The 72,089-nt window shown below is 39.7% G+C and overlaps 1 protein-coding gene across 1 annotated transcript; it reads right to left on the minus strand.

Moving 5' to 3' along the window:
- Positions 1-13,497: 13,497 nt before the first annotated feature.
- On the minus strand, positions 13,498-39,978 carry loxl1 (lysyl oxidase-like 1). The gene is made up of 7 exons (XM_008404752.3): positions 38,329-39,978; positions 33,672-33,780; positions 28,743-28,880; positions 21,542-21,698; positions 20,602-20,697; positions 20,121-20,236; positions 13,498-18,618 (listed from the first exon to the last, which is right to left on the minus strand). The coding sequence occupies exons 1-7, from the start codon at positions 39,389-39,391 to the stop codon at positions 18,612-18,614; spliced, it is 1,686 nt and encodes a 561-aa protein (XP_008402974.1). The 5' UTR covers positions 39,392-39,978; the 3' UTR covers positions 13,498-18,611.
- Between the last annotated feature and the right edge of the window lie 32,111 nt (positions 39,979-72,089).

The following is a 72,089-nucleotide window of genomic DNA, read 5'->3' on the forward strand; positions in this document are numbered from 1 at the left end:
TCTCACTTAGCATGACCACACTCCTGAAGCAAACAGAAATGGTAGGATTTATTTTGACAGCTAGGTTTGCTGGATTTGAATCAAAGTCAACAACATGGGATCAGGAACATCCAGAAGCTTAATATTAGCCTTTTATTGATCTTAAAATCAGTATAAATCATGTGTGTTGGTCCCAATAGAGTGAGATTACAAAATGTAGAGGTAGTCCTCATTATTCATTACATCATCAACATTTGTGCAAAAATACCTACTCTAGATAAAAGAAGAAAAAAAAAAGCTCACAGCTGGTATGGTTGTCCTGAGGTGAATTCAGCACCTTGACGACTTCATAAATACTTCCTTTCTTATTTGGTCAAAAAAAGTTTTCTTTTCCATGTGGTTTCACCCAAGCTTAAAGTTTTCCTTTTCATTACAAGAAATAGTTTTTTGGCGGTGGGGGTCATCATGTTACTAATGTGGAGCTTTTACATCATCACTGGTGTTTTGGCTGCTTTCAGTTTGAGTCTCGGTTCTTTCCTGAACATCTTAACCTTACATCAAACCTCCTGCTCAGACTCCCAAAAGCCACTCACCCCAGTCGCTGCAAACATTGTGGGCAACAACTAAAGGTTGGGTCGACGGCAGATAAACCACCAATTCAAATGAACTCTGCCAAGACGAGTGGCCAAATATCCAGCTGGACTCAGGCCAGAAGCTTGTAAATGACCACCAAGGACACCTGGCTGAGATCCAACTCATTCAGGAACACTTTGGCCAAATGCATTAGACATTTAAGCCTGCATGGATTAAAGAAAATCTGCAGGAGCTCCAAACTTTTCCACCCAGTTCTTGTTTTGGAATATAAAAATAATATGTTTTAAGCTGCTGAATTATTCCACCCTGGAAAAGTAAACGTTCAATTTGAACAACGCCAAAATGGAGCAGGACAATTATATCTGCAGTCAGGTTTGGGGTTTAAAGATCAAATTCATGCATTGTACTGCTTTTGTTTAGTTCTTGTTCTGAACTTCATCTTAGAGTTATTTTTGGACAAATAAACTGGATTTAAAGAAACATGGACCCTTCTCTGTTTTGCTGTATGACCACACAGGGGCGCTGATGGATCTTGTATGAAGAAAATAAATTCAGCCACCGCATTATCCTCAATAACCCTTCAGTAATACAAGAATACAGTTCATTTACCTCATGCTGCTGTAATGACAGGTCAGTCGTGGTGGTGAGCTTCCAAACAGGAAGGAATAAAGGCGATATTAACCAGCACATACAGCTAAAACCAGCATTTTTACCACCACATAACTGTGGTAGCCATCATTCATCCAGGTTTTTTTTTTTTTTTTTCTGTTTGCTATTTATTGTTGAGCTTGAATGTTTTATGATGTTTATCTCATTTCATAGGGATGCTCTTTTTTTTGGTCATTAAAATGTGATTCATATTGTTTCCAAAACATTACACACAGAAAATGATGCTTCAGTCACACTGAAACAGTCATTACCAGAAATCACAGAAGGCAAACGCTTACCTGTAGATGGCACTACACACCCATAATCCTGCTCCAGCGTTCCCCACAGACTGACCACCGGGGGGCAGTAGATGGCTCCTGTGTTTTTAAAAAAAACATTTATAGAGGAAAACTCTGTACAAGAACATAGAGGATTCTGAGATACTTAGTGTGATTGGAGCCTCTCACTTCCACTGAAGGCCTTCCTCATGCTTCAAACAGCTCCTCTGACACACTGTAAACAGCAGACCATCATAGAACGGATTAAAAACAGTCTAAATGGATTTATCGGAGTTTTTCTTTTCCCTGGTACCTACTGTGTGCCTTTCCCCAGGCTGTGAGAGATGATCAAATTACCCCGCAGAATGGGGATGAAATTAGACCACAATATAGATGCCCAGAGGACCCACTAGCAGCCAACAACAAACTCTGTAATTGCTGCGCCCGCAGAGGTTTCTCGAGACAAGTAGTGACAGCAAAGAGTTGTGACATCGAGTAAACAGCTTCGTTTGACAAAACGCGTTAATTCAGGATGAATCGACGCCGAGCACCTCTGTGAAATCTGTTTACAAACGTGAAAAAAGTGGAGGAAACGATTCACATCTATAATTATTTTACGGCTTTTAGTTGCACATTTGGATTTTAACGTGGGCTAGCTAAAGCTACGCCACAATGCTGAGCCTCAGAGTAAGCTAGTAAGGTACAAGAGGAAAGGTGCTGGTCCCTCTGCAGTGTGTCTTCTCTTGCGCTACCAATTGTATTTCACAATATGCTGGATTTAAAATGAGTTTATTTATTTGTCTGTCCAAACCTCAGCAATATGTCAAACAGCAGAAATAAGGGAGTTGTGCACAGGAGACAAAATGATTATAACGTTGCAACGTCTGACATCCTCATTTGAATGTTTATGCATTCTGTTACAGTACAAACAAAACACTTCAAGGTGTTTTTGTTTTTAAACAGACCAACACAAACTTGTGTATTACTGGGGAAATAAAAGTGGAAGGAAAATGACCAATAGCCTTAAAATATTTCTTACAACTCAAATTTCCTTGACTCTTCTTCCCCCTCCTCCGGCTGCTCGCCTCAGGGGTTGCCTCGGCTGATTACTTGCCTCAGCCTCACCCTATCCTATCCTTTGCCTCTTCAACTGTTGCACTAACCGACTCCCTGCCCTTCTTTGCTGTGCATTAATCCTGTCTGGGTTCTTCCTCTTCTCCTCCCCGCTCGGCAGTGCCAACATCTTTTCCCCGGTGCATCCACAGTCTCTTCTAAGAACTTTGTCCAAACCACTGAACCTTAGCTGTTCCTCTGATCTGTTTGTTTCTAATCCCGCTCATCCTGGTCACTCCCAATGAAAATCTTGGCACCTTTTCATTGTCACCTCTTGCTCAGCCTCTTGTTTTCCAGACAATGCCAGGGTCTCAGAGTCACATATCACAGAAGTTATAACACCGTCCTCCTGACTATTGTCTCCATCTGCTGATGCTCTTCTTCACCTCTGTTTTTTTACGCCGCCCGCTGTTTTTGATCGTTGACCCCAGGTGTTTAAACTCTTGCCGCTGTTGCTCCTTCCAGCTTCACCTTTGTCCCTTCCTCACGATCCTTCAGACACACATTATTCTGTCTTGTTTTTGCTGACCCTTATCCCTCTTCCCTCTGAGGCAAACCTCATCTAAGTTTCCCTTCGCATGCTTCTGACCTTCACCGCAGTTTACAATGTCATCTGCAAACATCTTGATCTGCGGAGCCTCTTGTTTGATCTCGTCTGTCAAACTTATCCCACCCCTTATTTGAACCCATCAGTCACTCTTTCAATCATCCAGCATTTTCTCACTCTCTGTTGAACAAGCTGGTCGAAAGCTCTACTGCCATCTCTCCCAGACATTGCCATTCCTCTGCAGGTATGTCATCTGGACCAGCTGCCTTTCTACACTTTATCCTCTTCAAAGCTGTCCTAACTTCACCCCCACAGACTTTCCTTATTCTCTAATTCAATAACTATGCTCCATCTGTCCTCCTCTTTCCCTCATTTCCCCCATTCATCAGCTCTTCAGAGTTCTCCTTCCATTCTCTCAAAAGACTCGCCAGCAGAGTTCATTTTGTTATAAACCGAACCTGCTGCACGTCTCTTCCAGCTAAGCGGTACAGATCCTAGCTGTTTATGTGTTTTCACACACTTACCCTTGATTACAAGGGTGTACTACATGTGTGTCACACATTGCTGTCAGTTTTCAAACAATCTATTCCATTTTTAAGTAATTACAGGGATGTATGCATGTGAAATTCGAAGTTACGCCATTCTAATGAGGTGGAGTGAAAACACACATCATCTTTGCATTGCAGCTGCAGCCAGGGTAGAGCTGTTAGCAGACAGCTTTATTAGCTTAAACACAGAACAAACAGAGGATGTCACGAAACGGAACAGACGTATAACTCGTGGCGCAGAATCGTCTGTCAAATTCTGCCTCTCCGGCATCTCCACACCAATAAACAGACAGGAAAAGCAACGACAGGTGTAAACTGAAAAATGGTGAAAAAATGAAGTTATGATGACCCAAACCTCATGATGTGTCCACAGCATTTCAGCTACAGTATATTTTTTAAAAATACTTAAAAAGTCAAAGATACCAGGCCATTTTCCACTTTGAAAGACAATCTAATATGTATGATAGGATGGCTTTTTTTGTTGAGCATACCTCAAAATATTCATAGCTGTGATTGCAGTGAGAGGGGGTTCTATAATAAGTGAACGATGTATATAAGTCAATCTTAGATCTGGCAAAAAAGCTACAATTAAAAAAAAGAACGCACCAGAAAACAGAAAAAACATTATTAATCTAACATGTTGGCGACAGTATGCTAGAGATTAATAATGTCTGATGACTGAAGACGTCATCAGAACGTCTTCAGTCAGAAGCTTTCAAAAATATGTTTCCTTTAATGTGTCCAGTTTGTTTAACAATATGTGATGTGACATCTTAGCCATGAAGATAAGCTGTAAATAATACATAAAAATCAACATTTAGATCTGTGGAAACAGGGACAGCGGCCACCTTTCATTATTACTCATTTGTGATAGTCCGCTATGTAAAAATACATTTGTCTCTCTGGTTGTAACACAACCAAATGGGAAATGTCCGTGGATGTGCTGGAAGCACTAACTGCACACGAGTCATCTTAAGTCTCAGACGCTGAAAACACTGATTGCGGGAATTGGAACCAGGTGTGTGATAACTGATGGGCAACAGCTGGGAGATTAACCAGGCTTGACAGGGAAACTATGAAAAAGAAAAGATGGATCAAACAAAAACACGGCAACCATGATCTCACAAAGACAAACAGGAACTAAAACAAAAATCCGGTAGAAAATGAACAGCTCAAACCCAAACTGAAGTTTTCTAAATGTGGCAAAAAAGGAAAACATTCTGTTTTGATATCTTCAGATTCAGTGTGACACATGGGAATACCTTGTGCCTTTCTTTTAACATAAAGGTCAGAAAGTGAACAAAGCGCCAGTACGTATTTCATGTGCTATAGTGTTTACCTGTAGAGTAAACAAAATTAGCTCTGCTTTATCGTCCTGGCGAACTTCCCCCTGCTTTCCAATGACTGTTTTAGTTTCTGTGACAGATTTTTAGAAGTTATGGTTGAATTTAAACCTGGTCTTTGTACTTAAAAGGATAGATGAAAACACGGCTATTTATGGTCAGAACAAAGCACATAAACAACGTTTGAGCAAACCTGCAGGTCTTCCTTGTGATCAGTCACATCAGCAGCGGTGCAGCAGAGCGGGATTGTGGGAAAGAATAAAGCAAGGCGCACCGGAAGGCCGTGTTATGACCTAAAGCCGACAGAGCACAGTGGCTTTTTCTGTTTGACTTGTCGAGAGAGAGAGAAATAATGTGCTCTTTCAAGCTGTTAAATACGTACACACCCAGTCACGTTGACACACTGAAACACTTTAATAAAGGAGGACACACACACACACGAAGCCACGCAGCCCCATAGGCGCGACTCTGTGTATTTGAGCAAATCCTTCACAGATTTAAGGTCACAGCACCAAACGTAACTCCATAACTGTTTCCTCTGTTGAGCCCAGACAAAAATGAAGCAGAGTCAGGACCGGCTGGCCTGAGGTGCTCAGACAGATAGCAGTTTGAAAAGCGGCACATGCAGCCGGCTGCCAGACTCTGGAGAAACATTTAAAAAGCAAAATGATGCAAGAAAGATGTCAAAATGATGCGAGAGCAATGTTGAGAACCCCAAATTTTATTTTTGATATTTGTCTTAAAGATAAGAAAGGTTAAAAAAAAAAGAAAGAACTTCACTCTGAACTAGTTAGCCATAAAACGTAATCTTCTTAAGATCCTTCTTAATGTCATTATGTTAATCTAGGTGTCTATTTGCTGCTATTTTGAATGAATGCTGCTTTTAACCTAGTTTTTACATGCTGCTAATTTTAAATGCAGGATAAAAAAAATAAAAAAAAACATGTTAAAAGAAGAGAATACTGTGAAAATACTTAAATACTTACCATTACTATTGCCTTCATTTAACACTTTGCTGGATAACCTGCCTCATTTCAACATGAGTTCATCTGAAACAAGCAAAGTAAAAATAGAGTGTTCCAGTTTCAAGGGGTTCAGCAATTTATCTTTGAACCAGAATATAACTCTAAGCACAATCATGATGGATGCCAGCATGTATTCAAAGACTAAAGCAAACCATGACACTTTCTTCAGAAGTCTAACTGGTAGACATCTCCAAATGAGTTTGGTTTCCATGTTTGCCACCTGTCAAACATGGACATATAGCTAATGTCAACTAGTCATATAGCTAGTAGACATTAGCTCAACTAGCTATATGACGAGTTCCACTACAGAAGTTATTGAAGACATTTCTAAATTCTCACCTTGCTCTTTGCATGGTAATTACTAACTCGTCTTGAATAATATTTCACTTGGAGACATAATGCAACCAACTGTTTGACTGGATCCGTCATCAGTCTGTCAGGTTTGCTGGTACTGCCAGTGTATGTAGCTAATTGCTCATTAAAAATCATTTCTGTCCATTTCAGCTCCACCTACCACTGTTCGAGCTTTTTCAATGCTTTTTTTGTTGATCAAATATCTCGAAAGCATGCGGCGTTATCATATAAGTCTTGTTGGCTTTGATGCAGCTGCACAGAATACAAAGGAAATAGAAAGAGGAACTCTGAAAAACCCCAAAACACAAGTAGTTATCCTTTGAGCTCATTAGCCACACTTGACAATACTCCATTCTGTAGACGAACACCGCCTTTGACATCTCCAAGCGAAGTAGAAGCTGGTTTTGTGTTGTTTGTGCTGTTTCGCTTTACAATCTTCTGGAAAAAACCAAGCTGGTTCTCATACACTGATCTGCGGCACCGATCCCGGTTAGGAACTGGAACCAATTTGGTGGAAAACGCCCGTAAGGCCACCAGCCTGGTTTAATAAGCGCCTCTGGCTCCAAACGATTCCCATTTTCAACATTTCCAATTATCGTCTAATTAGGTGTAAATTAGTCATCCAAGATGATTGTTTTGGATGCATGGCTGGACTGAATGGAATGCCTATAATCCAATGGGAGTGACTGACATGCTGTTTGGAAAAGATATGCCCCAGGAGGAATTTTCACAAAGGAACACTAGTGGCATGCTAATTATCATGATTCATGAGCTGTGCTTTGTATCAATACGGTAGGTCATCAGTTTTCTACAAAACCTTTTAGTTGTGTGTGTGTGTTTGATTTTCGTCCAGCAGGTATATTAGGAACTGAATTAAAACTTTTCTTTTTTTTGTCTGTGCTCCTCTTCCAATGCACACGGTATGTCTGTGAAACATAAGCACAATGTTCCACAAAATGTATAGTGGAGTTCAAAGCATTTTATAGTATTTTGAATTTACATATTCTTCCCGCCAAACACCAGTAAATTAGCTTTAGCTTGTAAAATCACAAAATGTAATATGAGGAGGGAGGAAAGATAGCTGGCTACAATGAAACCAGAGAGATAAAAGGGTTCTGAGGACGGGGCTTTGTGGTCGGAGCTGTTGATGAATGAAATGTTTTGAACATCACAGGGCGGAGATCGGCTTTCATACCGAGTCAGATGGGTCAAGATTAAAAGACGATCAGTAATACGATGTCTTGCAACCGCTGTAGCTAATTAGAGTTAACTTAACATTAAATTAGCATAGAAGTTGCTGCTTTTTAAGATAATTTCTTAAGAAATTAAGACATTATCAAAGTTCGCGCTGTCAATCAACCTCAAGCATTTGCTACTAAATGTGCTAATGATGCAAATACAACTTTTTGTTGCAGGAAATCCGTTTTTCCACCATCACAGATGGGCATCCTGACTAACCTGAGCGTTCATGACAGCTGGCTGCGCCAGCTGGATCGCAACAGCTGGTATGAGCAGTGCCACACAGAGGGGTGATTGACAGCTCTAAATCCCGCCTCCTGGCTCTAATTGGTTGTTTCTAGATAGTGCTGGGACCACGGGAAAAAGGCAGAGGAGCTCGATTCTTTCACAGATTATCTCATAACATCATGTCACAACATAGTGGCAGTTTCGACAAACATGTAAGAAAAATATATATGCTAATGATCCTGGTTCTAATGGTCCTGTAGCCGGTGTCCTGGTTACTTATGTATCCTAGAACACTGACTCCAACTGCAGACCATGTCTTGTGAATCCATTGAAAACATTTTCCTGTACAATCCTCTTAAGGCTACCAAAGTTTGTACCACACTTTTTCCTTCCACTCCATTTTCTATTATTATACAGAAGCTGCCATTATTATGGTTGCTATATCATTCTGCACATTCAAGGGGAAGGAACTGTAAGAACGATGCTTCCCCTTGAATGGGCAGATAATACTGTCACACATCACAGATAAAACATTTATATGTCGTGCGTCAGTAATTTTAATAATCTTAGTATGTATATGTGAAGGATGAGAGGAATAAAAGCCCGTCACCAAGAAGGGGAGTCACCAAGCTGTCTGGAACGAGGGGCATGTTTGTCAGAGCTGCTTCCACCAGGCTGTGGAGTCACTGATCTGACGATGGGAGTCGTCCTTCCCCCACACCTCCTTCGCCCCCCCGACAGTGCAGGAAACGATGACGTTGACGCAGGAGAATGAGTCTGGTGAAATATGGGCCTGTCATCAGGGAGAGTCTGAGCGCAGCGGAGCAGGGGCCGTCGCTCCCCCGTGGCTGGCTTGATCATCGACACTCCCCACGGAGCTGAGGGGGTGACAGGGTGGCAGGAGGAGGGATGGAGGGGTAGTAAATGGAGTGGTGAGGGGGTGGGGGGAATTAGAGGCGACCCGATTAACTGGAAGCCTATCTTACCTATACAAGTTGTCCTCATTTGTTCCAATTGCCTCAGACTATAAACACAAATACAGCAACTTCAATTTCTGCCTTTCAGGGAAAGGAAAAGCCTTAATGAGAATTTATTGCCCCGTTGTCGAGACCAGGAAGACTCCCAGGGATTTTTGGAAAAGTTGTACATTTGCATGCTCCATAAAATGAATGACTTGGAAAAGTGAGGGAACTAAGACGTAAGAAGGATGCTTCCGTTTTTTGTTTTGTTTGTTTGTTTTTGCAGCAGCAGACTCCAAAGTGGAGACCCATGACTCAGCGACGGCTTAAACTGCTCAGGTCATCTGGTGCATTCAAATAAACCTCATATATTTGACATGAACAGTCTTTTTTTTTCTTACACACTTTCAATTTTCACATTTTAGCACGTTGTAACCACAAACTTAATTTACATTATCACAATTTCATGTGAAAAAATACATACTGTATTTTTTGGAAGTGAAAAGAAAAGTCGTTTCAATGCAGTGACACATTCCTCTTGATACTATTCACCAAACACCGCATGAAGTTCAGTTCATTATTTAAATTAAAGATGTTCCTCTTTAAGGAAACCCTGCAGATTGCATCAAGTTTTTAACTGTGCTTCCATTGACCAAATAATTGCAATATTTGACATTTTGAAAATAAGTTTGCTTACAGGAAACACGGTAATTTTAGAAAGATTTCCTGTTTTTTGATAAAAAGGTTTTGGCGTTACACCATTTAAAAAAAAGTCTCATTAATGGTAAATTAACAGAACACATGTTAATTTGACCATATAAATACGGTAAAAATCTATTTTACCATAAATTAGCAATGTTAATTTTAAGTGTAGGGTGAGAGTTTCATTTTTGTGGCCATATCAAAATTGTTTTTTCTTGCAAAACTGCAATGGAAAATTTTTTTATTCGCATCACATGAATAAAAAAGCACAAGACATGGAACTGAGTTGCTCATGTTAACAGAGGGACATGAAATGTGCAGCCAGTGGTGTAACAGAACGATTTTAAAGCAAAGCTCATCACTGTGTTAAAATGACCCTCAACAGAGAATCTGAGGCTAAAACTGATGTAGAAATTACTGTTCACACTCTCCATGCAATCTGATTGAGCTGCAAGTATTTTCCCCGAGAAGAATGAGCAAAAATGTCAACCTCCAGATGTCCAAAGCTGGTGAAGACATCTTCAAACTACAACTAGAGTAGTACTGAGTGAGGACGGCTGAGCACAAATACACCAACACAGAGATTTGTATTCATAGAAGAGGTTTTGAAAGCCGTGAATCGTTTTCCGTTTTTATCCCCATCAGTCACCACTTTGTGTAAAACCCAAATGAAGCAAACTGAAGTCTGCCGTAATGGTAAAAAATGTGGAGAAACATGGAGGCGTATGAATACTTTTGCAAAGCTCCGTCTAATGCCCACTTGATTCATTTTGGTGATTTAACATGAGAAGTGAAATATTTGTTAACTCTGATAAATGTGGCAGAGTCAGCTCTGTGTTCACGGTTTTCCATTATCAAAACAAATGAGCCGGCAACTGCAGCTTCATGTAAATCCTTCTCTTTTTTTTTTTTTTGCACTCTATTAAAACATCTTTGGCTGTTCTCTGTCTGCTAGCGTTTTCTCATCTGCCTCTATTTTTCACGTACAAATCCCTCTCACTCTTACCTGTCCCGTGCAGGAATGTGTTACTCCCTACAGAAATCAAGATTTCTCCACATCTTTGTGCATTTAATTAGTTTGCAGAGCAGAGATGGAGTCACAAGATGAATGACTTGCAGATTTGATATTGTTGCAACAGAATTTCCAAACAGTGGTCTCTGCTGACATCACACATTGAGAATGGAGGTGGTTGTTTTTTTGGGGTTTTTTTTGGCCAATATCAACACACATTATCTATTTCCACTAATTTCATCCCTGCATAAACCCGCTGCAGTGAGGAATGGTTCTCTATAATCACGCATTTAAACCATATTTTACTGTTTGAGTCAAGCTTCTGAAATGAGGAAAAAGAAGTTCAAACAAGGCAAACTTATGCGAAAACTAATGTTTATTAAAAAATGTCACTTCGTTTTATAAACGCATTTTAAATGCTGCAAAAATTGTTTCATAAAAGCTTTCCTGAATAATAGACAAACCGCCTCAAAACCGGTCTTAGTTATTAAATAAAGATTTATTCAGCGATAGCGTCATTATGCCACTGGACATGTTATATGCAGATTGTGCAGGCAAAGTTCGCTAGAACAACCACAATAAAGTCTGATAAAACACAAGCAGTAATTTTATTTAAAATTCTAGCACTCCACTCCTGATGTGACCCAGCATGAACCGAATAACACGCAAGCTAGCTGCGGCTAAAGAGGGGCTGGGATAGAGAGACTTAGTCAACATGATACCAAAGTCTGTCATCAAGGGAAGATAAATTGTGAATCATTATGCGATATGAAATCTTTGGAAAGAAATAATAATAAAAAAAAAGAAACTACGTTTTGGATTAAAGTACGATTTTGGCAAATGGAGGTGTAACTTCATAAAGTCACATTTTGAAGTTAGTAGGGAAAATGCAAATAAACTCCAAATTCCTTTCTTAAAAGCAGATTAGTATTTAAGTTAAAATGGTTTGGTTATGTTAGAGTCCACACTTTCACAGGAAGGACAACTGATTTAAAAGCTGTTTAGTGGACGGCTGCTGACATCCTCCACAGAAACGGGGTTTCCATAGATGGAAAGTTGAGTTGAGGGAAAGAAGTGTGACAGACAGTCAGTTTTTCGGGATAAAAAAAAAAGAATCATTGTGGCCTTGAGAGGATTGCGAAACGCAGCCCCTTCAAACGTTTGTGGGGAGATTGACAAGACGTGGACTGCAGCTGGGCTCGGCGCTTCCAGAGCCAGCGCACACAGATGTCTCCAGGAAATGAGGTGTAAACTGTCACATTCACTTTGCTAACAAACTCCTGAAGAGTCTTACCTGAGCTGAGGTGAGCAGTACTGGACTGTTGTGAAAATTTATTTATTTTTTTCAGATGAAAGTAAATTGTGAACTTGATTTAGAAATCGAGGTCTAAGTGTCTATAGAGAGGCACAAACTAGAAGCCGCCTGAGGAAGCAGCGTGAAGGTTTCCCAATCTGTGATCATTTGAGAGGTTGATTCATCTGCTGGTGTTGTAAAAGCTGTTTCTTGAAGTCCAGTGTAAGGAAATAAATTCTCTGCTGTTGTCATTTACTTGCCTTCACTGCTTTAATGGCTTGATATTCTGTTGGCGAGTTTCGTTTATGAATTTAAATACTGAAATTGAACAAGATTATGAAATAAATAAATAAAGCACAACATTTCCCCCAGAAAACCTGCTAAGGTAAGTGGTAGATATGTTTTTGTGTTGGAAAAATGTTAAAAGTTCTAAATATGTGGATGTGCCCAAGCAGGTATCATAAATTGGGAATAACAAAGTGAGGCCAATGGGCATGTACAAGGACAGAACGATTGGTGCACCCAGTTCAATGTGCTACCTGTAAACCTTGCTTAATCTGTCTTTACTGTTACTGGTGCATAAAAAAACCTCCATTTAAAATTTAAAACAAACTATGTTTAGCCTGATGGGAGGGCAAACAAAGCCTGGTGGCCCGCCAGGCTTATAAAACTCTGGGGGAAACCCTGAAGCATCAAGGTGTCATACTGTAGCGGGTTTGTAGAAAAATCAAGTGGATCCCTAAAGTACTATCAGTAACGTCTGATAGTAACTTCAGATTTAAAAGTTGCTCTAAAAAAGAGTAAACATGCTAACTAGCTAATACAGCATTGTTGTCTTAAAAGTACAAATGCTCCATGGGTTTCTTTTTTCACTTGGCGTCGATCGCCGAACACTGACTAGATGATCAGCATCACACACCGTTGCTAATACTTTCATAGAGCAGGACTGAAAAAATGTAAACAATTTAAAATCAGAATTGCTATAACAGGCGTGTATTCACCATCGTTTCCCTGCTCTGACCCGTTCCATCATTCAGCTGAGTAAAGTTGTAAAGGCTGACCAGTCGTTCTTCACATGTAACAGCTGGAGATTAAACCAAATTACTTTCACAATGGAAAAAAAAAAATAAAACAACTTAATTTCAGAATGGCAGGCACTCAAGAAGTCGGTGTCTCCTTGTGCTTTTTCACTTCTGGTCCTCATGTTCTTTTGTCTACACAATGGCGTCCTGTGCTTGAGAATGCCAGAAGATGTAATCAGTCTTGCTTCACTTCACTTGATCCGTTTCCACAATTAGGTTGCGAGTTTGCGGCAGCACAACGTCTGCTGCTTTTACATAGACTAAAGTCAGTGTGGCTCATTGTTAAAGGAAACGTTAAGTCTGAATGTGTCTACAGCTCCACTTTCAGATCCTTGGCTTATCAAAAATTGGTCGTAGCATTTCATTGCTCAAAGCAAAACATAGACATATGGAAAGGATCTGCTGGAGTGGTCCGCAATACTAGTTTCATATTTAAAATTCAACATGCTTTCATATTATATCAAGTGCGGATATTTTTCCTGAACATGTTTACTGTATAGTCTAGTCCAGAAGTCTAGTATCTGCCAAGCGAATAGGATGACTGTGAGAAAATATTCTCCCATTTTTATTCATTTATTTAATTTATTTACAGTTTGTTTGTCACATGTAGACATAAACTAATGTTTTGAACGAAAATGAGTAGTTGGGAAAAAAAAAAACTATGCCTATATATTCTACCCATTTTCTCAAAAGTCAGTTTACTACAATAAAAGCATCAATCAATCATCCATGTAGATACAGCTTCATACACAAAACAGGCAATGTGTATACATGAAAATATTAATAACAAAGAAAACAACATATATCTTTGTAATGATATAACACTCAGCTGAATCAACATGCTTCATTATACCTTGACAGGATACCATGTATTTTATTTTCTTAAAAGTAAAAATTCACCTACTCTGTTTGGTTTTTTAAGGCAGATTCTTCCACATATTTGTTTCATTTGTTTAGTTCTGATGTTTTTCTTTTATCTCTGTTCCTCTCAATTTAAATACTATCAGCTTTAATACATTCTTTTTGTAAATGTGCTGAAAATATAGCGCTTTGCATTTGAAACATAACTTGCAGAGTATAATTGTCCACCGGGTTGCAAAGTTTCACAGCTTTTAAGTTGAAGTTGAAGTCTTTTGCTAATAATTGTAACAGCTCCTCTTTACAAGAATAAAAAATGTTTTGCAGACATTCCCCCAAACTTCTACACAATGGATCAAACAGGGAATGATCAGTGAAATGTACGTTAACAATGCTTCATCGTTTAGCCAATCTTTTCTTTGACGTGTTTTTGAGTTCAGATAGGAAATGCCTCTCTTAAAATGTTGCAGTTTCCTTGTTGATTTAAATGACTCCTTCAACCAGAGTGGAATACGACACGTTAAGTGGTTCTGTCCACTACTTGCCCTGACACTTCCTCATACCACACACCACTGCTGGCTGTCAGAACTCGTTCTTCTCACCATGCCCGTCTTGGCGTTGGGCACACATCGCAAATTCCATATCTCAGCGATTCAGCATATGTCTGTTGGGTTTTGCTCTGTACACCCCTCGGGGTATTTTTATATGCTCCGCTTAGAATCTCACACTCTTTGGATTCACTCGGGGAAACATCCTCTGGCATGTTTTTTTTTTTTTTGGTGAAAAATCCCAATTGCATATTTGTTTGTGCCTAAATCCTTTGTGTGTGTGTGTGTGTGTGTGTGTGTGTGCGTGTGTGTGTGTGTGTGTGCAGCTCTACAGCTTTGACAGCCATTACAGAAGCAGCTGTGGTGAGTCTCGTCGTTACCGCTAACAAGAACCTAGAGCTAAGGCTGTAGAAGTGCCTCCTGGTGAACATTGAACATTGCTGCCTATAGTCCGTGGAGTATTACTGAAAGAGAGAAAAATAAACTTCTTAAGTGTCATTTGAATTGTAGTGGCAAGAATATAAAATAAAAAGCGTTTTTGCGTTTTTGTTTACTTCTTTACAAATAATTTCCGTGGCATGCAGGACATCATTCAGCTTTTCTCCTTTATCATATCTGCTTGTCTTCCACTCTGTTCTTCCAGTAACAGTGCAAAGCAAAGGACAAACTAGAGTGCCATGTCGTACACGCTGTTGGAGCATTGTTGAGAGAGCGGCAGAAATTGTTGATTTTGTGTGAACAGCCAGAACAAACAGTTCAAACCAAGAGGAGGCCTGAAACAAATGAAGGGGGAGGAGGCAGGGGAGCGTTGGGGTTTTGTTGGGGCCGATAGCAAATGAGAAAGAACTGTGGAGCAAAACAATCAGATCAAGGGTCCTAATACCTCTGGGAGGCAGGAAATTCCTGTGTGAGGAATGTCTCTGCTGTTCAAATGCCATATTTCACAAGTGAAACTTATTACACTGAGTCCCCAGTTTAGCAGGTAAACTATTTAGTAAGATACACACAAATACAACTGCCATGAGCAATGTACCTCAGAGCAGATCGCTGTGTGCTCCCACCCCTCCAACCTCATCTTGTCTTTTTTTGCCACTAAGAGAATTAACAGACATTCCCCGTAAAGCCTTCGCTGTTACTTTTTGAGGCTTTTTCAAACTTTGTTTTTGTAATTCTGCTTTCCAACACACATTTTAGCATGGAATGTCCACTTATATTTCTACATCAAACTTTCTGTTCAAGTTTTTCTGAGTGTTCTGCAGCAATACGTTTAGTTTGTTAACGAATAGCAAATTATAGACAATTATTAATGCAGTAGCCCGGACATCGCCTTCCTACGCAGTTCCGCTCGATTCAAATGTCGCTTACAGCTCAGTCAGGGCTTAGATTTCTCCGGTAGATTTTCTACCGGGCCAATAGGCGAATGGAGGGGAAGTTGTGAACGATGATGACAGCTTTCTGCGCCGTTTTAGAATTGCCGTCTGCCTATATTTTCAGCAATAACAGCGGAGGAAATGAACAAAGCCGTTCAGTATGTACGGAGCCCTGCCAGCATGCGTACGTGGGCCCCATGTGGGGAAAAGGAGGGCAGACCAGACGGGTCCCATATGGGTTTGTCCGCAGGTTCCACGATAGCCCCACATGGGTTTACCCATGTATGGCCACAGCCCACATGGGCCCTACATGGTGGTGGACCCACATGGGTTTGTCCATTTAGGGCCCATGTAGGCTGAGGCCCTACATGGGCAAACCCATTACCCAGAAGGCAGACTGAATATTTACTTTGGATCAAGTGTCCGCTAACAAAGAAAGGGGTTTCACGCCCTTTGTGTCTTACCATTGCAGTCCCCTGTGGTAAAGAGATGAGCTTCCTTCAAGGATTAAAGTTTTTGTTAAAACATAACATATTGTAGTCACACAGTGGTCAGAAATGACATTCTGATTTTCAGATATCATACTTAATATTTGATGAACATACATTTTGTGTGACACGATAAGTTAGGAATGTTCCTACTGATCCGCATCACTTTATGCCATTACAACTGCACCACAACACAATTTCATAATATCAGCACACAAAAAAGACATTAACGTATTTATTGGCTTTTCTTTTCGTTTTTTTTTTTTTTTTTTTTTTACATTTCACTGTTAGAAAATTGCAACACTGGATCAAAACATGTCAAAAGGGTTTCTGTCAGACTCTTTGGTGTTTGTATTTGCTTTTGTCTACGTAAATTGTGATCTAAATGCGGTGTGCAAGTCGGGACCCCTTTTCAATTAATGTTACAGTAGAAGTTACATCTTTCTAAGTTAAAGGTTGTACATCTGCTTACCGCATGGGCATTTTAAACACAGTTGTAAATATTTGTCGGCACAAAAAAAAAAAAAAAAAAAATCCCATGTCTTTTGTTTACTTTCTTTGTTATTTCAAATGTTAAAAAAATAACTTGAGCTAACCGTATGAATTGGTGCTTCACTCACTTTTCCCACTCAGGGCTCCAGAAGGGGGGCGGAGGATGTACAAATTCATGTAATAACATGTAAACTTCAACCTGGGGGTCTTAGCAAAGATTTGACATGAATAGCTTCTAGCTTTGTGTGAACTGTGCTAACCAACAGATCCAGCTCTGAAATGGCACCATAAAGCTGTGACACATGCACTCCTTTCCAAGCATTCTGCATATTACAATGTGACATTTAAGGTCCAAGAAATGTTTTTTTTTTTTTTTTTTTACAAGCTTCTAAATATCAAATCAAAAGATCTGATCATTTACAGTACTAAATGAAAGTCCTACAGTAACAATGAGTATACCTGCTCTGAACTTAACATAAAAAATCACCAAAAATCCCATCAATGCATATTTGACCAATACGTTATTAATATATAGAGATTAGCTTTTCATCAGAAAGTGTCGGAAGCATTAGTAAAAGTCAAATCCTACAGTTGTTGGAGTTTCTCTTCAGATGCAGTTTTGCCATCAAATTAGAGTTGATTCATGCAGGAATCATTTAAATATCTTACAGATAATTACCTCAGCAAACACAGTAGGGTTTTGCGCTTCTAACTTAAAACTGTCTGCGGGTGGAAGGTCTTGGAAACGACGACTCGCGCAAAGGGAGAGGTAGGAAGAGAAGGCTTTCTGCAACGCTGCGCCGCCTGCATCATACGCAAAGTATCTGCAGCGACGGTTTCTTTTCTGTTTATGTTTTTTTTTTAAACAATTGAGAAAAAAAAAACATACCAAAGTTAAACTGAGCAATTACAGTAACAGATAAAAGTGAATAAGCAAATTACAATCAGTTACATAAAATGATCTCCATCACTAAAATCATGCATTGGTTGAATATCTGTATAAACGTTCTTTAAAAAAGGTAGAGATGACCTATGTGCCATCTGACCAGTGTTGGAGTGTGAAGTACAAATAAAAAAGGGTAATAATAATTAAGCAAAAAAAAAAAAATACCGCAAGTCTTGTTTTCTTAAAGCACCGTTTTCTGCCAAGATATGCAACTCCCTTGATTTTTATTATTTTTTTTGCGAAGAGTCGGGCTTTCCGCGGCCTGTTAACGAATGGTATGTCTTGATGTTAACACATGCAAATTAGACCTGCTGTCTTCTTCTCACTGTCAACACATTTAACAGGATGTGGCCGAAAAAAAAAGAAAAATCACAGGATCCCATGCTGGTCTGCCAAGGTGGTTAAGAGAGAAAGACAAACACAAACTGACAAATTACAGCTCTTCTGAATCACTGGACATTTCTGTGTGTTGCCACAAAGCACGGATGAATGTGGACCGTCGTTCTCCCTAATTTCGTTTGTTAGATTGTCGCTGAAATGAGCCTCAACTGCTTGGAAATACAGTAAACACGGCTTTTAGGAGTCAGTGATGTGAGCCGCCACGGAGCCGAGCCAGGCTGGTAACGCTGTCATTTGAAGCACATAAAAGCGGAGCGCTCTTAGCACGAAATGCGGGGCTGCGTGAGCCGCTGGCGCGTCATTGGGATGCCAACGTGTGAGATGCATTATGCAAAAAAAAAAAAAAAAAAGGTAAAGGGGGGATGTTTAAACCTCAGTGTTTTTAGAACTAGAGAAATTCTGGTTTGCTGTTGGCTCAGGAATCCCAAAGCACCAAACTAAACAGAGATGGAAAAAAAAAATCAAAAATCAAAAAGAAAAAAAATCAGATTTAACCAAGAACAAATGGATTCCATTCACATTTCAATGGAATATCACTATAATGTGGCAAAACTCCTCTGCTGGATCAAGACCTGCGAAGGAAAACAGAAAACATTTTTTTTATTTTTGTTAGAGTTTTAGCACTCAGTGCAACATTTCTGTGCCATTTGAAAAAGAAAAAAAAAAATCTGCCTGCTGCACTTTCACATAATTTTCTTCATCATACACTGACACAATGTGATTTTTTTTAAATTCTCATTTTTGGAGTTTCTCTTTGTTTGTTATTTATAGGATGTTTGAGAAAAAGAAAACAGAATTTAAAACCTTTATGCTGTCCATTGTTGTTTGTTTTGTACTGCTGTTCACAGTTTGTCTTTTTAAATTAAATCACTGTAAATCTGAAGTACGGATAATCCTACTTGATACAAATAGGTGAAATTACAGCCAACCTTTGGATTAAACTCCATTCAGGAATGTTTTTTTAAAATGTTTGTTTTCTTTAAGACAAATCCTTCTACAAAAAAAATGATTTGATCAAGATTTTCTAATAAAAAATTGTGATACTTTTTTTAGCCTTTTTTTTGCCGTATATAAAAAAATAAATAAATCAAAATTGATCAATTTTACTTGTACATTGAAAAAGGATCAGTATTGTGACTAAAAAAATACATTGGAAAAATGAGAAAATATGATGAAAAAAGTCAGAATATGAGATAACGTTGTGAGTTTTTACAGTTACAGAAAGTGTTTATTTAGATTTGTTTAGATTCTCAAACCTATCTGAAAAGGTTAGAATTTCGTTTTATGTTGTGTATTTTTTGTATATTTTTAGTCTTGGCCTTCATACACATATCCGAGGTCATATTTAAAAGACATACCGTATATATTTCTGATACTTTTCTAAACTTTCAACTTTTGGTTTGACGTCTTTTGTACACACCTATAATTTCAAGGTCAGTGCCCATATATCACTAAAAAGCAGGTAAAGGTGGGGAAAAAACACATTCTTAATTCATTTTCAGATTTTGGTGGCAGCTCTTTAAGCTTTTGCCTAAAGGATGCCATTTTCTTGCTGTTAACGTTCAAACCGAGCTAGAGCGTTTCACCTAATTTCAGACATGCTTTGACAAATACGTCTTTATTGCACACATAAGAGAGGCTGGCTGGAGTACTTGAACCTCTATAAAAGCTTTTTTCGAGAGGATCTGGGAGTAATTTACTGCAATGATACACTTTCTAATAGAGCTATTTGCAAGTTCAACACCCTTGGAGCCCCTTCTGAGGGAAAATATCAAACTTTGAGAGGCTGTTAATCTTCACGGGAGAATGAGAGCATAATACATTAAACCATCAAATATTTTAGCCAGGAACCTATTAAGTTCCTTAAGTGTCTCAAAACATTACGAGGCTTCCTGTTTGAGGGTATTTAGTCTCTGCTCTCTTATAAAGGTGAGTGTCAGTGATTCGATTGGTTTAACTTACAAAAACAAACATTGATTTGAAAGACTGAACAGCTGCAGCTCCAGGTCTACCAGTCAGAGTCGATTAAAATCTACTGTTTTCGTTTAGGTACTGTGTAGTTTGCTTTACTCACTGCGCTAACTTGCAGTTGTTTGTTGTGACGAATCGCCCGGTGTAGTGAATGTTGCACCTCACCACATTGTTGGTGAAATCCGACTCGAGCACCAAGAATTTGGGGTTCACCACAAGCTGGAGGGGAGAAAAAGAGAAAAACGCACAAAGGAAAGGAGGTGAAGTCGTTCAGAATAATGTCAAAAATCAGGGGCAAATAACACACGTGCACAAGCACGACCTGGTACAGCTTTCAAACTAATTTTAACTCCATCTTTTGTTTTTCCTTTTCCAAGGCACACAAAATGTGACCAGACAAACAATTCAGGAAGGAAGCAAACTGCAGCCCGAAAATAACAAAAAAGCGACTCTCACCTGAAAGCTGAAAACTTTATGAATCGGATCGATTTGTTTTCGTGGCCCTGACCCTCTCCCGTTTCTATAAAATGCAGCCGAGCTGGAGGTCTACAAACTTGCACACCCAGCTCTCTCTAGACTCTCACCTTTAGTATGTAGTTTCCAGGCTTGATGTCGGTGATATCGATCCACTGGCAGTCAATATCAGCATTGTAGGTATCGTAGCAGCCTGGACTCAGACCCTGAAGAGGCAGCAGGGGGAGGGGGAGAGGCTTTGAAAAGAATACTGATTGGACTGAGCTCCAGAGGTCAAACGCAGGGCCTCGCTAAATTATTCCTACCCAGTGAAGGTCTCCCACGTTTCTCATGTTGCAAGCACAAAAGTTCAATGGATTTGATACTGATTTCATTGGATTAACCAACCGCAAAAACCAACAAAAACATATATAAAAGGCTTGGTGTGTATTTGTATTGAGCCCCTATTTACCCTGATATGACCTGTACTTCTATCAGCCTCAAAGTGCTTCACACTTCATTCACTCATTCACACACACATTTACTAGTCACCATTAGCTACTAGTCACCATTAGTAGCTAATGGTGACTAGCTACTATCCCTAAAATAATATCCAATCATTTGTTATGTTTTTTTTTGTTCGCTAGAATTTGTAACTAGAGTTCACCCTGTGTGTAATTTCATCTCAGTATATCCCAAGCTTTGGATGTCTCACTCCGTCATCTGAATATATGAGAATATGGCACAACTACAAAACTACCAAGACGAGGTCGTCCACCTTAACGGGAGGAGTCCAGGGACATGACTGCTGGGCTAACTGGTCTCTGTGAGCTGCGCTGTGAGTGTTTGTATGCGTGGTTGTCTGTTATGTTGCCCTGTGACGATGGAGCGGCGAGCTATTCGGGACGTACCCAGTCTCTCGCCCAATTGAATAAAATAGTCAAAATTTTGAAGGGTATGTTTGTTCCAGCAAAAAATAAAAAAATAAAAAATACAGACATATAACTGCAGATTTGTAGTCACAGAGGGCCCTTTTTCAGCTGATTATTCTGCTTTTGTTTGTGACATTACCTGAGTGTGAGAAGTGCAGGCGTAGCGCTTCAGGTGACCAAAGTCACAGGTGGTGTCCTCCAGGCAAAAGCTGGCCTTGTGTCCCTCTGCCACCTTGCGGCCCGTACCGACCTCCAGCAAATCGTAATGGCTGAACTCGTCCATGCTGTGGTAATGTCTGTCAAAATGAGCATCGGAGCGACACAGTTCAAAACACGTGAGGGTGAATGAACAGGAAGGATCATGGGTTCAAACCTGGTGTATTTCCTTCTCTCTCTCACTTTCAGGTTCCTGTCACAGTGTGGATGTGTTAGAATATTTAGAAACTCTACACTAGTGTCTTTATAATTTCTTTCTATTGAGCCTTTGTAACAGACTGAAAAGACCAAAACATATATTGATATCATAGATGTAATGTTCGACTTACTGTTCAACCAGCCACTCATCTTCTCAACAAGTCACGCTGTCACGTGCATCAAATATAAAAACTCCAAACTGTTTAGTACTTTTTAAATACACACTTGTAATGATGGTTACCTTCAATAAAACACACGCAGCTCACAGTGCAACTTGGGGTTGTAATAGATTTATGTTGTGTGTATTGAAACTGTTGACCTCAGAACGGAACGTCTTCATGAGCAACGCTGCACCTTGGCAGCACATCATCATGACTGATCAGCGGATAATGGATATTAATTAATGCTTTTATTAAAGCATAGCCGAAGCAAGGCGTCGCCACCTTAGCAGTGGATACATTTTTAGTTAATTAGCTTGTACCAGTTGGCGAGATCAGAGCCGTCTGTGTGTGGGAATTTGCGTGCGTCGCCGCTTCCGAGAGCACGCACACACATCTTTGTTTGCCTCGGCAAATATGTGTGTGTGTGGGGCAGGGTCTGAGCGCGCGCGTCGCCGCCTGTGTTTGTTTGTTGATGCGTGTTTGCGCAGCTGTAGGAGCTTAGGCAAGCCTGGATACACAAGGCCACTGATCGACTCTCGGCTGAACCGTAGCATGAATCATGGAGTCACTCTTGGTGAGAGATGGAGTCAATGAGCTGGTCCATTTGAAATCATCTGAGGTGTTAACTGCTGTGTGTGTTGGTGCTCTCCCAAGTATCAAAGTGACCCCCAGGTTACTTTTCACTTTTACAAGCCTGCTGTGCTCATAATTACGCCGCTCGGTTGCGAGTGTGCGTTTTCGCAGGGAGTGACAGCAACATAATTCAGCAGGGAAGAGGAAAGTTCTACTTTTATTTGTTGCTACTGGCAACTTTATGCAAAACACCAGCTGCATTTCCATTACAAATGTGCGCGAACCTTTGTTTTCTGCTAATGTCCAAAAACCACAATTTTGCAATTTTGGTGTTTCCATTAAATGAGAAATTAAATGAAAATCATGCGAGAATAAGCTTGTTTACGCAATAAGTCATTAAAAATCCTAGCAGCAATGTTATATAAACAGCTACTGATATATATTCAGAATTCAGCCATGGTGCTAGTGTACATTTATCAGCCATCAGAGGAGATGTTGGCATCTTATTCAGACAAACACCGAATACCTGGGAGTGGCTACAGCGTTTTGGGGAAATTGTAATCGCCGGTTGGCGATTTTACAGAAAACCTATGGATTCAACAGGTTCAAATGATACACAACTTTTTATGCTCTGTGTGATGCTCAAACAAAAAAAACGAAAAAAAAAAAAAACAACCCATCATCCCACTAATTCCTGCTGTCTTCTTCATGGTTTCTGTCAGTAGTAACCTCCAGCTGTTGACTCATGTGATGCGAAAAAAAAATTTCCATTACAATTTTGTGAAAAACATCTATTTTGATATGACTGAAAAACCATCTCATCCTAGAGCAAAAACCTTTTATTATAAAAAAACATGAGTTTTTTCAGAATTCAGTATGTTTACATTGAGTAAGTTTATTTTCAGAATTTCAAGTTGAGAAATTCTATGGTTATTCGACACACAGGGATTTTTTTTTGTCCCTCTAATGTATTCATGTTGGAATACTAGTCTTACGAATCATAAACGAATTCAAGAAAACGAAGACGTCCTAAATGGGAGTTACTAAAAACGCCGCATGCTTCTCACGAGCTGCCTTGCTACTAGAAACGCGTCCGATGGCCCTGCAGTAGTGACATGTGCATTTGAAGTGTTTGCTGTTGAGAATAAACGTACAGTCCAAATGATCCTCCTAAGAGGGGTTTCATAAAATACACTGAGTAGATATTTCACTGTTAATCCAATAATATGGTTGAAAATGAAAGAAACGCTGATCTCAATGCCATCACAGGATGGACTTAAGTATTACTTAAATTTAGTCCAACTTTCTGCTGTAACCGCTATTTTTGTGTGTTTTTTCTTCCCCATCATGCTGTAACTGTGTACATATTATACATATGACTAAGTGCTGCTGACTTTAAATATGTCAGTGAGGTAAGCAGCTCCTACAGTCTCTTGTTGTCAGAAAATCTCAGACTATGAAAATATTGCCCTTTTTGCCTTACTTCATCTCCCAACTCTCAAAACAGCTTTACTGGAAAAGTCATTAAAGATTGTTAGTTGACTTTTAAGGGAAAGTGTGTACTTTCCACTATTGGAACAAGTAGACATTCAAGGACTCATATGTTTCAGGAGACAGGTGACTGACTAAAAATAACATCCAGGTAGAAACCTGTCTGATGTTATGGAGTACAGAACACCATAGTGTTGTCACGGTTCTGGGCGTCGATGTAATTTATCCTCTTGCCGACACGCTTACAGTCCTGATTCTGTCTTTTTAAAGATTCATAGTGCTTTAAGAATTCACAGCCCTTACGGGTGCCTAAGTCCAGTCCGTATGAGCTGCTATCCTGCAACTTTTGGATGCATCCCTTCTTCAGTACACCTGAATCAGATGAATGGCCTGTTGCCAGGCCTCTGCAGAGCTGAATGACTGTCAGTCGGGGAATTTGTGTATTGGATTTGGGTGTTTGAGGAGCATTGTTGCAGCTTAAAGTTGTAGGATAGTAGCTCTTGAAAACAGGAATTGGGCACCCAAGCCTTAAACATTTTCACATTTTGCAATGTTTGTGTATAGAAATTTACCTGAGAGGTAAATTACGGAGCCCCCTAGAGGACATGGGGATTTTTTTTTTTCTTTTGCATTACCTCGCAATAATGTACTGACCAGTTCATGCGGGATAATTGAATGCTGTAAGCCTTTCTTACGGTGGCCATCGTACTTTCTGCTATTACATAAGGTTCTTGTGAGGTTTTTCCATGTATGTTAAAATCTTGTTGTGAAATATCTGAAGTTTGTAATCTTTCTTTTAGCATAGAAACGCACCAACAAACATATGATATAAACGGAAACTTTCCGTAAGCAGGAAAGAAGAAAATAACATAAACTATTTGGACTATTTCTGAGTTATTATCACAGGATAGCAAAGTCATCTGACAGTTTTGATTGTGTCTCTGTTGTGCTGCTCTGAATGGTTTAAAGATATGTTTTCATGTGCAGTTCCATCCATCTCAACCCTACACACAAACAGATATAAACATGCAGTGAATAAATTGATTTTCAATCAGGTTTTTTGCACCAAAACGTTAATAAACATGTTTTTACTGAGGCTTTTTAAATATGTATACATTTGACATTTTAAATTGACATGTGTGACTGTATACAAAATAGACCAGCAAACATTACAGTAAGCATATTGAGAGGGAATGCAAAAGAAACATTTTTCCCCATTTCCCCTAAGGGGCTCCGTAGCAAATAGCTGTAATTAGAGAAAACTGTTCAGTTCTTCACTCAAAAACAGAAACAGCCTCACAAACCTACCAGCACATGACTGTTCACCCAACCCTGCAGGCCTGGGAGAGAGAATATTCCTCACAAAATCAGTCGAAATGTCCAAGGTAACGTTGGAGAGACAGAATTTTATGGCAGGGTAAGTATTAGTCATCCACTTAACTCTGTGGTCTCATTTGCAGTTTGGTACAAATTGCAGACCTTTTGCTCCTACTGGACCAAAATCAAACCGTTTGGTGAACATGCAGAACTCTACGTTTGGTGTAAAACAAAACAATACACACCATCCTCACAGCGGAAACCAGTGGTGGCAGAATCATGCTGTGAGTATGCTTTTCTATCGCAAGGACAAGAAAGCTGGTAAGAGCTGATGAGAAGATGGATAAAGTTAAATATATGGCTGAAACAGGCTTGGAGGGAGAAAGGGAGATTGACCTTCGACCTACCAGTGGAACAACAACATCAACCATAGAGCTACTGACCTAGAGCTGCCAAGGAAGAATTTATATGGAGGCATGTTTTCTAAAGTGACCCAATTATGTTTAACACTTGAATTGAGCTGAGAATTTGTGGCTGGGCCTGAAAATATATGTTACCAGACATTCTCCACTAAATCTGACAGAGCTTCAGAAATTTTGCAAATGATGATTATCAAAGATCTGACTCTCCAGACAGTCTGGTGGGAAATCTGGCAGAAGTGCACTTAACCCTTGTGCGTGCGAGAACTGAGGCAACTGATACAAGTGACATAGGTGTGGGGTCGGTTGGACCCCATTTCTAACACAAGGGTTAAAAGACTTTACTACAACAACGGTCCTCAAATTATTGACTGAGGACGGCTGAACAAATATCCATCACAATGTTCAGATTTTTATTTGTAATCATTTGGAAACCTTGTGTTATTTTCCTGCCACTTCACAATTATACTCTGCTTTGTGCTGGTGAGGAACATAAAATCACATTAATGTTAAAATGTACGAGTGCTTTGCTTTTATGAGACTCTGGACATAATGAGAAACATGTGGCATGCAGTCATTCAAAACGTGTGTGTATGTAAAACCTAAGAGGTTAAAGTACAATCATTGTTCCGGAAACTACCTCTCAAAGGCTGCCTTGAGTTTATTGTTTATAACATATGTTGTCATTTATAGGGCAAAATGAGAGACAGAAACAGAAAGCAGGTTGGAAAGCCGGAGGTGCAAGACGATAAGCTGCCTGGATGTGTCCCCAGCTTCCTTGGAATCCTGGATCCCCTCACTGCCTATGTAACCTGCTGAGAATGTAGAGCTGGCAGGACACACAGGATTTCAAAGAACGCCTCGTAAACGTAATGTACAAAAGCAAAAAAAATTCCACTCCGTTTTTATGGCCCAAAGGCATTTTTCAACTCGTGTCGCACCAAATACAGCAGGACTTTTAATGTCTTTTGTTTTGTTCAGGGCCGCATAAAACACAGGCAACAATAACATGTTGCTTAGAGAACTGTTTCACGGCGTCCTGACATTTGCGATCAGAAATGCGCGAGCGGGACACACGTCCCAGAACCTGAACAAACACGAGACTGCTTTCATAAGAGAGCGAATCAGATAAAGTGTAGGATTCAGGAAGTGTTTTTGCAACTTAAAAAAAAAAGAGAAGAAAACGTACATGAATAAAAACTGCCCATGCTTTCCGTTCTTACTCAAACGGGCCATATGCAGTATGTGAAAATGTTTGTCATTGGTGGTTTAAAAAAATTTATTAAAAAAATCACAATTCCCAACATTTCAAAGGCCTCAATTCTCAGGAGAGCGCCGCTTCACTTCCCTGCTTTTGTTACTCCAGTGCAGAAGATTGGGGTGAACGCAGGGAAAAGCAACACGGCTTATTTGACAAAAATGTAGGGCAGTAAAATTTATTGTAAGAATCTGGGCTAGTGCATTTCTCCCCCTGAAAAGAGATTTCTTTGTAACCAAACACTGTCCCAGAAACCCACATCCACACCACCGTACTTTGGTGGCCTCCTGGCCTGTTGTGATGAATTGACAGGAAGAAAAGTATTGAATCGTGATTCTGATCGCACAGGCAGTGGAGTGATTGGCTCGGTTTATCCGTCTCCTGGGAACCGCTGCGTACATGTCAGACTGCTGTCAGGCAGCGACAACATTGCCGACTTCCTATCGGCCACTCAACATTCCTCCGAGATGAGAACAGGAAAAGAGAGCCTGGATTCGGCTTTAGAGGGTGATTTGTTTGGACACGAGATAAAAGTCGTCCCGCAATTTGTATAATGTGGGGGGAAAATGTGCGTCTTCTGTGGCCAGAATGCCTAAATGCGAGTGTTTTGGTTAGGTTAGCTTAGGGCGCGGATTTGCAGTGAAGTTTATAAAACCGAGAGCCCTGGTTGTTTTCACTGTCCAACTTTAGGTTTCGAGACGTGAAAGAAAAAAAAATCTATGTTTTCATGTAAGATTCAACTAAAAGCAGACAAGGCTGCCAGAAGGACATATGTAGAGTATCCAAAAGGCTCCAGTAACATGGATGCAGCTGCAGAGGTGCACACTATTAAAGTAAAACTAAAATACCTTTTGATTTGACTTGAGCGTTCAGACATCTTGAGTCCACATGTGTTCTGAATTATAGTCACTCTGATAAAGTTGATGTGAAGTTCAGCTGCGCTGGTAGGAATTCCTGAAACCGGCTCGAGGAACGCACTTTGGCCACAGTTTGCAGAGAAGCTAGTTTGATTTACAAATCATAATCGTGAACCACCTTGTTAAGTAAAGTTTATTAGCAGTACCCTTTTGGAATGTGGCCATAATAAAATATATATGAGGGAGAAGAACTGGAGTGAAATAGTAATAAAAAAATACTTAAATATGTTCGCAAAGGCCGGGGTGCTAAAGCTGACATAAATTATATGCTAACTGGGAAATAATGTTTTGACCTGGATAGAACCAGTTCTTAATGCGATGGTGGATGTGGGTTTGTACTTTAAACATACATACCTTATTTTACTGTTCACAGACAGTAAAATAAAACTGTAAAAAGGAATAGCAATGCCAATTTTACTTCTGACGGTAATCAATACAGAAGTTCACAGATCATTAACAGAAGCTGTTCCACGTGACGCTAATTGACAAAACAGAACGCATCGAGAGAAACTACCTGCTGGAAAAGTCGGTAGCAGGTCAAGATGATATAAAAACAAAAGTAGTGAGTAATTCAATGAAAATGCATTTGCTTGAACCACTAAAGATAATTATAATTCAGCAGAGTTACAATTAACTAGAAACCACAACTGAACATCAGACACACTAATTGATTGTATTTTTTGAAGTGAAATAATGACATAATTTTACCAAAAATGTCATAATCTGGTGAACAGTTCTACACTACTGCGTACATGTAGCTGACTACATGGGAAGTACATTGCAGACTTACTGGTGACAGCTGTGCCATTCCCAGGTATGACGAGGCCTGTTGGGCATGAAGTCAGCTGTGCCTTTGTTCTTCACCCTCTGCGGAAATCGGAGCAGGACCCTAACGTCATAGTCAGTGGTCTCAGGGCGGTAGGCAGAGCTATAGGATGGAGACAAGCATGGAGGGAAAGAAATCAGATAAGGGAGCATGTCCAACTTCTTGCGAGAGGAATGCCTGCGTGTCTGTTTCTCATAAGTAAAACAGCGGAAGTAAAAAAAAAAAAAAAAAAAAAGAGGCTGTAGAAGCCTAAATTGAATTTTAGTTCATTCAGATATTTAGTATAAATTATGTTTATATTTCTTATGGTAACTTGTTTATTTGGAGAAAAATAATTACAAATTGTATCTCTATTTCATACTAATCTGTTATATTGGATTACTAAGGTCTTCTTGTAAATTTGCATAGGTGATTGGAGTTAAGGTTTTGAGGGTGTGGCTAGGGAGACTTAGTTGGGCAGTTGGAGTGGAGCCACACAGTTTTTTTTACCTCTCTCTCTCTCTCTCTCTCTCTCTCTCTCAAGACCTTTAGTTTACTCTATTATTTTTGTGGAAAAGTAACATTTGTATCGTTAACTTTTATCAAGAGGACCCAGTCTGGTTTATTGTCGTTTTCGTTATCAAGTGGACCGAAGGGGAAGTACGGAGAGCGTCAAGCTTATGGCTTCATTATTTAGGAACCTACAGAGGCAGAACTGGAAAACTACGAGCCAGAAGTATATCTACTAAATAATTTATCCTGCAGATTATAACAGTCTCTTCAAACACACCATTTCAATGTGATAAACACAAAACAAAACAAGATACATATTCTGTTGTACACACTGGTTTTTTGTGAGAAAAAGGAGGCATAACCTTCAGTTCACAACCACTGAAGATGTAAGCCATTCATCTTGTGACTGTTGTTGACATTGGAGTGGATGGCAAATTACAAAAGCCCATCTGTGGGTGATTGCAGTAAACTCAGAGAGGATATACAGGGCTTTGAGGGATGGGTGTGTTCTGATGGGAAGAGGGCAAAGTGAACACCCAGAGGGACAACACATTTCATTTCAGCAGTGGGGCCTGGGGCTCAGAGGAGGCTTTTCACCAACCCAGACATCAAACCTTCATCCCTAAAAAATAAGGACTTAGTTTACTGATGTTGTGCTCTTAGTAGGCCTGTCACGATAACAATTTTTTCTGGACGATTAATTGTCTAAAAAATTATTGCGATTAAACGATAATGTTGTTTCAAAACCTTTTGACACAGATTTAATGGAAATGACTAATAATACATGCAATTTCCTGATAGATACACTTTATTTTCAAAAGAACACATAACACTGAAACTGATAAACTAACTAAACAAAACAACCAAAAACAAAAATAAAATGGATTCTCAGTCTCCATTAACAAAAAACGTACTTGAATAAAAACTAAACAACATAAAGCCAAAGTGGATATAAATACTGCATTCAACCAAAAGAGTGCAGATTATGAAGTCTGTATACTATATTGCCCTTCAGTAATCACTAGATTTATATAGAGAAAACAGGCACATCCGACCACCTGATGTAATAGTTCACACTACACCATTTTTTGCCTCTATTTTCTCTTTATGAAAATCTTAGATCGTTGGCCGATCTAACCGATCATCCTGCAGTGTGTGGTGTGTTATGGTGGATCATCGTGGCTGCTCCTATCTAAATCAGGGGTTTTCCCTGACTGGGAGCTTAACGCTGAATGTGACAGGTAGCCAATCAGAAAGCGCGGATTCTCCTCCTCCGCTTTCTGAGGGGAAATTACGGAGCAGAATCCCAAACAGCTGAAACGGCGAAACCCGAAGACCAGCGGACATTGGAGAGGATTTGTGGAAACAACATTAATGTTTATTCAACATTTCGTGCAAAGAATATAGAAATGACAAGGAGAGGAGTTGGAGATAAATTGCTACCTCAGTTAATAAACCCGGTAAGTTTTCAGCTGTTCTTCGTTAACATTACATAAATAGGTTATAGTGATTTTCATTCAGTCAGGACTTTACGCTGACTCTAGCTACATGCATCACAGGTAGATTCTAGTAAAGCATTGATTAATGCCTGATTTTAAGATTAGTTGACTGGACTTGTAGCCATTATTTTGTGCCCATGTGGCTGGACACCACACAGCACGATAAACCGTTATACCTAGGATTTCTGTCGGCTAAGGTGTGTCTCAGGGTTTGAAAATGGGCTGACAACTCATGTAATGTGCGCTGGACATTAGACTAAGAAAATGAGGAAGGGAGGGTCAGTGGAGAGCACCGGAGCTGAGCCTTTTTCATTCAGCGTCATCAACAGAAAGAAAAAAGGCCGGAAGAGACGATAAAGACGATAATTAAAATGAGGTCGATAGGTTTAATTTATCGTCCGATTAATTGATTTATCGTTTATTGCAACAGGCCTAGCTCTTAGGTTTAGTTTCTCTTTAAATTGTGTTTAATATTGTGTTTCAAAACTATGGTTTTCAAAGTGGAGGTCAGGACAACTGGCAACCAAACAGGGGTTTTGTAGAAGACCGCCAGAAATTATGACGTTAAATTTAAAACTAGTGTTTGACTAAGATATTTTATTATTCGATATTTTGCAATTTTTTTTGCAACTGAGATGGCTGTGGTTCAGTTCGCCTCCTCACCCAATCACACCACCATTTGGCAAACATATAGCCTTTTACATTTGAGAACAATTTACTAAAACTGCAATTGAAGAAGCAATTCCCTTAAATCATTCAGTTGCGGCTCGTCCGGGATTTGAACCCTGGACTTCTCGCACCCAAAGTGAGAAGCTAACACCCCCCAGACCAACGAGCCTCCATCTGCTAGCAATCTGTAAGTGTGTGACAGCAGGACATTCCTGTCGCAGATTGGTCGGCACACATGCTTTTCTCATCAAGCCAACTGGTTCAAGAGCACCTCCTAGTGGTGAAATGCAATTACAAGAAGTTTGTTGATTTAGGGCAGGGGTCCCCAAACTTTTTCCTGTGAGGGTCACATAACTTTTCCAATCTCTGCTGGGGGGCCGGAGTCAGTTTGTAACAGAAAAAGTGTGACGATTGTAATAGTGCCTAAATGTAAAAATGTATTGTTTTCCAGAAAGCACAATCAAATAACATTCTCTGGGTTCTTGACAGAAAAAATCCAGGGAAGGATTATAGTCTGTATTTTCCCAACTATGAGCCGCACTGGACTATAAGCCACAACCCCAAAGTTTTTTTTTTTAAAACCAGTAAACATACACATATTAGCCGCAGATATCTCTGCCGCTCCAGGTTTTCCACAACGATGCAGCAGCAGCAGAGGGGAGCGGACAGCTAACATTTGAGTCATAACAGGTCAATTAAATGTCACATTTATTACGGTTGAAAAACAAAAAGTTACCAAGATTAGATTTAACAGAACTGATTACGGTAGTCTCCGAATGGTAACTGTAACTGTAAAAGTGCTTATCCTTCATGTCTGCTACTAGCATGTGCTAAATCAGTGGTCCCCAACCTTTTTATTACCGCGGACCGGTCAAGACTTGGAAATTTTGTTGCGGCCCGGGGGGAGAGCGGGGAAGGGGGGGGATGAACAGTCAGATAAGGCTTCTGCATGTTGGTGTTCCCACTAAATACTGAATATGCCCAATTTGGGTTGTCTTGGCCCTTTTATGCAGTCTGGGGTTTTTTCCCTTACTTGGAATGAGAATACGACCAGTTGAATGTGACAGGTAACCAATCAGAAAGCGCGGTGACGTAAGAACAGAGGGGAATCCCAAACAACTGACAAATCGCGCAACTGAGAGTCCGATGGACATCGGAGATGATATGTGGAAATGTTTATTATTAAATCTAAAGGTCATTATTATGTTTATTCAGTTAAAAATGTTAACTATGAAAAAACATATTCACCTCCAAATCATAGTGTAGTAAATAGAGCGGCTGCTCTCGTTGTCTTTTATCCACCGCCTTTTCTTTTCGTTACATCTTTTATCTCTTAAAATGACTCTTTAAACTATCACTATTGCTTCTACATCGTCAGCCGTGTTTGGTTATTATGAATTCTCGCTATGTTGGGGATTTTACTGGATTATCCTCTGGAATCGCGATGTTCGTGACTGGAATCTGTTTGAGTTGCTCCTGCCTTGGAGACACGAACCGATCGAACATGTTGTACTTTTATCAGCTCTGTGGTCACAGAGGTTTGGAGAATCGGCCGACAATTCTTAAATCTTTCCGTCTAAACCAGACTTAATACTCACAAGCTCTACTCATCTCCTCTCGACCACTACCCAAACGCACCGACTCTGGTCGCTATGGTAAAGTTTACATATCCCTTCAAAACAACAGAAGCGCCACAAAAACAAACATTTTACTTTCGTGAAAATTTTAACTGATTTAGGGGTATGATTAGGGTGCGAGAGACCCCGGACGAGCCCCTTTGAACGCTTCTGGAAGATGCAATCAATTCTGGCATAATATTCAGCATTCTGGCTATTTGGGCAATTTTGCATGTGTCTCACAGGAACTCCCTTTTAAAGCGGCAAACACAATTTTATGAGAGCAGTGATTCTTTTTTTGTTTTTTACAAAAGCAAAAGAAAAATCCTACAACCGGTTTTGGGGATGTTTCCTTCTGTGGTTATTGTTGCAGCGCTACCACAGGCGAGGTGAACAGTTTTTTTTAAAAGCATTTTCATTCATTTAACACAGCACAGTATGAAAGTGAACCACACCGTTTGAAAATATCACAAATTATAAACTTTTGCTCCTCAATCGAACAGAGTCTACCGAACTATCAGGCGTGGAAACACAGCATGTCTAGAAATCATGTTAACAAATTTCTTTCAAGTTAATGTGCAGTCTATCATTTGACACTCATGCAGACTTCGCTTTACCTCGACAAGCATTTTTCCTCTGCAGCACAGCGGAGGGAGTACATGTGGGCTCTTTGGATGTATGTTGAAGCCTGGACATAGTTCGGATCCGGAACCAGGTCAGGTAAACCTGAAACGATGGGGGCGGGGGAGAAAAAGCAAATTTTTCATAGCCACATATTCAACACTTTAACACAATGCTCCAATGTTTGTTAAAGCTACTGCATAATCCAGAAAGAGTTAATTAGGTCTTAAAAATGGTGACGTTATTTAACCTGCCAAATTTACTCGTGGGGCTGCTGTTATCATTCCAGGTATATCCGAAGCGATTCAAAGGTCAGCACCGTCGGAGTGCTTGTTAGCATGTTGGTCATTATCTTCTGTGATCTGTGAAATATGTTGGCGCCGACTGAGGATGTGAGGGGCAAAAACCCAAAAACTGAGCAACAGGACCCACAGTTCAAGTCTGGGTCACATCAGGGAGACTCAGACACTAATTATGCTGCTATTCAGAATTTTATCATCACTTTCTAATAAGAGGTGGTGTTTAGTTTTTTTTTTTCAGTTCAAGCCACTAGATAAGAGTTGTTGATTGAGAGAGCGAGAGAGGCCACAAGCGCTTCATTCAGGTCTGTGGTTGCAGAATCACTGCACCAAAAAAAGGTTTATAATAAACTCATTCTCAGCTTCGCTTTCATCTGGTTTACAACATGTAGCTCGTTATTACGAGGGGTAATTTCTTCTCAATGGAAAAACCACACTGTATTTACAAAGAAAAGCATACCATTATTGAGTTGCTTTTATTCAAAACCAAACAACCTTTCAGCAGGTATTAAACTTTTTCATAAAGCCCATATTTCTGTATAAAATATATTTCTTGTGGTCTGATGTTAATAATATAATCTTTATTATCTTTATAATCTTTATTAATTGTGAGAAGAAAATCATTATAATTACTGGAACTAAAAGTTCCATCTATATATTATGATTCACTTGGTGAAATACATCACTAAAATAAATATACTTAAAAAAAAGTAATGTACTGAATGGGTTTGTAGGTCACTGGTGTAATATTTCTATTCATGCCGTGTAAGTGTTATTATCTTTATTGGGATCCATACTAAAGTATACATTTTGGGTAAACGTCACTAACATTGGTGATAATTGGTAATATTGATTCTCTGTTTTTTATAGAGTAATGCAATTAAAACAAACTGATATTAGTTGGTCAGGCTGCCTGCTGCAGTAGCCAGTCCACAGCCAGTAACAAAAACAACAAAAAAAGATGTTGACCTTATTAAGAGCAAGTTTCCATACCATTATTATCCAATTTTGGTCTCACTGGAGACACTGAAAATTAGACAAGCTCAACTTTCTTTTAACAGGTGGAAGACAGAGAGTGCTGGTACTCTATGCTCCATAAAACTGAAACAAAAAAAAATCTAGTTGCACCACTATTTTCTCTGGCATCTCATTAAAATAGCTTTAAACCATAGGAGCTAGTATGTTGACTGTGGAAACCTGCCCGTGCCTGAGCAATACAGTCGCAGGTTTTAAAAAAGACGCCTTGTCAGAGAAAAGGTCTGTACGCCTGCAGCATTACCTAAAAAGGCCAATGCCAACTTGATCTCTGTCAAGGCTTATCAAACTTTTCTGTTTAACTTACGAAGGCCAGACATAGTCTGATGTGAACTTGTTCAAACCATCTCAAAAATTTTGCTCGGTTTCCATTCCATCTGCTTAACAGAAGCAAGCCGAAAGAACCAGAAAGCAAACTTCCTGCTACACTTGCCTGGCACTTCACACCTACGTGAGTCTTCCTACCTTAGCTGCAACTTTCAGTGCAGCCTTTGCCCTCTGCAGGGTCTGTGCAAACTGCCAATCTGACATGTCTATCTGAGGCTGACATGTAGGGCAGCGGGAGGCTTCCTGGAGCAGACCATGTAAACACTGTAAACCAGTGTGAAAGACTGAGCTTTCCAAGCATCACTCTCAGTCCAACTTCGTTTTTTTTCTCCTCTCCTTTAAACGGCTTTGTTCTCTGCCCTCTAATCTTTTGAAATGTGAAAGTGGGTCTTTTCTAGGCGCTTAAACTGTATCAAGAAGCCAAAGCTGATCAGCCCTCAACTGTAAGCGACAACTCCCTCTTACTCTCCAAGTAGGGCACAGAGAAAAGAAGTCTGGGCAGGGTTTCTGGCTTATATGAGATAAAGGAAGAACAAGGGTTCTCCGTTTTTTTGCTACATCCTGTTAGATGGTAGTAAATAATACACATTTGAATTTCTCTCATTACCATTTATTTTCCCCCTTCAGGTAAGGGCTAGTGGTAGTTTCACAGGACAGATTTTGAGCTTGTGACCATTTCTCAGGTCATCTCAGTCAAGATTGACTGAGATGGGGAGGATTTTATTTAGAGTGAAAGGTCAACGTTAAATCCATTGACTGATGACATGGTGCTAGCCAGGATATGACCTATGATTAATTAAAGACTGCTGTTTAATCACGTGAGTTTGAAATCTCCTAGGTTTCAATTTGGAAAATTGGCAGCAAGTTTCCTTGAAGTTGGAAATGAGAGAAATTTTATTCAAAAATTAAAGTAGAGTAAAAAAGCTAAACCAATTTTAATTCTAACGGTATATCATTTAGACCAGTGTTTCTCAGCCCTGGTCTTCACCGCCCCCCTGTCCTGCATGTTTTAGGTATTTCCCTTCTGCCACACACCTGAATTGTATCTCTGGGTGATTAACAGGCTTCTCCAGTACTTGATGGTCATGCAATCATTTGAATCAGCTGTTCTGGAATAGAGGCACATCTAAAACATGCAGAGCAGGGAGGCGGTGAGGACCAGGGTTGAGAAACACTGGCTTAGACAAAGCTCCCTAAAACCTCACTTGGCAAACACGTAGCTACACATCGGTACAGTACAAATCTGAGAAAGACATTGTTTTTAGGATGCACTGCTAGTGGTAGTTAGCTTGGTCACTAAACTAATCCAATTACATAATCTGATTTTGTAATTGACACTGACCTCAGAGGGAAATTAAAGACTCTATTCCTCGCTCGCTGTTGTACACTGCAGCTTGCAGTTTGACTTCTTTAGTTTCCAATCATTGAGCTCCTCTTTAGAAACGTCCCCTACATGACATTTACTTTGTTTGGATTTAACTGACACCAAATGTTATCCTCAGTACACCTGAAGGGAACAGAGTAATGCCAGTGGTATTTTAATAATTGTTTCAGCTTTGTTAGGGTATACAGTGGTGTCCAAACAGCAATGTTATGGAGATTCTGGGATTCACAGGGATCCTGGTAACACCAGCTTTCTCTGGCCTAACAGTACATCGTTTTTATTTATCTTTATTTAAAACAGCAGAATCTATATTGCTGTGATTACTGAGAGCGCCAAGGCATTTATGCACATGATGACTTTTTTGTGCTCCATGCTAGAAATGGCTCACAGCTCCAAAGCGTCTAATGAACCATGGTCGGGAAGAGCACGGCACACCAGAGCGGCTGCTGTGCAGGACAACAGGTTGTAGCGAGAAACAAAAATGATAAACCTGCATCAGCGAGCTCGAGAATCTGCTCTCCACTCGGTGCATGGGCAGCCTCCGGCACTCAGAGCTCAGGCACCCGTGATTTGGTTGTTGTTGTTTTCTGATCTCTAATCTTTCCTTGTGTGGTAATCTGCACCAGTGACAAGAGAAACGTCTTCATCCTGCTCATTAAAAGGAATCTAAATCAGTTGCTTGGAGAGCCACAGAAAGCGTCTGCTTTGTTCAATAAACATTTTGGGACAGCAGGCTACATGCTTCCACACTTCTCATTTTTCTCCCCCAAGTACTCTGACTAAATATTTATTTGATTTCCTGTAGCCAAAGAAATGGACCCCATGTGTTACAGGGACTTTCCACTCTCCCTCCTTTCAGGGATTGGGGTAGAACCGCTTCTCCCTCCCTCGTTCTCCTCTCTCCTGCCCAGAAGTCAGCCACCAACACCCCTTGACACTAGCCCACTTATGAGGTCACTGCAGCCGTTAGCAGAATCGAAATGCCTCAAGAACCAGTCGATTTCCTTGTAACTCCGTGCTCCCCCCTCCCCTCCAAAAACAAAGTGGTTTTTGTGTCTGCTTGCTACATGTTCACAGGCTTTTGCGCAACACCTGGTTTCAATAACTTCACTGGCAGGGGAAAATGAACTTCGGATCAGCTTCACTTTATTTGCAATTGAACAAAAGAGAAAAAAGAAGTGGCTTTACTTTCAAACAGCTGTTTCATTTTGATTACATCAGATTGCTGACAAAAATTAAAAACAAGAATATCAGAAAACAAAAATGCGACTGCGCGCTGGCAGGGGTGAAGGTGGGTGTGGTAGGCATTCCTACTCCCCTGCGGATTCGGCATATTTCATATTAGTATGCACAGCAACAACTGAGATCAGATGAGAAGCGTTTCATCTTTCCTCCTTTGAGACAGAAATACCTTCAGCAAATCTGTAAGAGATGACGTGAACCTTGTTTCTTTTTAAAATGTAAAACAAAACGCTTCAGGATTTCACAAAAACGCAAATGAGTCATGAACTTCAGCTCTCTATTAATCATGCCCAACTACACTTACAAAATAACTTGTGTTATTTGTGGTGTTGTGGTTTGTAATTCACTAACCAAGTCGTAACGTACCTCTTTGGGTTCCCCGATACACATTGCCAACGTTGGTACCAGAGTTCTCCAGGGCAGAGTTTGGAGAGGTTCTGCCTTGAGGAAAAGGCTGCGAGAACGGAGGCTGGGGTCTTCCATAGGGAGGAAACTGCTCATATTGTGGGCTTCGGACTGCGGTTTGCCCAGCAGCTCCTGGTCTATCCACCACAACAGGAAGCGCTTGGTTGGCATCAGGGATTGGGTTGGCAGGGGCAGACTCCTCATTGAAAAGGCTGTGGGTGTACCTGTGATCCAGACCATCTGCAAAAGGTGGCTGGGGGGCACTTGCGGGTACCACTGGATTGGGTCCGTAGCCGTACGACTGGTAATAATAGTAACCGTTTTCGGGGAATTCAGATGGAGAACCGGGGAACACTGAGCCCAGACCTCCTCCAAATCCACCTGCAGCAAACCCTTGTCCAGTCCCAAATGTTCCTCCGCTGTATCCGGCGCCTGGAACAGGCTGGAAAGGTGGCTCGTAGTTTCTGACGGGAGCGTCTGGAAAACCGCCGTCAAAAGGCTGGAAGGGAGGCTGTTGGGGAAATGGGTATTGTGGGTAGGATGGTATGTTATATGAAGACGAGGAAAAAGCCGACGACGACGATGGACGGCGCTGACTGCTCGAGGAACTGTGGAACTGGCTGGTTCCTGTGCTGCCTGTGGTTTGCCTCCAGTTGTCAGGCACTTGTCCAAAACCGAAAGGATGCCTTGCCTGCCCACGAACTGTTTCGGAGGACCCCCTCGGTGGAGCCTGCCTACGGAGATTGCCTCCCTGACGTCTGCGTGAAGGACGGGGATCTGACAAAATGACCCTGGTAGCTCTTTCTTGACCTCCGGCCCCGGCAGGAACGTACTCAGCTCCACTGTTCACCAGGCTGAACACCTGTCCGTTGTTTTCCCACTGTATCACCTGTCTCCAAGGGGTAGCGGAACTGTCCTGCTCTTGACCCTGTCTCTGGCTTTGCCCCTGAGTTTGTGAAGCAACCTGAGCCTCCCCTGAGCCCACGAGAAAAAACATCACACATACCACAGCAACAGACATCATATTGGCTCAAGCGATTCAAGAGTTCGCCCCAAGAGAGAAAGAGAGAGAGAGAAAAAGAAAGGTGGAATGGTTTAAAGAAATAAATCCAGTCAGCCACGGGTTCAAGCCACTTGCGGTTCTGTCAATAAAACATGTGTATCCTCTTCCCGTGGGCACAGCTTTGGTGTGCGTGTTGAGACAGGGTTGCGAAGTAAGCCTGTGGTTGAGTGCATCTGTTGCTCTTTGCTTGCCAGCAATTGGAGGAGCTTGAATTTGCATTCAGAGGCAATCGCATCCAGTGGAGTACGAGTTGGCTTCAGAAGACCCACTGTTGGTGTAACCGTCTGCTGGTGCAGCGAGAATATGTCCTGACTTCTTGCCGGTCTACTGGCTCTTCCTCCAGTAGAGTAAGCATTGCTCTCCGCCTTCTTGAAAGAAGTGCCTGTTCACTGCACAACAGCAAGCTTCTATTTGCCTGATTGCTTACAATGGGCTGAGAAAAAACTCAAACTTTTTTTTTCTTTTAAAGGAGAAGTCCCACATGGCCCTAGTGCTAGTGATGTTTCCTGGCCTGCAGCAGCCAAGCCTCCGTGAGGTTTCCAAAGTCAACACCACGAGCTGCAAAGGCATTCAAAAAATATTGTAAAGCAGGTCAGACTTTCAGCGGCTTCTCTCCGGTTGTGTGCTGTCGCACAGTCATCAGCAGGCGTTTTAAAATTTGTTTCACAATTTCCACTTACATCTGTAAGACATGTCGAAATAGAAGTTGTTAATTATGACAATCTGTCTAATTGAAACCAGGAATGTAAGCAAGAAGCACCTAAGTGTATGAAGAAAAAAAAAACACAATTGCTCAAACATAGTCATCTGTTTATGTAAAGAATTTGTTGGATAATGTGATTTGGATACTCCACCCTAAGAAATACCAAACCAAGGTCAGTTAAAAGAACTCACAATGCTTTCCTTTCACCAAACACTAACACACGTGTAGAGACACATATGCCCCTGCCGATCCCAAACCCCCCCCCACACACGCGTACACACACACACTTCTCATTTCCCAAACTCCTTAATCACATGGGGTTATACTGTGAGTTTTAATCTGTGCATACATTCAAACTATTTATGTGTGTATGCAATTGGTAATGCTAGATGGAATCACAATTCCTTTTATCAAACTCAGCAGAGGGTAATTGTGTTTTCCTTGGCATGGCTTGTTGGGACAGTGTCCACTGTGCCATAGAGCAAGAAAAAAGCAACATTCTTCCAGGGCTACAGCAGTTGAACAAGCATTGTACTCCTATGGGAGTAAATGATGTTAATGTCTTGGTGGAACAGGCTCCAACAGAAAACGCGCTCATTTCAAAGTCTGGAAAGTGAAATGTTTAAAAAGAGGAGCTTAATCATACAAAAATATCTGCATACAGAAGAATCCATCAGTCCAGGAATTAACATGGGAAGAGCAGAAACTTCAGCACCTCTTGTGATGAAAGAAGGATGTAGCAACTGGATTTTTCTCGTAACTTTTCACAGACAGCATTAAATAAGACGTAGTTTTCATAAGAATAAGGGATGCTAACAAAAATGGAAGCATTATAGGAGAAAATAGAAACAAGATACAATACATATGAAAAAGAATGTCATTTTGTTGTTCATATAGTAGCTAGTGCTAATTTTGTGCTCATTTATTTTTCTATAGTTCATTTTATGCATTCAGTTATTTATTTTGTATTTAACCAAATGCGATTTTTTTTTCTTCATAGATTCTAGTTTGCTCGGCAAAAGTCTCCGCGAGTGTCCATGATACCGTGAGAAAAATACGCCTAGTCAAAGTGAGACATCTATGGCCCTGTAGGTAAGAGAACAATGGGGTAGTCCATGAGCAGAACAAAAAAAACAATAATAAGGCTTGTAAAGTTGTATAGTAGAAATAATTCTACTATACATGGAAGCACATGGTTCCATGTGCTTCCACCAAGGTTGGTATTTTTTCCATTTTGTTTTGAGGAAGCACATGATCCAAATGCATTCAGTGATGTTCTTGGCGCTAGCGTTAGCCATCTTGTTTACAAGACGTGTTCATTCACGTTACGGTACCATTTTCTGGCTCGAACTTGTAAGACTGGACAGACAAGACTTCCGATGCCAACTTGTAACTCTGCTATCGAACTACAAAAATGTCAGAATGGGTCGAGGTCTGTGACCTGGAGGAGGGTCCGGGGTGTGAGGAGCCCTAGTTTCATTTTAAGAGACGGCAGGAAAGCAAGTTGCTCTCAGACCCGTCTCAGGACAGAGGGAAGAGAGAAATTCAGGCCAAAACATTGGTGCTCATCTTCATGGAGATGAATCAAAAGCATAGATTGGAGAACTAATTCTTCACTTGTGCAACTTTTGAGAAATGCATCAAAATGAAAAGTTAAACATGCCACAGAGACATTGTCTTGCACTGACATACAGGATTTTCCTTAAAAGGAACTTAAGTTCACATTGTTCTGTTCTGTTCAGCTCTTTCTTGAGGTAACATTGTCTGAAAATGATCTGCCCTACTTAAAACTTGCTTTTATGCTTGTCTGTTAAATAACCACGATCAGTAGTTTGGCTACATTAAGCTCAAAGTGTTTTGTTTTGTTCTTTTTTTTTTGTAATTACAGGCAAATCCCAGGGGATTTTCTCAGGAACCAAAAGTGCTGCCTGAAGGAGGCAAACCAAAAGAGGACCTCTATGCCTTGAAAGTCTGTCAGTGAAACATTCCCCTGAGATTAGTCAAAGCTGTGAAGTCAAAGATGGTTGTTTTTGTGCGACGGCTATATGTGTGCGCGGCACCTACTGGAAACACCATGTACCCTGTGAAGCAAGGATTGCATTGATCTCAGAGAGGATGCAACACAGACGGAAATCTGAGGGAGTGGGTTCCCTGCAGAGAGCAACCTTTAGCTGCACAGAATCAGAGCTGTCAGACAGGGATGTTCCTCTCTGAGTCAGTGAATGTATATAGCTGGGAGCTCACTCATGTCTTGTCACAAAACATTTATCAGCGCTCATGCCTTTTTCAAGGCAACAGTTGTGGACAAAATCTCTTCTATTTTTAGACCGTTGATCCCATTCTCGAGATGGAGGCATCACAAGAGGATATGTTTTCATATGCTTACATATCAGGGGTGCAACTAATGATTATTTTAGCAATCAATTAATCTAGCAATTATTCTGATGATTAATCTGTCTAAAATATTTGGCACGTTATGCAGATTTTTCATTTAACCGCTTAAGACTTTTATACATTATTGGAAATACATTAAAAGATGCGGAAATACTGTATTTGTAGGCGTGAGAATAAGGCGGACATGACGGTGTCATAAACATAACAAAGCGCCCATTACGAGCATGAAGGAGCCTTTATGAATGTTTGAGTGTTGTCATGAAATGTCATTTGGTAAATAATTACACTTCTATTGCAGAGTTGCACTAAAATTTTCAGTAAAATTGTTAACTCTGAATAAATGACGCTTTTAATGCAAAGTTTCATTCAAAAGTCCATTAAAAGTATCAATTTTCCAATAAAAGTGGCATTATTTACCAAGTGACACTTTGTGACAACAGTAGACTTCATGTTTATGACAGTGTCATGTCAGTCTTATGCACACCTCTTCAAATAAAGTGTTACCAGACATGCAAATGAACAAACAATTCAGTTTGTTATTAAATGAGAAAAAACAAACATTGTATTGCCTAAAATGCAGTGACATACCAGCCCTTTAAAGAACACTGGATCGTTTGTGGTAAAGGATGCATCTGCTGTTCAAAAGCGCTTCCAACATCAACATGGGAAAAGCTCAATCACTTCTGCTAGACTTCACACCAATCGATGATTTGTTAAATATTTTTAGACAGATTTTTGCCCAGGGCTGATTAAGTGTTGACTTTGACAGCTGGCAACAGAAGATCAAATGAGACGACCTCATAATTATGCCGAAAAACATTATTCTTAAAGCAAGAAAGTTTAAATTTGCAGCTGTCATATGTTGCAATACTGGGACTTGCATCATCCTAATTTAGTGCTTCCTCTTTTCCAAACAGAAACGTCTACTCAAGCAGAAAAAAGAATCCACTAAATAAAAAAATATATTAAAACAAAACAACCGTGAAATGTAGACTATTTGTCAGTGTGTTTGATATGAAGAAAGACTTTTTGTGATGCTGAAGTGATGTTTTTAACATCACTTGTGATAATAAACCACTTCCTGAAGTTGCCCAAGAATCTGACAAGTTCAGCAACATGTAGTCCTGCAGCTTTCCTTCCCAGCTGCAATCTGCCGGAGAAACAGAAAAGATTGCTGCGGCTGCATTTTCCGTGGAACATTTCCAGCTATTTTGCAAATGATTTTTTTTTTATACACGTTTTTTTTTTCATTTTATTTGGGTCACGCTGGGGATTCCTTTATCATCCCATCCAAACATTAAAGAAGACTTGCAGCTTGTGCTGTTTAGGGAGCATTGATTTGATCTGTGATGAAGGTGTTAAAATAGGTCAGTGAAATTGTTTAAACGGTGCAACAATATATAAAAAGCAGGGGAGTTTATTGGGACACTGAAGGTGGGTCTGTGGTGGAGCAACACAGCACACATCCTTTGCACACTGCTTAGTGACTTATGACCCAATAGCTTTGAAATAAGAAACTCAAAGACTCGACGACACACACTGTATCTGTAGCTTGACCCTGTAGAAACTGTTAACTATTAAGGAGCACATCAGATCTTTTTTTTGTTGTTGCTTGTTTCTTTTATCTTCCCTCTCAGAGCTTCCAACATTAGGTAATTATTTCCATTCAAAACTTCCCTGTGACAGAGACCCGGCAGCTGAGCTCAGCGACTGAGCAGGCAGCAGTGATGCTGTCGGAGCAGTCAGCCTTTGAAGTACCCACCTGCTTTTTATTAATTTAATTTTCACTCTAGGAGAATCATCAGGCACCTGCACTCTCCGCTTGCTCGCCATCAGATATAAGGGGACAGAGAACGCCAAAAATAATTCCGTTCACATGATTACGGGAATTTGTTCACACATGTTGAATATTATGATTGTGATTAGGAAGAAAAAAAAATCCTTTTTGGAATCCGTTTCTCTCTGTAGAGTACTTTAAAAGATAGCAATTCTTATGTCAAAGGTTACATTTTGATGTAACCTTTGACATTAAAACTGGAGATGTGAAGATTTGATCATATCTTCAGATGAAACCCAACGTCAGAGGTTACTGTCGGACATAAACAGATAAAGTTGATTAAAAAAAAAAGTGTACAAATCCTTGTTATATTTTGTGTGGGCAAAAAAAAAATCAAACCTCGAAAATTTATTTTTACACTGTTGTGTCGCAATTCAACTGAGACAGAAACTAATCTGTATAAATAGGATAAAATGTGCAATAATTTATTGGTGAAGCTCATTTGTTCATTTAGTTCACCATTGTCTACAGATAGGCTATAAAACGTGTTGCATTTAACAGTGTTGTCCTGTCTGACTGTCAATTTCCAAAACCGCACAACAACAAAAGAAAAAACTCATAATGCTCACATGGGGTCAGTGCGACCCAGCTGGACCGCGCACAGAGTAAAAAACTCGTGGGGTCTAAATGACCTCGTCTCTTAAAGGAATCAGTCAGAAGAGGAGTACAATGTAATAAAAATCACTGTTCTCGGTTCCTTTATGAGATAAACCAGTTCAATGGCTTGTCAACACGGGAAATCAGTTAAATCTTATCTTGACACATTTAAACGTCATGAAGACCCATGGGGAAGTGAAGGGGATTAAAGTGAGTGTGTTTTTGGAAATACGTGGGCCTGCTGGGCCTTCACATATCTGGTGTATAAAACTTTTTTCAAACTGATTTCTTAAACCAAACCTTAAGTCACTGCAGTATAACTTTGAGAAATACTCCCAATATTTTTGTGGAGTCTTCCTAAAGACAAACTGAGGTTGTTCTGAAAGGAAACTCACCAGTACTAGTTAGTATACATATACTGAGGCATAGTACAGACAGTTATCAGTAGATGGAGAAAATGTGAGAAAACTAGTACGGCATAAACAATAAATAAATAAATAAAATAAACTGGCTGTATCTCTAAAATTAATGAAAACACAAGACAGAAACTGGCAAGGATTCTGCTAAGGGGCGAACAGAAACACTGTAGGAAAGTACTTGTGTTCTACATGTTGGGACAAATCCTTCTCTTCCCAAAGACAAGATCTTTCTCTCCCGTTGAAACCATCCAGGCTTGTCTGGAATCTCTAAACCTTTTGGCACAACATGGTGTGGGGCTGATGAAACCAAATATTGCAATTTATGGAGAAAAAAACAACAAAACTTTGCCTAGTTTAAGGTAAATGAGTCCTCTATACTCTTGAATGCATACAAGAACCTGAATGCAATGATTCGGGTTCTTGTCAGAAAATGCACGTTTTCTCAAAAAACATATGTGTTTTCCATCAATTTTACACCTACAATGACTCAAATGTATATTTCTGGTATACTTTTTTTTTCTTCATTAATTAAATAAGTCTTTTCTGATGAGACGCATCTCTCAAAAGCGAACGAAACAATGTCAAAAAATAGTATCAAAATTGTTCAGGTTTTAATTATATTTAAATAAAACGTGTTGATTGTTGATTATTGTTTTCACCATTCCCAATAACAAAATCAAACCCTCCTTGTAATTGGTGATCAGCACTTTGTATAAGAAGAGAAAAATAAAAATTTTATTTAAAAAAATAACAACAGCCATAAAAGTTTTAAAGATATAAAAACTAAATCAAGTGAAATGACAGCAAAAAAGAAAATTAATTGGGAACGAATGTTCAGACGTTTGCTGAACGTCAGGTCCGAACATTCGACGTTCGACTTTCAGATTACGTTCACGGAAGTCGTGCGAACATCTCCTTGCTAGCTGGATTGTATGTAAACAATTTATCTTGAGTAATTGGTGAACTGGGACTCAGTTTACCACATCAACAAGCAGTTGATTTGCAAGTTCGGCGTTGTTGACAAAAGGTAGAAACATACGGCAAATTTCATTAACCTATAATACCTTGTTTGCCTTATATTTGTGTGGCTGCACAGAGAATAAATACAAAAGTGAGGATCGGAAATATTCAGCATTCCTTTCACCTTCCCTCCATAAATAAGCCAGACCTGATGAGTTATGAGCACTTTCACTTCCCTCGTTACTGTACAAATGTCCAGACGAACCTTTTAGATGGCGCTTTTCACTCCTCGCACATTGTGACGGTACTCAGGCGGATGAGGGCGAGGACATTAAATCTGCTCAGCTGATTTGTATGTCTTTTTTTTTTTCTTCTTCTTCTTTTAGGTGTGAGCCTACAACCTGTAACCCCCGCGTTTTAGACGCAGCGTCTAATTTGAGCTCGAATACCTCGACGGCCTTTTCGCACGGCACGGCTCAACCTGGAGGGAAGGCCGCCGAGGCAACACACAACCTTAAATCAGAGATTATAATGCAAACAGCCCTGTGGGGCTCACTAATGACTAAGGTGAGCCTGAGATGCGGCTTCGGCTCCGCTTTGGAATATCAATTAGGTCTCTCAGGAATGTGAAGATGGAAAGAAGTGACTGGCATAGCAAGAGCCTCGTGCGCGCTTTTTTTTTTTTTTTTTTTTTTTTTGTTTTTCTCCTTCGGGCTCCCCTAGCACATTTGCGAAATCGAGTCAAAGAGAAAATAGACAAGAGAAAAAAACCCAAAGTGGAGACATGTAAGGAGGCGTGGTGGGAGTGATGCAAGACGGAGGATTCCATTGTCATATGTTTCCCATAGATAGAGGAGCCTGTACGTTTTGCTTGCCTTTTCAATTAGCTCCAAAATGTCCACAGCTGGTCACCGGGGGAATTATCTCCACAGATGTGCTGCGTTTTGTTGTTGTCGTCTTCGCAGTCCGGAGAACAAGCCTTTGTCTCTTCCTTCCTTTTTTTTTTTTTTTCCTTTTTCTTTTTTTCCCGCTGCCTCCTCTGAACAACACAACAGGGTCTCGATGATCAAATCCTGGCTGAGCCGGCACGCGCAGCACCGAGACAAACAACGGGGCTGAATATGAAATTATTTTCACTCCCCCACTTGATATTGTTCAATGAGAAAAGAAGGAGTCACCCACGACCCTCCTCTGCACAGGCGAAAGGGAGCGCAAAATCAGAACAATGTGGGATAATGTGAAAAAAAAAAAAAAAAAAAGCCAGCTTTGAGAGGATCCATGAATGCAGAGTGGTCTAGTTGCTGCATGGTTACAGAAAAGCTCTATATGTAGAGGAAATTACAAACTCACCTTTTAGTTTGAAACAAAGTAGCTGATTAAGTTAGCTAAATTACTTGTAGAGTAAAAAAAATGGCCTCAATGGGATTCGTATCATTTGAACTTAATGTTTTTGCTCTAAATTAGCAAAATACGAACTAGTGCATAATGATGGAACTTTGAACTTATCTGAAGTGACTGTAGTTATATATGTGACAACTTTCTTATTCTCATAAAAAGATGACCTCATGTTGTCCTCTGAGATTTAGAGAATATTACATGATTGCTTTCGTACTCCAGTGATTTTTTCCCCCCCTTTTTTTTTAGTAATCCTGAGTATGATTTAATGCAGATGTTTTCAGGTTTTGTTTTTTTCAGATGGCTTCATTCCTGATAGTTTTTTTTTTCTTTCTTGCAATGAGCCTTGACATTCATCTTCCATGTTGATGAATGTCAACACGGTAGATGTTGACCGTGTTGGTATCCATGGTATCCATTTAACGGTAATTAAATGGATACCATTTTATACCAGAGCCTCTGACTGTAGAGCCATGAATTTTAATCGTCACTAAGCCGAAGGTAGGCCGGTCAATATTTCAACCTTTTTCTTTTTTTACTGGATCTTTTCTGACTTTCTGGATGAGTCGTTGAGATACTCTTGGAAGAATTTAGAAGAAAAAAATTGGCTACTTCTGCTAAAATTTGACTTTTTTTTAGATAACTATCACTAAATTAGTCAAATTTCTTGTTTCTAAGCAACAAAAATACACTCAGGTCAGAATAAAATGTGAAATGTAAATGTCACTTTGCAATTTGTGAAATATGACAAAAGCTCAATAGTTCTAAAAAATGTAAGTAAAAAAATCCTATTTTCTCTCTGCCAAAGTTCATTTTTCAGAGAAGAAAAGTTTTATTTTTAATCAGCTACACTTCCCCATCTTTCTCTCTCCCTCCCGCCTTTCTTTCCTTCTCTCTCTCTCTCTCTTTCTCTCGCTCTCTGAGTGACTGATCTGATACGCCATTGAGTCAGATTACATTATGCAGTTCTCACTGATAAGGGAATAGCGAAACAACTATTTTCTTTCCCCTTATCTCCTCCAAGAGGCTGTGTTTCTAAAAGGAGAACTAGCCTCCGTGGCCAGATATCATTATTCATTTTGATCTGGGGGCCTTCAGCACACTGATTACATTTTATAGGCTCCTAAATTTCACAACAGCGTTCAGCTCCGCGGCTGCTGCCGCTGCTCCGTGTTTGAGATTCAAAGCATGGCTCTGGGTTTTTTGCACGGCCGAGCCGAAAAAAATGTGAGGCATTCTAATCATTTCCGGTAGGTGTTGAATGTGGAGCGTCTCGCCGAAATTCCTTCTTTTAAAAGCTCGCGCCGCTTAAAGCCACGGGTCAGGGTAGTGGCTGTGGGGACCGAAGCACCTTATGGGAACTGAATGCATTTCGAGTTTAGCATTCACTGGACTAACTCGCTCAAAGTTGCAATAAAAGCCAACCCAGAGTGAGCGGTTAAAAAAAACTCATAGAAATGTATAACAACTTTCACATTTATGTAAAATAGACCCGGAGGAGTACCAAAAAAAAAAAAAAAAATTCTATATATGTAGCTGCCAGGTATAGTAGGAGCCAATATGTACAGTATGAGCTGCTTTGTGAAGATTTTCCACTTTGCTGTCAAATGTAGCTTTTCCTTTATACACTGCTCAGTCCAGTTCCAGTCCTATACGATAATTGATTAAGGGCTCCAGAGTCCATGCATGCCTTTCACCAATGAATTTACAGTATACTGATGTGTGGGGTCAGTGCCAAAGAACATTAGCAGAAAAAAAAAGAAAAAAGTGAGTGAGAGTTTGTTGCAAGCATATTTCAGCCAAGAAAAAAAAAAGCTCAAAATGACTGCAATACTTGTTCTGGGCTGCCAAATAAATATGCAAAGTAGAAAAGTATTCCAATTTCTTTTAATATTTGTTCATATCTTCCTAAATTACAGCTATCCACATAAAATTACTTAATTGGGACTTGACGTGTTGGCTCTGTCTCTGGACCCGTGCCCAATCTGATGAATTCAGGAAAATGGATCATTTTCATGGATCATTTTTTCCAGGAATGGACAGTTTAGGTGCAGAGCAAGCAGAGAGTCTACTTTTTATTCGTTTTCTAAAAATGTGGTCTTGTTATAGTAAAAACAATTTTTTTTTTATAGAAAGATAAATGTTTGCTTGCTTTATCCATACTCCCCCCAACCTCCTGGTTTTAGGGTTGTTAACATTTTTCTTTAAGTTGAAGTGTAAGGCTTCAAGTCTTTTGGCTTGGACCTCTTCACATTAAGAAAAAAAAACTTTCATCTCTGCTTGCACTTTTAAGCTTTCTGTCGTAATCTGAATGACTTCACATTTCTTTGCCTGGGTCTACTTTTAAGGTAAAACAGCTAAGTGTTTACTATAAGGTGCAGATTAACGAGGAAAATGTGAACATACTGGCAGGAAAGACCATGAAAGACAGAAGTTGGACTTTCCTTTGGGTATTTTACCAGGAGGAAATTTTCATAGCTGGGCCTCAGTGAGTTTTATGTGAATACCACCATGATAGACAAACACAAAACAATATACAACTTAACAAATGAACTGTTTGGAAACTTGATGTCTCTGGACATCTTCTCCTTCTCCCCATTTCCTGTCCATTTACTGCTCAATAACAGCCTCCAGAGCCTAAAAAATAGTATTATTTCATCTTTGCTGACTTACTCAACCCATTCAGACTGGATGGAGAACATCTGTCAATGACAATTTTCAGCACAGATTCCCAATCAGATTTTGGTCTTGACATTGACTGGGCAACTGAGAAATGGGATTAAATCTAAATAATTGAATTGTAGCTCAGTTTTAGGGCTGTTGTTGTACTAGAAGGTAAAACTCTATTCTCTCCCTGGCTGGCAGGTAAATTAAGGTGGACAGCCACGGGTCTTGGTATGTTTGCAGCTCTGTAAAACCACTTGTGGCAGGTGGTCATAACAGTGATTGGTTGTTTCTTCAGAGTATTCAGAGTTAAGTGGACGAATAAGATGCTCACGCTACGCTTCAGAAAACACACAGTGAATTTTGGTTGTAATCAGGCAAAATTTTACAAAGTACAAGGAGATGTAGATACTTCCACAATGAACTGTAAAACTTTCTGTCGTTCAAACACATCACACCTAATTTTCTCATATTTACAATGTAAAAAGAAACAACCTGGCCTGGGTTACTGTGACAGTCCGACCAGTAAAGGACGAGGACAAAGGCATATATAAAAAAATTGTTTCTATTTATTTTTTTCCAAAGAAAATCTTAACAAAAAGTTTCAACAGCAAATCTAAAAACTATAGCAAAATGGGCCCAAAAGAAATCAACTAAGGCAACATAACTCAAGATAACAAACCAAAGACTGACTTCACACAATGAACACACAGGGGAATTTATACAAACAGGCTGACCTACACAAACGAGGAGGGGTAGGGAAAGAGACAGACAAATAATGCATAAACATAAATGACTAATTTAAACTAAAACATTTTAACTTTATCACAACTATAAAGACCAAAATAACCTAATACCAAAAAGGTTTTAGCCATTTTGCTATTAGTGGAGAGAGGCAGATTGTTTCACATCAGGTCCCCTGCTTCCAGCAGCCTGATGGACTGTTCCACTTCCTGGTTTTCCTTTCGACCAACCACCTTCTGCCAGCCAGTCCTTAAACTCAGCAAAACAAAATGTTAATGGTCTTAAATAAACATAAGGTGTTTACTAAATGTGTGCACCCAAATTAGTAAACAACCTAATGCAATAACCACCACCAAAGAAAAAGTGAAATTCTAAATATATTATATGAAAACATTTGAATAAATACTAACACTGGGAAAAAGATGGAGGAACCTCCACAGTTACACTGGCCTAAATCACACCGTGGAACCATAGAAGTAAAGAAATGAGGTCATACTTTCTCCTTCTCTTTCCTTGTGCTGTAGAGTTTCTTAAAGGAGCACACCCATGTGCTCATCTCCTCTAAACAAAGTTCGCTGTGGCTGTCTTAAATGTTAATTCAGCTCATGGAGCAGCGTAACTATGTTGCAGGTAGCATGGTATAATTCATATTTCCTCAGCTGCATCAGAACTGGTGAGGACATCAAGAAACCGCCGCCCCCTGGTGGGGTATGAGTGGGCAAAGGCAAAAGGATTTTCACATATTTTATCTCATAATCGCACATTATCTGATAGCAACTAGAAAAGATTATGACACAACTGCACATTCAGAATCATTTCTTTACATACATATTTATCTTGTTTAGTTTACATGGACTTAAAAAACAGACTCCTGTTGCAAATATCGCGTCAAGTAAACGAAACTCTACTTCTCGCACTTTGAAATCCTAATTTAGGGCTCCTATCGATTGCTAGATAGGCCATTATAAATTGCAGGCAGTGTTTATGGACAATGAGCTCAGGCTTCGCTTTTGTTGGTGAAAGATAAACCTGTAGCTGAGATGGGTTGATAGCACGCTGCCTTATTGAGGCCCCTTCTGAAGAAGAGTCTGACGGTTCAGCCCAACGGTTTAGTTTCATTGGACCCCCTGAGTTTTATGTCCTAGTTACTACATGAACCGCAGTTTGCAGATTCCTACCCACATGCAAACATCTCAGAATGGGGATGATGTACTATGCTATCCCATCTTAGCGACTTTATCTTTCACGTTTTCTAGATTATGAGCTTCCCTTGGCAGGCATAACCACCCTGGAACGCACCCTGGACATTGAGTCGCGCGTTGCCAGATCCTTTCAGCTCTACCTAACTACTTTAAGGTCTCAATCTCAAAGCACTTCCTTTCTATCTTTACAGTGAGCCGAGCCAAGATAAGGTTTGAGTCATACTTTGGAGACATGCGTCCTGTAAAGTAGGAAGTTGTGATGAAAAACTGAAAAAGGTTTGTGTTTAGCCTTGTTGTGCTTAAGACGTTTGCTTTGAATCCCAGAAATCACAAGAGGGGACAGAAGTTGGAGTTTAGGGCAAGTATTGAAAATTAAATATTAAAAGAGAAAATTACAATTATTACCTCAACAAAGAAAGTCTCTTAAAGCAGGTCACACCCTCCTGATCTAAGCCACTTATTTTAAAGTTTCAGTAAATTGTGAACTGAAACAGGGAGGTATGTTTTAATATCAGAGATTAAGAGAAAAATGGTTATGTTTATGCAGCAGATGTATTTCTCATACTAATCAGTTTCAAAGAGAATAGTCAACTAAATATAAATAATTTTTTTCAAAAATGACTCGTTCTTTTTATGATGGCCTTTTTGAGTCCTTATCAAGCTTCCGCCTCCCACTCCTTTTCCAATATGCTGCCTTTCAGGACAGCCTCTCAGTTGGATTCTCCCCTTCTCGTGAGATAAACACGCTGTTTTTTCTTTACTTGGGAAATGTGTGACGAAAATTGCAAGATTTGCTCTCCGAGCTAAAAAAAGAAAATGAAGAAAAATAATGAAAAAGACAAAAAAGAAAAAGTTCCTGGCTTATCCGCAATGAAAAATGTCATCTTGTCCCTGTAATAAATCACATGGGTTTGTGATGTGTCTGCTTATTGCAGTGTGCTGCATCGCAGCCATCTACGCTATTATTTACTCCCTCGGCCCTTCGTGTGTTTCCCCAAATGCAATTTAACTTTTTCGCTCTCCTAACTCACCTTTCCTGTTTCCTTAAGGTCTTGCTGGATGTGTATCATTTAGTGCATGTGTTCCATACAACCAAACAAAACTGTCAACAAAACACTGAAAATTATGTTTTCAGTGTTTTGAAATTTTTTTTTTCTTGCAAAACTGGGAATTATTTACCAGATTCCTCAGAAACTGCCATTGAGAATTGTGCAGTCTCTGTTTAGGTGTCTTAAAACATAACTTGTTTGACAAGCATGGAAAAATAAGGCAAATTCTCCCCATCTGCAAAAAGAAAATTGTGTAAGAGAAATAAAAATAAATCTGGTGGTGATTTCAAACTTTTAAGAGATCAAAAATCTTTAAAAAAATAAAAATAAATAAATCTTTGATTTACAGATAAAAGTCAAAGGACATGTAATTGAATATCAGTGACCGATAAAACCCTTTCAGAGACAAACCCAGTTTTCAGCTCCTCGCCAGTGTAATCGCGCAGGTTGTCTTGCAACTTATCATGCTGAATGATGGCGAGAGGTCTTCCCTGCTGAACTGTCATTAAGCAAAGTGTCTGACCTCCATTTTGTTTCATTACAGATGCTTACTGATGGAAAAACATTGCAAAAAAAGATGGGAAGGAAAATCACTATGGGGTTGCTTTTTTTTCCCAGCAGCTGTTTTTAATCATCTACAGATGCAGACACATCTGATGGCACCCCTGGTAGAAATGTGTAAAACAATTTAAAATAAATTCAACTTTTTCAGTTGAAGAAGAATCTTGCCAGTGAAAATGTAAGAAAACCTTTAACACAACTTATACAGTTGTGAAAAATACGTTCTTTTAAGCTACTTGCTTTTAAGAAAAACACTTCTATAAGTGCCTCCATGATTCCTGTGAACTGAAGCAGTTTTTTTATATCCAACTTAAAAAAAATTTTTTGTGAACTTATTGAATGTATGACTCAGTTTTTCAGGTTTAGATGAGATGATAAAGAGCACGACTTTTATGAGTCAATAATATAAATATGCATAAAGATTCACGTCTTGCCTTTTAGTATCCTGGGACAACCATCAGACATTCACAAGCTTATTGACCTGCTGATCAATAAGCCAGTGTGTGAAATTCCTATTTCATTTGGAATCAAGTTTTCCTTTGCTATTGAAACAAAAGCCACATGTGTTGTTATTGTGTGACAGGGATATAAGAGCTGTCCTGTTGGCAAAAGGGAGATGTGCAAAACACCTGAAACAGCAGGGGTGTCAGTAATTGTGTCACCAGTTGTTATAGCAACTGTTTATCAGGGTGACATAATGCCTCTTCCATGCTAATATTGTCTTTGCAGGAAGACATGTAGAAAGCCAACAGATCAGTCTATGTCTGTAGTGTGACTGCAGTCGTTGCTTCATCCACTTTTGGACAGAAAGCCTGAACCTTTTAGTCGGCACATTGTTGGGGTTACGTTCCACTTTTATGGCAAAAATCAAATCAAAAACAAACAAACAAAAAAAAAAAGTTGCTCGTTTTTTTTGTTTTTTTAGTAAGGTTGTTCCCCAGGGTCGGAGACGGATAACAAAACTAAGTCCGCCTTGAAAGTGACAGGAGTTTGATGAGAGCAACAGCAGGTAATTACAGCTCAGCACATCATCTGAGAGTCGGAGCTTCGACCTGCTGCTGGTGGGACCGAACCCCGCGGCCGCACGCCGCTCCGCTCCATCCTCCATCCGTCATTCCTCCCCTTTAAGCCACTCCGTCGGCGTTCCCCCGCTTAGCGCTTTTACAGTGTCAGCTGATTTAGTCATTCATTCAATCAGAAATATTCACAGATCTGCCTAAAGGTGTAATCAGCTCACTTTTTTTTCCTTCTTTTTTTTTTTTTGTTCATTTTATTGAAAGAGCGGCGATTTAATGGGATTTAATCTTCTGCTCTTTGAGCTTCGTGAAAGAATTTCCGCGGAACCATGAGTGGATATTTTTGTGCACCACTGTGTATGAACGGCATCATCCCTCTCCCCTTTTTTTTATGTTTCTGAGGCCTCACACACTCTTTCCAGCTCATTTCATCTTGGATTAGTCATGGCTGCTCTTACTGAAAAAGCTGCAGTGCTGAGTGAATGTGAGATATTTTGACAGTATATTTTATAAATAGTTTAAGGTTTTTTTATGTTGTTAACAAAGAGGGCAGTTCTTTTTTACATCTTGCATCCAGAACTTGCATCCATGGCAGTTTGTCATGTGAATTATAAATCCCTCCTTTGTCTGTGGCAGAGGAATCTGCCAGCCTGAATGGGGGATATTCTAAATATGAGCATCTTGTTACTTGCAGAGATGATCTATATGGCGAAGAAGAGTTACTGGGACTCTTACTGAGTCTTCGGGAAACTGTAATTGGCATCTTTGTGTTGCATTTGGCGGGGAGACTGAAGTGAGAGTCTGTCTTCTGGTAGAATTATCTTTGCTTAGTTTTACTGTCAATTCTAGTTAAACACATTATTGCTAAATAATTGGTGTCTTTCTGTTTGGCCGAAATCGAATACCTTACAAGTCAAAGCTGTTTAACAGCTTAGCAGTGGTGGTTCTTGGCGGAATGGTGCCCTGGGCGAGCCCCTCCACGCTCCTCCCACCAAACAATTAAAATGAAAGTAATTCAATGTTTTTATTTGTTTGTTTGTTTTTTAATAGAAAATAGGCAAGCTAGTCTCCTGCTACTCACCAGAAAACATAAGAAACTTACTTTTTTTGTTTTTAGTTCTTGGGTGCGCCATCCCTTTCTAGTGTTGCCCTGGGCAACCGCCCACACAGCCAATGTCAAGAACCACCTTGAGCCTCAGACTGTCCTTCTGGCCTCTTTTGTGTATTTTAAACTATCAAAACTTTACATGATGGGTCACATGACTGCTTAGAAGGAGAATGATAAAAGTAGAGTACAGGGTGCATTTCTGTTCACCCAATTTACTTTGATGCCACTAAATAATATTCAGTGCAACTAATTAAGAACCTCCTAATTCATCAATAGAGTCCATCTGGATCGCTTTAAAGGCCTTGGAGGCAGAGAATGTTTCTGAACAATAAGCTTCATGTTTGAAACAAAAGTTTAAAACAGGACTAGGTTGTTAAAAAAATATCTCAAGCGTATCACAGAGTACTGTGATATAAGGAGTATGGCACAGATGCAGAGCTACTGAGACACAGCAGTCCAACCAAACTGACAGGCCAAGAGTTACATCCACAGATTGACAGGACAATCTAAAAGTTAGACATTGCTCAAATCTGGCCTTCATGGAAGAGTGGCAAAAAGAAGGTCGTTATTGAAGGAAAGCCAAAAGAAGTCCTGTGGGAGACACAGTGAACATGTGGAGGAAAGTGATCTGATCCGATGCAAAATGTGTAGCAGAAAACCAACACTTGCACATCACCTCGATACAGAATCCGTACTATAAAACAGCCTCACGCTGTGGGAATGTGTGTCTGCAGCATGAAGCTGACCAGAGTTCTTCATGTTGAATGCAGGGCAATCATGAACTGAAACTTGTTTGAGGCTGCGAAGCCCTTTCAGAAGGATAACACCAAGCTATAGAACTACAAGGAAACAGTTTAGATCATGGTACGTAAGCCAGATCTAAATCTAATTGAGAAAATTTGGCGATACTTGAAAACTGCTGTTTTCAAGCTCTTCGTGCATTTTGTCTGAGAATGCGCTACTTGCATAAAAAGAAATGGACAAAGGTGTGAGACTTTTAGAAGTGCAAAGCCCCAAAGACTTGCAGCCGTAATAGCATCAAAAGACGGTTCAATAAGGCATTGATTCCTGAAGGTCGACTACAAATGATTGCCATAATTTTCAGATATTTGCATGTAAAAAAAACCTCGGAGACCCATATTCTTTTGCTTCACATGTACACACTGTCCTTGTGTCTGTCTATTTCATAAACCCCTATAAAACACATTAAAGTGTGTGTTTGTATGTGACCAAGTGTTGAAAAGCTTAAGGGGTGTACATAATTTTGCAAGGAATTCAGTGTGCAGTCTCTCCCTCCTTGGGAAGGGAGAGAAAAGATTTAAGCAAAAGCAAAAGTTGTTCATTGAATTAAAATACCATGTTCAAATTCAAAATTCAAATTCAGAAATACTCCCAAAGAAGAATAAAATGTCATAGTAACTCATATTAATTCAAAATTCTTCAAAGTTAAGTCTTTTTCAGTTAAATCTAAAAAAACAAAAAAAACAACAAAAAAAAAAACATTAATGTTAAACTATTAAAAACAGTAAATGAGTGCTGCTCGGCATGCTGTCAGAGTTCAAATTAACCTGGTGGTGCTCAACAGTTTAAGCCTGAGTTAATATATGGTTTGTTCCGTCATTTAGGTCATTTAATGAAGGACTTTTATATCTAGTAGAGCATAATTTATAGCCCTGTGTTTGGGGAAGGTTTATTTTAGTTCGAGGAAATGAGTGAGAGAATGGGAGGCTTAACTCACTGAGGTGCAAAAACTTCAATATGCACAATTAAAGCAAGCCAACACTCATTTGTCAGTGCAGCCATGCCTTTCAAATTGATCATGCCTTTTTCAATTTTGTTCATATTTCACCATTCTTGCTTTGCTCCTCATGCATAAAACAGATGGTTCAGCACTTTCTGCTTCCGTGGCAGTGTTTTTATTTATTTATTTATTTTTTTAATGTGATGATGCTAAAATCCCTCAGCAGATGAGAGATTGGAGAAACGGAGCGCCTGGGACCTACAGGATGGATTTTCTGGTTACAGTGTGTGTGCGTTTGTGTGTGTGTGTGTGTCAGCAAGGCAACATGAATGCCCGGCAAACTCAAAGCTGTTTTCGGGCCTCATGAAAGGCTGAAGTTGGCTGAATGGTGAGAAGGTGGACAAATTGCACACCGCCGTCGACAAAGGAACAGCAGATCGCCACCGTCAGCCTCAGAATCTGGATTTTCCTCACCTGACTAACAACACATTCACACAGTGGATCATGCATGTCAACACTATTCAAAAACCTCAAATCCAGTCCCTTAAAGGACTGCTCCCCTCCCTCCACCTCTTTGTCTGCCTCTGGCCCTTCTCCCCTGTGTGGTCATTAGCAGAGGTTAAGAAACACTCCTCTTTTCTACCAGTAGATGGCGTAGGCGATCCTACACCAGAGCTCCTGGACGTAACCGGCAAAAAATATGGAGGGCTTTCTGCCTTCACAGACTGTCATCATAATGATGTTACTGAGTTACATAAGAGTGCAGTATCTCTCAGCAGGCTCTCCATAAGAAATTATGTTTTAGATCTCAGCCCAAAACTCCCTGCTTTTATTTCCCTTTGTTGCTGCTCAGAGCAAGTAGCAGAGAGCCAATAAAAAAACGCCGTGTTTTCTCCCTTTCCCTTTTCGAGTGACAGAGAAATCCTGCTTTGATCACTGACCTAATTAATGAGGCAATTGATGAATATAAATACCAGATTAGTTATGCAAATGATCGCAGAAAAGGAAACGAGTGAGAAAATGCACTGCCCCGTTAGGAAGTTTTTAGGGCACAGGATTTATGAATGCACAAAACAGCATCTTGTTTAAGATAAACTGTGGAAAAAAATGCTAAACAGCTAAAAAAAATGAAAGGCTTGAGAAGTTTCAGGGTAATATGTAGATACAGCTGCAGGATGATGTTTTTGCCTATGCAATCCCTCCATAAGCTGTAAGTAGAGGTATTCATTAAAACACTGATTTTTACACCAATGTGTTAAAAAAAGTACATGTTTCGATGGACATTTTGAGTTCAAAATTGGCTGTAAGTGAGATAATATATTATTTAAATACTGTTTTTGCATCAAGTCAAAATCAACTCCAGTTAGTTAAAAATAGCTGCAACATCCTAATCGTGTCTCTGCTGTACAGGGAAAAAACACAAGAGCTTGTTGGCTGAAGAAAAAACTAAGATTGAGACAGTTTTACATTTTGTGATGATTATGTTTCATCTCAGATGAAGAATCACAATAAAACTACAGAGTGCTTTGTGAAATGTAGCTTCTTATAGTCTGTTATTAGAACCCCTGATAAAGATGCGTAAAAATCCTTGAAATCATTTTGTTTTGTATTGCAGTAACAAAATCTCAGTGCAAAATAGGAAAAAAAAAAACTTCCTTAAATTGTAGTGTAATCATTCTGTAATGGATATTTATTTCTGGAGGTTTTTTTGCCAACGTTTTTACAAAATATACGTTTCGCTCGTTTGTTTTTGTCTTATGTTGGATTCAAATTTCCCCAGTGAACTGCATCTCCCAGCATTTATAGTGAGACGCCATAACCGGAACGACCCTAACCCCGATGCCACGGCAGTCATAATTATTAATAACTGCATAAGCCAAACATTCCCAACACTTGCATAAAGAACTTTGTGTTAGCTTGATTGTGTTCATATTGTTTTTCCATTTTGAAAATATTCAGAAAAACTAGTGTTTTGTTTTTCTCTGACCAAAAAAGGTAAAATGAAGCTTCTGCGTAAATTCAATCTGGAAGACTCTTTAGTCTCACCTGCCTCATCAATCAGCGCCTCCCTCTCTTCACCCTGGACCTATCAGCGTTGGATCAAGCCTCGCTTCGGCCAATCATCGTTCGAGTTCCAGTTGAATAGGACCTCCTGGCCACGGCCTCCTCCGCTTACCAGCTGCGATCAACCCACCTCCGCCCCATCTCCACCTTCTGCTCCTGGCTTTCAGGCTACATCCTTCTTCGACCGCCGCCACCAGTACAGGCCCCGGGGGGATTACATTCCTATGCAGCATCAGGAATGTTTATCGAGCTTATCAAAGTTCCAGGCCGGGGCCTGAACGCCAAAGGACATTAATGTTTATTTGTCATTAAACTTTCTTTAATCGCTTTCTTTCTCTGTCTGAGTCTCTCCAGATTGAATTGAATGCTCAACTGAAAGATCAGCAAAAGGGGTGAGACGTAATTCTTTACCAGATTTGTTAAATGAAACATTTTTCAGCCAGGAAACTTTTGGTGGATTGCTACATCATTTGTTCTACTTCTCAAGGTTCCTGATCTATTTACAGAACCTTAAAGATTTTTCAGGTAGCCTTTATTTGGCCTTTATTTGACAGTGAGCAGGCCAGAAGAGGGCGGAGAGGGTCAGAAGTCGTACACTAGGAATCAAACTCAGGCTGGCTGTACCAACCGCAGCAGTGGAGCTAAGCACAATCCCCAGCAGGCCTGGTCTTTTAAGGAAAAACATTTAAAAATTCATCAAAACAACAATGTTAATATGCTGTAATGGGCCAATTCAAAGTCAGGGGCTCATGACTTTACCTAACTCAGTCAAGAGTGTCTTGAATTAATTAAACATGGACTACAGGGAGTGGAGCTGCTGGGTCTCCAGAACCGAGAGGAATTCCATCATTACGATCATGATGAGTTAATATGTATTTATTGTTTTCAAATTTAATCACAAAAACATATGTAATAGTTTGTAATGTATAATTCATTGATTTAAAACATAAAAAACATAAAAGATAGAGAATCTAATAAGTTGTTTGTGTAATGCTTAGTTAGTGTTTTTTTTAAGTATTCATGCATCTATTGCCTTTTAATCTGATAAACGTTTGTCACACCTTCTGAAGTGTAATTGTAATTTATTGAGTAAGAAACATTTAATAGGCAATTTAAAAAGATGAATTAGACAAATGTCCACTTTTTGGTTATCATCAGTACAGTCATAATTACCTCCTTTATATATTTTTTAAAATTACATTTAAAGTCTTTTTTTGAGAGTCCAGCAGAATGCCACGTATTGAACCTGTTGACTCGGCGCTCTACCCACTTCAAGGCTTGAGTGGCTACAGGCCATTATCCACTGGTCATTAGAAGCAGTTCAGCAATGTGGAAAATAGCATGTTCAGTATTTCCGACCACAGGTTCATGAAGCAGACGAGATTAGCACTCAATGAGAAGTAAGAAAACTACAAAGTTGCCTAATTAAAAGCCACCAGCATCTGTTCAGTGAGCGATTAAATATGAGAGGTATTAGTGCGTGCTATTTAAACAGAGTTTTTGGCACTATACTTCCTTTAACAGGTGATTTAGCAAACAGCTGTTGGTTTCTGTGAAACAAGTGAGATTATTATTTTATTTATTTATTTTTTTTATCAATCTGCCGGGCCACTTTGTTTCAGTACCATTTTCAGCACCTCAGGTGATTGTGGCTCTTAATTCTTACTTGGCAGTGATGGGTAGTTTAGAAGTTTGTTCTCGGGTCGAGTTGGCCGACCTGAGAAATAATTATCGTCTCTGGACCGCAGCATGACTTTACAACATGCCTCTATCTCGTAACGCTGTCCGCTGTGAGACTCAGTTTTACATTTTTCAAGGTTATTTAAAAACAACAGGAGAGAAAAAAAGTGAAATTCCTATTCATTGCAGAAAAGCTTCGTTGTGGAAAAACTGAAGGTGCATGCAAATAAATTGTAGCATATTCAAAAAGCTCATGTTGTTTCAGCAATACAATTCAAATACAATGCGGTGCATTTTAAGTATTCATTTCTCTTAACTTTTAACATCAAAGATAGGCCAGACGTTATTGCGATAAACAATAATATTGTTGTCGTGAGACTATTTTCAAGTAATATAGTGGTAATAGCATAATACTGCAAGAGCAAATTCTCAAAGATGAATACACTATAAATTCTAATAAACATTTAACACTCGTGAAAACAAAATTGTCCTTAAAAAAAACGGAGCTGGCTGAGACCAAAGCAACAGACTGAAAACTTTTGTCAACCAGTTTTTGGTAGAAAGAGAGAGAAAGAAGAAAAAAACAAGAAAAAATCATGCAAATGGAAATTATTGAGCTCACTATAATTTATCATGCGATTAATTGATAAATCAGTAGGCCTAAATGCAGCTAAATGCTGGTGAAAACCCAAAACTGAACTATGTAAAGAAAGGAAAAAGTTATTTATGTCCATCTGCTATTTAGTATATGAACTCAATATTTGGTTGGAAATCCATTTCCACAAAATTACTTTGATTTAATGACTGACTCCAGCTCATCTGCATTGCCAACTCTGGTTACTCTCTTCTTCTTGACAAAACCACATGAACTCTATGGAGTTCAGATCAGGCCAGTTAGCCAATCCGGCACAGTGACACCATGGTGATTAAACCAGCCGTTGCTACTCCTGACAGTGTGGGCAGGTGCCAAGTCCTGCTGGAAAATAAAATCTGTATCTCCATAAACCTCACTGGTGGAGAAAAGCATGTGGTGATCTAAAACACTATGTTAGATGGCTGTGCTGTCTTTGGATTTGATAAAACAGTGGATTAACATCAGCAGATAGCAAGGCTCCCCAAATTTTTTGGGCGACTGTCACCGACTTGAATTGCACAATTTGTTTTCATCCTGGAAGAGAAATTTGGACCACTGAGCAACTGTTTAGGTTCTTGAATCCAGGTAAGATGCTTCTGATATTCTACTTCCGGTTCAGGAGTGGCTTAATACAAGAAACAGAACTGCCTGTCTGTGTTTGGCAGTACATTGAGTTTGTTGATCATGTTGTAAAAGACAGATAGGCATCTTCACATATTTCGTTGAACGTGTTTAATACGTTCATCAAAATATGTAAAGACGCCCTTTTTTTCTTTCGTGGGCTCTGCTGCATAACTTTCTGTTTTCCGCCATCGTGAAAAATTACTCACTGATGCTTATCGCTTATTACCGGCGATAAGACAGACACATTCTCCCACTCCGAAGAAAACACTGCGTACGGTCTTGGAGTGCCGCATGCGAGTTAAAGGGGAAGGCGATGGGTGACGGTGGTGACAGGAACACATACTTAGTAAGTCACGTTATTGCTTGGATTTGAGTCAGTATGTTTTGCATCCAGTGAAAACAAGGAAGTCTGGGCCTCTCTTCTGAAGCTGCTGCCCCCGCGACCCAACCCCGGATAAGCGGAAGAAGATGGATGGATGGATGGATGGATGGATGGATGGATGGATGGATGGATGGATGGATGGATGGATGGATGGATGGATGGATGGATGGATGGATGGATGGATGGATGGATGGATGGATGGATGGATGGATGGATGGATGGATGAAAACGAGGATGTTGACAAATAAACTGGACAGTATGCTTTCAATTTAGTGTAATTTCCACAATTGTGGTCTTTAATCCCAAGTCCTCAATGTCAAAGACCGAGATGAGATCAAATGTGGTCGAATCTGAGAAAAAAAAAAAGAAAATAATTGTTTTGCCCTCATTTGCAAATCCCATGACTTTCCATGACCTGGAATGAAAATTCATGACTTTCCAGGCCTTGAACATGAAGAAATTAAATTCCGTGACTGGTATTAAGCAAAGGAATGTTTTTGAGTTCCCTCCGCCTGGTGTTACAGTAAGATTAAAACTGAAACATTAACAAAAGTATTAAATGACCAAAACAATCATAACTCTGAATAGGAAACAAGTCTAAGAGTAGAAAGTAGATAGCCACCATATCCCTAATTTTCTGTGAAATTTAGGTGAACACTGCTGTAGTGTAACTTTGTTTTCTGATCTCTGTCCGTTGCTCGACCACTGCAGAGTTATCAGAGAAGCTGTGCATACACCACGAGGAAACATTTGGGAGTGTAAAAGTAAAGACAAAATGTGCACAGCACAGTCCCCTGTAGTAGTCCCCTGTTACTACCACAACAGAAAGACTTCCTGAACATCACAGACTAGCTATCTAGCACTGTGGCAACATAAAATAAGACTGTGAGATTAAATGTTATCAAAATAAATTAAATCTAGTTGGGGTAGATAGATAATCAAACAGATAATTTTACATCTGCATTGTTTATTTGTTGTAAAACCTTGTCATGTATTTCTGTCACGTCTTGCCGGACAGAAAAACATGCTAGCTGGTCTTGAGTTACATCCATTTGCCGTAGTCTAGTTTGCATGCATTGTGGACCTGTTCTCCAGCCATGGAGTTTCAGCTACTTCAAAAGAAAACTATGAATAATTTTCAATTCCCTTCAACCACTGCTGTTTCTTCTCCACGCTTTTTTATTCCCACTGATAAACAGTAAGTTCCAACATAAAAGCAGACTTGGTTGTGGAAGGTGGCTTAAATAAAAATGATAGTCGAAGTCAAAGAGGGTGAATGCTGTATAAATGCTATATCGGTAGCATAAAATTATATGTTAAGAAGGTTTGGTTCGAAAACAAATAATTTGCATCAGGCTGTAGAAGACAGATATGAAGGGACGGGGAGGTTCTGTTTCACTGCAGTTTCCACGCTTCTGTTTTTAACTTTAAAACAAAATGAGTGAGTGATAAGTTTTAGTAGTTTTTTTTGTATTTGTGCGTGACGTGCAGTCAGGGTAGGCAAGGGAGGCAGAGCCTCACCTGTCATAATGGAAAAATATAATGATAAAATTATTTATATTTCTATTCATAAAACATGGATTCATAAAAATGAATCCATGTCACTTATTTTGCACCTTTTTAATTAGTCTTTTAAGGTTTTTCAAGGTCATTTCATACATTACTTTTTTAGATACCAAAATGTTTTGTAATTCAACTGGTGAAATTTGTTCCCAACAACAAGACCTGCTTTGACAGCCGATTCAAGTCATTTTCAATACTATAATCAGTGTTTTCTCTAAGTCCGTGTAATTAATGACTGATAAATAACGACCACCATTAGTCACTCAGGGCTCATAATTTGTTATATTTTGTAGTTAATTGGCCAAAACAGGGGATTATAACTGCAATAAAGGGGCATAGTGGGAAGAAAGTTTTCAGAATATTTGCAGTTTAATTAAATTATACTTTAGTAGAGTATTTTTATTATGTACTTAGCTACAACGGACACATAACTGGCCATTGTTTAAGAACATTGGTGCAAACTTTGCACCAATGCATGAAAGGGGAGGTAAGAAGGTAACAAAGTAGTGCAAAATGGAGGTATGAACTAAAGAAAGGCTGAAACAGTAGTTTCACCCATTACTGCATTTTTTTAAATTTGCGGTAGAGACCACATGAAAAACAACTCTGTTATTTCAGATTCTCCATCTTTGAAAAACAAAAAAAAAAACTTTCATATGTTCAACAGTTTTAATTTAAAAGATAAAAATTTGAAAATTTGGGGAGGTATTCTGAAAAGGATGCGTTGCCCCGATGGATGGTAACTTGCTGGGTCTGGGATTCAAGCTTCCTTCACCTTATTTAGAGTTCTTTGTCAGATTTTGTGTTGTGGCAACTGGGAACTTGCTCGTTATTGACTGCTCTGCCTACTTGTTTCCCATAAACCTTTTCTGAATCTCACTGGAGAGCGATTCCTCATCCTGGGCTCTTTCTGGGTAGCTTCCCAGAAAGAACCCAGGAAAATACAAACTGGCTTATTCACACGTTCTTTAAAGCAACGATCAACGGCCTGATCCACCAATCAGTCACACCGAGAACCCTGTGACAATCCCTTTCAAAATATACTTATGTAATCCATCAAGTGTTGCTCATTATTATTGAGGAACAATCGCTCTCTCTGTGTTAGCATATCATCAACCTATATCTGTATCTTGACCATCTGCAAACTTTTTCACATCAGTAGATGATGCTTTCATCATTCATGCTCTCAACAGTTGTATCTTTTTCACCTCTATGCCTGGTCATAGGTGGGTTGTCTGGATCAGATTATGTTTTTTTTATGACATTTATATTTAGAGACCACTGTGGAGCCTTTATAGAAGCAGCGGGAGTTTTTTCTTCTTCTTCTTTTTTTCATGCGGCACAGCCACCCAGTAAGAGTGTTTTGGCTGTCAGGTCAACAAAATTCAATCTGTCATCATTATCGCTGCAATGTTCCAGCTGTGATTTCACAGTGAGTCACTGGACACTCATGATGACTGATCCTGTATGAGTTAGTAAGTGAGATCAACAAGCCATCAATTTTTATGACCTGGATAAAGCCATTAGTGGAACGTGATAAACAAGGCGCAGATAACAGAGCACAATTTCCCCCCCGTCCCTTCTAATATGACTGGGGGTCTCATTTGGGGATGCGGGGTGAATCTTTACATGGTCCTCCATCTCTATCGTGGGGCCCTCCTGTGACGCTCGGTAAGACAGTTCTTCTCCTCCTCCGCTGACATCCCCATTAAAGCAATCCAGCTGAAAAATACCAGCCAGATTACAAAAAAAAGGGTGGTTTCATTTGGATGTGCTCTTTAGGCAGCACTCCAAGACAGGCCAAGCCTCTATTCCCTGCCTTTTAAATTATACCCTGTTTCTTCACACAGTCAACCCAGAACCCCCGCGCACCCCCTAGACTATGAATAATGTATAAGGATAATCAGGACCTTTCAATGAATGCACATGGAAAGAATGGATAAATATGGTATGGATTCGCTTCCTGTTTGCCGTATGATTAAAATGGTGAAAGTAATTTATATTCGCTCGGGGGGGGGAATATGCAACCGTTCAATAAGTAAGGTGTATTAATCAGGTCTTAAAGAAAAGAGAAAATAATTCTGAATATCACACATGCATTTATGTTTTTTTTCTTTTTTCAGACCAAAAACCTAAACGTTTATGTCATTTAGTAATGTTGGATTCAGGTGATTAACAAAAAGGCTGATTTTCTAATGTAGCATGAGCCACTGAATATTCTGAAAATGTCAGTCTAATGAGTAAATAATTGATAAGTAATCAATCTGGACCAATGAAGGGGCTTCCAAAGGCATACTTGCTGTCTTCCCCCTGTAGCAAAATTGGGCTCAGAAGCCATCTTACTGCAATCCCACTTCAGCGCATAATCAGTGCAACTAGAAGTTCAGTTATAGAGGAGGAGCAACACAGAGATATGCCAAAAAGGAGAAAGCTTTATCAGGGAGCACCACAGTATTTCTGTCTTTGTAAATAGAGCCAGTTTAGCCTCCAATCTATCAAGCAGACCAGCATGAACAAAATCTTAGTAGCCACTCTATTTTGTTAGATCTGCTGCAAAGTTTGAACGGATTTTCATTGAGCCGTTTTACTCTAGTTATATTTCTGGTGAAATGTGTATGTCTTTTAAATATTAGAATGTAGTGACTATTGAGTTAATTTCTGAAAATCAACTGATTTTCAGAAATAAACAGTGAAACTTGTGAATAGACACTTCATTCCAGTAACCAGTTTCACAATTGCAAAGCAAATGTACAAACTTACTTCAACTCCACGCTTATACCTCGCCAAAAAATTCACAACATGCAAAACAACAATCATTTTCAACACTTGCTAAAACCTAAATGTGATAGTAGTTGATCTTTATACAGTCAAGATCAAAATTATTCATACCCCTGGCAGATATAGATTTTAAAGAACTTTGTTTTTGATAGGGACTGAGACTGATATCTGTTTATGTATATAAAAAAGCAATGGAAAAGGTCTACAAATGTTGCTGTTTTTTATGTTCTCAGTATGCAGTGGGAGAAAAAATGATGATTGTCTTCAATGTAAAGTGTGTTTTGTGGTCAGTATGACTGAAAAATATCTATATATGTAAATTAAACTGTAGAGTTGTAGAGGTAGCAAGTCCAAGAGGAGAGGCAGCAGATCTGCTGCTTAGATCTGCTGCCTGATCATTTGTTTCATTATTTTACCAAATTATACCTTGAGTTTAAGGAAATATTAATCAAATACCAAATACAGTGAAAACAACTTTTGTAGGAGAGTTTTTGTTGTTGTTTTTTACATTATAACTTAAGGCAACGTATCATGGGTTGCTCTCCTCTCTAGAGCTTTTTAAGCACTAGGTAAATAACACAACACATTTCAAGGGCAATGGCATCACAATCATCACTACTTTTTTTTTTTTTTTTTTCAAAAAGTCAGAAAATGTGTCATCAAACTGCACATACAATGATAAAAGGATGTTTTGCTCTTTTTGTCAGCCACCTACTCTTGGATGGATTTGTTAGAAAGCACCTCTACCATCAGTTTCTACACTGTCATTGCAGGAAGTCTAATCGGGGAAAACATCAAGCATGTAGTAGCAAAATGTAGAACCCAACAGCAAAATAAGTCAGGATCATAAGAGAACCACGACGATCTCGATGGATTCTCTGAGTGCTCAGGTTTCCTTCAAATCCTGCATGTTAAGTGTGTGTATGGTTTTTTTATCTTTTCTGTCACCTTGTGGCCCTCTGACAGACAGCTCACCTGTCCAGTGTTCATCCCACCTCTCGTCCACTGACCACCCCCAAGGACAGAGTAAGTACAAAAAGGGGATGGAGAATTACATAAAACAAATCTCATTTAATTAAAAACATCTCGACAAATGATATACAGCATAATGATGCTAGAAGTTGTTTCCCCCCTTCTTCCCCCTTTCTTTGTGTTAGCTTCAGTCTGGAATAACAGAAAATGACAACTTGAATGATTGCTTTTTGATATATGGCCTTTTTGTTTTCTTGACACTGGCATCACTCATAGCCACCAGAAGGGCAGCGAAATGGATCAATCATCTGCCAAATAGTTGTTCGGAGGGTTGCAGTGAGCTCGCAGCACAGTTTGTTTACAAGCCGTGACAGTCCGTCGCCATGGCTACAGACATTACTTCCATACTGGCACCAGGGGTTTGCACCAGACACTGACAAACGACAGTGACAAACTGGTCGCATGCACATTGATCTACATCCACAGTTTTCACCTCAGATTCAAGCATCGGCCTCATAAGAGCGTCGTTTGGATGCATATCTGGTCTTGCATTGCGAGAAATGGAGTCACAGCAGGCAAATGGTCCACAAAAATGCAGAGAGTTGCATGAATTTTGTTCAAATTGAAGACTATTTTTCCTAGATTTATTTCTAAACACTTTCATCATTTAACAATAGCTTTTCAGCTTTTCCAGCAGCAGAACGCAGAACTAGATTTATGTATAAGGGGCGACCAAAGAAAAGGGTTGTATTCTAACAAAGAAAGTGTTCTGTTCCTTTAACCTCATACCTGGCTGGTTGTTGGTCACTTGGATGCTAGACAACTTGAGAAAGAAATAATAATAATAATAATAATAATAATAATAATAATAATAATAATAATAATAATATTGCAAAATAAAAATAAAAAAATGAAATAAATATTAGGAGAAATGCGCAGCGAGGGTCAGATTCTGAAATCTCCACCTTCCAAATGGCACCGAATAAAGCACAATCCATTCACGATGTGACGTAAAGTTAAAAGAGCGAGTGGTGAATTTGAAAATAATAGAAGTTGAGTTGCATACCAATGTGGTTGGGTTAAAGACTAATGCTGTCTGGATGCTCTCGTTTATTTTAGCATTGAGTTTGTGGTTTTACTCGTCGTTTTGTCGTTTGCGATCTGATTGCAGAAGATATGATTTCTCCTTATGAGTCACGAAACGGACAAAAAGCAGAATCCTTCAGGTCAGGCACGCAAGAACAAAGGGGGATTGGGCAGAAGTGACAGGTGAAGCAGATGAAGTTGCTCAAGGTAAATAATTTTACAGAAAATGAACCTTAAACATGGATAGAAGCCGCTACACCAGCATGTTTTAACAGCTGAAGTTTGCAGCTTTTTCATACAGACGTCAACTTACAGTAACTGTGAGAAATGAAGAGCAGCCTGCATCTCCACACTTTTAGTCATCATCTGATTCCTATCATTTTTTACTCTAATTAAACAACCCGGAGCACTTGGCACAACTTGATTGGGCCATGTGTAAAACTGCTTCAGTAGTCTTATGTTGCTGAGATTACAAATAGATCCTGATCCCACTTACCAAATACACACAGACGCACAAAGGGCCATGGGAGCAAAATGCAATATCCATGCAAATTTTGAATATCCTTACAATAATATTTAAATATTCTGCGTGACTGTAATGGAAAGCCTCTGTTTTTTCTTCTTCTTCTTCTTAACCTTTTGTTTTATTTATATTTATATATCTTGTAACTCACGATGCCCCCCACCCCCACCCCACCCTGCTGATCTCCACGTCTGTCTCTTCCTCATGAGTTATCTTAATGCAGGTTTTGTGCATTGACCAGAATGTGTGGGCACGAGGTTGTTTCACCAACCCCCACCGCACCCCCGCCCGGCGTCCTCTCCTCGGTTCCCGTCGCTTTATTTATTCATGTGACATCCCGTCCTTTTGCCTCATCCAGCTCAGTGCTTTTGCAGGGATACAGATGCTTCAGATAGCAGACACATTTAGGTTGCTCAAGCACTGATCGTACGCCAGCCACTCAGACAACACCATTAATCTCTCTTATCAGCATCTCAGTGGGTGCTCTGGCCTCAGACTGGTATGTTCCGCGTCGGCCTACCATTACTCCACGGATGCTGAATAAACCGCGTTGCTTCGTCTCGATCCAGCCGTGGCGGCGCTGAGTTACACTCCTACGCTGAAGACGTGAGAAGGGCCATCGCTCTCCCAGTGGCATTGACCACTTTGTTATTGTTAATTTCTTCAAAGCCTTCCTGGCCTCTAATGCCAGCTGCTTGACAATTTTGTAATTGCATTGTGTGATAAAAGAAAGAGAAAGAAAGAAAGAAAGAAAGAAAGAAAGAAAGAAAGAAAGAAAGAAAGAAAGAAAGAAAGAAAGAAAGAAAGAAAGAAAGAAAGAAAGAAAGAAAGAAAGAAAGAAAGAAAGAAAGAAAGAAAGAAGCTAATTAAGTTATGGAAGATCTCTTATCTGTTTTTCTGTTCCTCAGCTCTATCCAGGGGATGACCTTGATAAGATCTCTTGGAAGCGGCGTGCTTCTTTCACTGGTGTTAATAGGGACATCGATAACTACTGTGGATGGATATGAGAAAGGGCTCCTTGATGACAGTAAGCTCAACACGAGATACACAGATAAAGGCTGTGATAAAAAGCCAAGGAGTGCCAGAGGGAATCCCACCCACCCCCCTGCCGCCTCCCCAAATAAAGTTCCAGTTCTTGCTATCCTATAAACAACTGATAAGACCAGGAAGCCTAAAGACTTGAATTATTTTACTGACACATGGAAAATACGGACTGACTGGTGTGAAGCAAGCAAGGCAACAGAAGTCAGGGTTGCAACTTTGCAAACAGGAGTGACGGAAAATATCTACGTTGAGCCACAACAAACAGCAGGAGAAGATATTAAAGTGAGACAATTCTGTTAACACAATGAGAGGCTGAGACCTCTTAATCTAACTCCCCTAAATAAAATATAGCAGACGCTATTAATAAGGTCACTTCTGCTTCTGCTGGACTCTACTTATTAGTAGAGTCCAGCTTTATGTAACATAATCTATATAAACACAGCTGCCCTGTGGAGGTTTGTTAGAGCTAGCATCTTCACCACCAAGTAGCAGAGCGTATGTCTTTGACCCTGAGTCAGACCCTGAAGTAGAGAAGAAGTGGCATCTCCTGTACAACCCTGAAGGATGCAGAAAGTGATTTCTGAAGATAAAACAACAACAAAACACTCGTCTTTCCCAGCTGCCACCATACAGAGCATACAGTGGTAAAACCAGCTGAACAAACGTCGTTGTCTTCTACTAATGAATTGAGCAGAGCGCTGTTTGCTAGGTGAGGACCTGGGCTTGGCCGGGGTTACTAGGTGAGGGGCATTGGTCGCTGGTTGTGACTTAACAATTGGGAGGTTTTTTAAAAAACTCGCTTTCCAGATACCCAAAAACGCTAAGCTATCGCCACTTTTAGCACTTGGACTGTTTCTAGAAGCTACAGAGACCCGAATGAATGCACAAAAGACTGAAGAATGATGAGTTTTTTCACTAA

Source organism: Poecilia reticulata, chromosome 3 (assembly GCF_904066995.2).
Source record: "Poecilia reticulata chromosome 3, P_reticulata-male-v2, whole genome shotgun sequence".
In the NCBI taxonomy this organism is placed as follows: domain Eukaryota; kingdom Metazoa; phylum Chordata; class Actinopteri; order Cyprinodontiformes; family Poeciliidae; genus Poecilia; species Poecilia reticulata.

Coding starts and splice junctions, on each gene's coding strand:
- loxl1 (XM_008404752.3), bottom strand. CDS start 39,391: ATGATGTCTGTTGCTGTGGTATGTGTGATGTTTTTTCTCGTGGGCTCA. Junction 21,699..28,742: donor GAATGGCACAGCTGTCACCA/GTAAGTCTGCAA, acceptor TCATTTTGACAG/ACATTACCACAGCATGGACG. Junction 20,698..21,541: donor CCTGCACTTCTCACACTCAG/GTAATGTCACAA, acceptor CTGCCTCTTCAG/GGTCTGAGTCCAGGCTGCTA.